Source organism: Saccopteryx leptura, chromosome 2 (genome assembly GCF_036850995.1).
Source record: "Saccopteryx leptura isolate mSacLep1 chromosome 2, mSacLep1_pri_phased_curated, whole genome shotgun sequence".
NCBI lineage: Eukaryota > Metazoa > Chordata > Mammalia > Chiroptera > Emballonuridae > Saccopteryx > Saccopteryx leptura.
Window position 1 is genome coordinate 305,021,086 of NC_089504.1, and position 60,948 is coordinate 305,082,033.

General features: G+C 47.5%; 4 protein-coding genes and 1 non-coding gene across 5 annotated transcripts; 3 read left to right on the forward strand and 2 right to left on the reverse strand.

Annotated features, from left to right (window-relative positions):
• Window positions 1-7,464: 7,464 nt before the first annotated feature.
• Window positions 7,465-11,411, reverse strand: GCC1 (GRIP and coiled-coil domain containing 1). Its single transcript, XM_066362593.1, has 2 exons — window positions 10,037-11,411; window positions 7,465-8,772 (listed from the first exon to the last, which is right to left on the reverse strand). Exons 1-2 carry the CDS (start codon window positions 11,066-11,068, stop codon window positions 7,477-7,479), a joined length of 2,328 nt encoding a protein of 775 aa, XP_066218690.1. The 5' UTR covers window positions 11,069-11,411; the 3' UTR covers window positions 7,465-7,476.
• Window positions 11,412-13,952: 2,541 nt separating this feature from the next.
• Window positions 13,953-17,351, forward strand: ARF5 (ADP ribosylation factor 5). Its single transcript, XM_066362594.1, has 6 exons — window positions 13,953-14,141; window positions 14,638-14,718; window positions 15,057-15,166; window positions 15,647-15,718; window positions 16,626-16,751; window positions 16,856-17,351. The coding sequence occupies exons 1-6, from the start codon at window positions 14,075-14,077 to the stop codon at window positions 16,940-16,942; spliced, it is 543 nt and encodes a 180-aa protein (XP_066218691.1). The 5' UTR covers window positions 13,953-14,074; the 3' UTR covers window positions 16,943-17,351.
• Window positions 17,352-19,510: 2,159 nt separating this feature from the next.
• On the forward strand, window positions 19,511-28,003 carry FSCN3 (fascin actin-bundling protein 3). Its single transcript, XM_066364216.1, has 7 exons — window positions 19,511-19,554; window positions 19,635-19,854; window positions 20,868-21,564; window positions 22,380-22,498; window positions 26,762-26,921; window positions 27,348-27,518; window positions 27,798-28,003. The coding sequence occupies exons 1-7, from the start codon at window positions 19,511-19,513 to the stop codon at window positions 28,001-28,003; spliced, it is 1,617 nt and encodes a 538-aa protein (XP_066220313.1).
• A 5,655-nt stretch (window positions 28,004-33,658) lies between these two features.
• PAX4 (paired box 4) lies at window positions 33,659-38,877 on the reverse strand. Its single transcript, XM_066364217.1, is given in 11 exon segments — window positions 33,659-33,838; window positions 33,840-33,847; window positions 34,170-34,311; window positions 34,633-34,688; window positions 35,901-35,970; window positions 36,325-36,407; window positions 36,626-36,751; window positions 37,275-37,350; window positions 37,642-37,857; window positions 38,145-38,275; window positions 38,865-38,877. Coding segments are annotated over 11 exon segments (1,101 nt in total).
• A 17,409-nt stretch (window positions 38,878-56,286) lies between these two features.
• Window positions 56,287-56,362, forward strand: TRNAT-AGU (transfer RNA threonine (anticodon AGU)). The gene has a single exon. It is a non-coding gene; the product is annotated as a tRNA-Thr (tRNA).
• Window positions 56,363-60,948: the final 4,586 nt, after the last annotated feature.

Here is a 60,948-nt window from a genome sequence, read left to right on the forward strand (position 1 = left end):
GATAAATTTACGTGGCCTTAAAGTCACTAAGGTTATACTAATTTGTTATGGCAGCAATAGAAAATCAATACAGGGTGTCCTCGGGTTACAACACAGTTCCATTCCTATGACAGTGACGTAACTCAAATTTTGGTGTAAGTCAAAACACTCCTTAGCCTGTGGTACTTTTCTATCCTAACACACTTGTAAAATCATAATCTACAACATAAAAACACAACTAAGACACAGAAAAAGGAAAAGAACATAAATATACAGTACTGTACACTGTACAGTAGTAACAGAAAAAATGAGTGTTTAAAAAAATTCCTTACCTTTATTCCTATGGTTGGTTGGCCCACTGGAAGGGGCATTGCAGGGAGGGAGAGAGTGACCTACTGGGAGGAGGAAGCTGGAGAGGCAGGAGAACCTGCAGAAGGTGCTGGAGATATGGGTCAGGTGAATCAGGATTGACTAAGAAACATGCAGGAGACGCTGGTGATGATTCTACCTGTACTACAGGTGTTTCATCTCAAGAAACAGCTAACAGAGAGCATACAGGATCTATTGCAGGCCTCTCTACCTTCTTACAGAATTGTTCCAGCCTAGTCTGGAACGTTGATGACTTCTTTTCTTCTAAAATCTGCCTATAGCATAGCAAGGCATCCATAACAGCTGAAACACTCACGTCTCAACCTTTTTAGGTTTTTATGGAAGTGAGCATCATAAACTTGAAATGTTGTGTGTTGAGACTGTCATAACCTGAGGACCTCTGTACATATACTAATAATACTTTCCCCACTTTGTCTTTTTGAAAGTATGAATCTGCTTCTTTAAGAAGACAGTGGGATGGGGAAGCCAGGGCAAAGGTTAGGTGACAACTCACCAACATACAATTTATCACTGGGCTGTATTATGTTAGCTAGTACACATGATGTCAGACATTAATAGTAATTACTTTTTATAGCACTTTACACTTTTCCAAGAACTTTCATACATTGTTTGATTTGACCATCACAATAACTTTGAGAAGCTAATTGTAAACGCATTGCTTCTTTTTCTGACAGATAAAAACAAATCACAAAGAAGGTCCCAGACACAGGTAATGACAGAAGCAGCATCTTGTTGTTCTCTCTTTAAGGACTTGTCCTCAGCTTTTTCCATCTTACTCTTTAAAAGAACTTGGGTCCCAGGGTGCTAGAAACAAAAGCCCACTTTTCTAAGTTTCCTGTATGTGTGTAGGCATTCTGCCATTGTATCCAGCACTTATGAGTTCAAAGCTATTAAGTTAACTGAGAGTTTCCACCATTGGGCTTGTAGACAATGGCCTGAAGTCTCATCCCTGGCTCTTCTCTCCAGTCCTGCCCTCACCCTCCTGTGAACCCTGCAGGCAGCCTTGTAGCAAGAGGCTCACCATTTGACTAACACTGAGAATCTCTGGCATGAAAGCATCCCTCTGGCCCATCCTACTCTGAACAGTGAAGAAATCAAACACCTTGTCCAAGTATCAAAATTAATATCACCAGTGAGGGGCAGACAGATATAATTTACCTCCAGATGTGATATCCCAAGAAGGTCACATCACTTATATAATATTCCAGCAGGCAATGCATAACCTGAATTCAATCATGAGGAAACATCAAACTCAAAATGAGGAACCTTCTATTTAAAAAAGGCGGTAGGGCTATACGTCTTTAAAATGTCACTGTCATAAAGGACGGTGAAAAGGTGAACTGTCCAAATTAAAAAAAAAGACTAAAGATGTGACAACTAAATGCAATGTGTGACCTTAGACAGGACCCTATAGTGCGGGGAGGGGTCCTATAAAGGAAACGATGTTAATTGACAAATTGGAATGCAGATGGTGGATCTTATTACAGAATTGCACAAAATCGGTATTTTCAATCCCTTGTCCATTCATTCCGCTGCTTATAGAGCACTTATTATGTGCCAGGTTATAAAAAGTCCTGATAGCAAAGATGAATGGAGCCACGAGCATGACCTTGTGGGATCTATAAGGTAGTCAAGGAGACAGAGAAGTACATTTAAAATGAAAGTACAAGAAGTCACTGTGCTCAAGGTCAGTTTGAAAAAAGTGCTGAAGGACCTCTGAATAGGAAATACCTGAGTATCCCTGGGTATCAGAAAAATCCGCACAGAGGAAGTGACATTTCAGCTGAGTCTGAAAAGACAGGACCACACTGTAGGAGGTTGAGCAGAGATGGAGGAAGGACTTGGAAGGCAGAAGGAACAGTGTACCTAAGGATCCCAGGTTTGGAAAATGTAAACTGACCAGGGGATGCAATGTGGGCTTTCAAAGTCCACACAAAAAAGTATGGCCTCCAGACTCCTCTCAGCTCGGCCGACGAAGGCATCAAGGTGGGCAGGTACCACAGCGGAGCATACAGTACAGGGTGTCCCCCATGGGTCTGTGAAAGTCCCCAGCCTGAGGCTTCATTTGCAGAGACTTGGGCTGTTGAACTAAGGGAAAGGCAATGGACACTCCAGCCTCAGTTTAAAAAAGATTATGTGCAATTGACATTGAGAAACTCATATTCACATCAAGTCATCTCAGGCTTCAGATTCATTCTTTCAGATATGAAAGAAAAGATTTAGTCCCTCCATGGCAAGTTGAATTCACACTAAGCTAGAGATGGTCTCGTTGCTAAAGTGGGGGTCATTGGCCTCCCAGTGGCCTTCGCTTGTCTGGGCTTCCCGGACTGTGGGCTTGTCAGAACCATTGATACTTACGTTATCCAGGCAATCTGGGCCCCAGGAAAAACAAACTCATAAAACTGACTTGGAACAGAATTCATTTCATAATTTTCAGTGTGAAAGGACTCCACAGCTAGGAGAGAATCAAGCTTTGGGAAATCAGAAGGCAGTCAGTTGCCACTGGAGAGGGGACCATGTGGACAAGGACCCTTTCTTCCCCCAGGCTAGGCCAGAAACACAGTCCCTAGCCACACATTCCCAGAGCCACGCTTTTCCATATTCCCGTTGCTCTCTTCTGAAAGACAGCACAGACAGCAGGAGGTTCCGATCAACGTGTCTGAATCCTGGTTCTGCTATTCCTGACTGGGCCCTGGGCACTTCACCATGTCATGCCTCCCATTTCTTCAACTACAAAGTAGCTGTGTTTCACAAAATTGTTGTGAGCATTAGCAAAATAACTTGGGAAAATGCAAGCCATCTGTCTTAAGGCGGGCACTGGGTAAAAGACAGTCGTTACTTTCCCTTTGTTTACAGCGACATTTGCGGGTAAGAAATGCAGAACTTAAATCTGAAGAGCTCAGTCTAACTTCTGATTCTTCCACTTCACATTCCTGGGAGAAAGAATCACAGTTCACCACCTGCTTTGCTTCAGGTACTGTGCTGACTCTTTATACTTAAATTTTCTTTAGTCTGAGGATGTAACTCAGAAATAAATATTATCTCCCATTATATAAAAGTTGAGTTCAGAAAGGTTAAGTAATTCATCAAGATCATACAGCTGATAGAAGATTTCAAGCCACAATGTCTGAATCTAGTTTCTTGCTCCAAAAATCAGTAACCAGGCTTCTTGGTAGAGGCAGGGGAAGAGTGAAAGGGAAGGAGTCAAGGTAGTTGAAGATTGAGAGAAGTAACCCATGCATTCGGGTTCTATTTCCAATTTCCAACGCTGTTTCCCCAGCTATATTCAAGGTTATAGTTGGAACACACCACAGCAATAACTGTTACCCACCCTCCTTCAGTTAGAATGATCCAGGGTCTAAAATTAGCAGTCATCTAGAACTTGGGGGACAGAGCAGCTCTAGGGCTCTTACGAAGAATCAGTGTTGCCTGCTCCGCTTTATAGTATAGCAGCTTTGACTGCAGTTTAGAGCTGGAGATTTACTTTCCATTTGAACTAGTCCAGCTCAGCCTAGACATCAGTCTCTCCATCCCCAGAAGTCATTTATAGAGACAGGCCCTGACCTTCAAGTCCTGAGAAGACAGGAGCACATTCAGATTAAGCAGCCTTTGGGGCTAATCAAACCTGGTTCAGACATCTATTAGTTAAATGATCTTGGGCAAATTTAATGTCCCCGTCCCTGCTTCCTCATCTGTAAAATGGGGGACAGTGACACCTGTGAGGAGTAAATGATACAATGGGTCAAATTACAGCATAACATGGTGCTGTCATGCTCCACGAGTTAGTACAACAACCCTGTAGTAGCAACTTCTGAGGGCAAGTAGGGTCGGGGAAATAGTAGGGACTTACAACATCAAGGGCCTGATATAGGGACATTTATTCCCCAGGAGCAGAGGTCTCCAACAGGACGGGGCAGGCAGAAAGCCCTTAGAGTTGTCACTTGCCTTCCTGCCATTTTCTCCCTCCATCTCTTCTCAGCAATTCTCCTGATTTAGGTGGCAACAGTTAAACAAGTAAGGATCAGTCTTGTTACCTTATTTACACAACTCTGATATTTGCACTGCTGATATTCGAGGACCAGAGCCCAAGGGAAGTTTATTTTTCTATGAAGGTGTCTGATCTCAATTCTTTCTTTCTCTCTCTTTCTTTTCTAAGAGTGTCTAGCACAGGCATGCCAGTCAAAAAACTGAAAAGCTTATTTGGGAGAAAGGGGTGGGGAGACAGGAACTTGTGTGTCCTTCAGAGTAGGAAGGGACCGAGTCTTTTCGCTTCACTTGGAAGCAGTCACAGTCCTATCTCTATGGATACTTAACATTATTAATGAGAAACTGACTTTCTTCTTTGCCTGTTTGGTATCTTCTTAAAAGTCAAAAGCACAGGAATTACTAGTCACAGAAAAGTAACTGTGATTATGGATCTTTCTATTCTGTTCAAAACTACCCAGAAATAACAATAATGAGATATCCTACATTTAAGGGGACTGGGTAAGAAAATTAAGAGATGGTGATGAGCCTGACCAGGCAGTGGTGGAGTCAGCCTGGAACACCAAGGATCCCAGTTAGAAACCCCGAGGTCACCAGCGTGAGTGGAGGCTCATAGACATGACCCCAGGGCCGCTGGCTTGAGCCCCAGGTTGCTGGCTTGAGCAAGGGCTCACTGGCTCAGCTGGAGGGCTCCCCCACCCCGGTCAAGGCACGAATGAGAAAGCATCAATGAACAACTAAGGTGCCGCAACTAGGAGTTAATGCTTCTCATCTCTCCCTTCCTGTCTGTCCCCGTCTGTTTCTCTCTCTGAAAAAAAAAAAGAGAGATGATAATGATGATGTAGTTTAGCATGATATCCTGAGAAACTCTTCCAGGACACACGAATCCTGATTTGAAGCATAACAAAGCATTCTTATAGAGATTACTTCTAAAGTTTAGAGTGGTAACTATGGAAGTTCCAAGAGCAATACTAAACACACGAGACATCTTTTCCCAGTGTAGCTGCATACACTCAAACACATACACATGTAATTCCAAGCTAAAAATATTAGTGTTGTAGTTGAGGCGGGTAAAGCATTGTGGTATTCATCCCTGGATTCAAGCACATGGATTAATATAATGAAATATTCTTTCATTTTCATTTACCATTAACACTCACACGCTATTTGAATCCAGATAAATATACACCATAAAGGAAGCAGACAGGTCAAGCTGTTCAGGTTTGATGGTTCAAGGTTTGTGTTATTAACACTTAAATACATCACTTCTGTCCCATGAAGTCCGTGTACTGTTTGTAGTATGTAGATAGTCCAGGTTACCCAGCTTCCCAATCAGAACATTTAATCAAAGTCTTCTGCACCTCAAACCCTCACAAAACTGCTCCCTGATGAAATAACAGGAAGATACGATTAGTCCAGTGCATGGCAAAGCATTGGTCTTTCCGGTCCGAAGATTTCCATAACCAGCAAGAGCAAGGGGGGCAAGGAATTGACACTATTTGAAACAGGCTTTTCTGAGTCCCTCCTTTCCAGAATGCCTAAAAATTAAGCCTCCTTTCCTTTAGCGCAGAATGAATCTACTTATGCAACACCAAATGTAAGAAACCCCACAGAAGGAAAAGTTATAGTAATACGTGTGGGAAGATAAGGATCATGGACTGAAATGCTGTCACCTCCCTAAGGAAGTGGGCAAAATGCCCTGGTGACAATAACCTGTGAACACCCTGCTTGTTTAAATGTAGGGATTTAGCCAGAATGCTACCCACATAGCAGCCAGTACCCGGCCCAGACTCAGTTGAACTACAACTCTCCTGTTAGGGTCTCAGCAAACTTTCCTCTTGCCTATAAAGCTCTGAGCTAATTTCTTGCATCCAGGCAGAATCAGAGCTTCCCAACAGGCCTCCTCTCTGTGAGAAGCTAGGATTTTTTTTCTTAATGGAAGTTCAACATTGAAGAAGAGATAGCAGTCATTCCCTCAAAATCTCAGGCCAATGCTGGGCAGGTTGGTTAAGGAAGGGACAAGTGTGAAAGGTCTATTATAACCGTATCCAGGCCAAAAACTGGTCACTCGGGAAATCCCTAAAATCAAACTGGTGCTCAACGACCTTCTCTCAGGGGGTCAAAAGTGGTGTGGCCGGTTGGCTCAGCGGTAGAGCGTCGGCCTAGCGTGCGGAGGACCCGGGTTCGATTCCCGGCCAGGGCACACAGGAGAAGCGCCCATTTGCTTCTCCACCCCTCCGCCGCGCTTTCCTCTCTGTCTCTCTCTTCCCCTCCCGCAGCCAAGGCTCCATTGGAGCAAAGATGGCCCGGGCGCTGGGGATGGCTCTGTGGCCTCTGCCTCAGGCGCTAGAGTGGCTCTGGTCGCAACATGGCGACGCCCAGGATGGGCAGAGCCGGGTGGATCCCGGCTCTGCCCATCCTGGATCCCGGTCGGGCGAATGCGGGAGTCTGTCTGACTGTCTCTCCCTGTTTCCAGCTTCAGAAAAATGAAAAAAAAAAAAGTGGTGTGTTTTGTCCAGATAGATTAGGTCATATCCAGCTCTAACCAGATCAAGCTTCCCAGTTCCAGGATGAACTCACTATTCCGTGGCCCTTTGGGCTAGCAGACAATCTGTCACTATTTCAAACTTCCTGGTCCCTCTACAGCCTGGTTGTATGTCCCCAGATAATTGGGGCAGCAGTGGACCAGACTCAGATTGCGATGATGGAGAAAAGAGGACCAGCTGGTCCTTGTGCCTGTTTAGAAATTAACTGCACTCCCTTTGGAGCCACATTTACTCCTACCTCTGCTCTAGGAGCAAGATATTAAAACAAAAAAAAAAGTCTTATTTTCAAATACTCTCACCACTTCCCCAACTTCTGCACTTCTCAATCCTAACCTCTCCCGTCTCTCCCCCTCGCACACACACCAACAGAAGATGCTGCCCCAACACTTCCAGTATCTCTCGGGGCCCAAGGATAAAGTGGCAACAATGGCATTTGGCAGAAAAGCCCACCCCACTTTGAAGACTTCTCCCAGTTCAACACATTGAGGAAAAAAATAAGAGAAGAGGCAGTAGAAACCAGGGCCTGCCCCTTCCCACCTTTGAGGCACAGGAATTTCAGGAGTTAATGAAAAGAACATCATCTCTTGCCAGAAGGCCACCAGCTACCACTGGGTGGGAGCCGCATTATCACTTGTTTCTCTTCTGGACTGAAATGCAAGATAGTCAGGATGGCTGTGAGCGTCTGCTGGCGGCCCAGGCTGTCGGGCAAGGTCAGGAAGCGGTAGATGATGTTTTTGAGGTACTCCAGGTTGGCTCCCTCCCTGCTCTGGTCCCTGATGTTCTTCTCAATGTGGTTCTGCAGGGCTCCGACCTCCTCCCGGTGCCGCTCCCCTTCCTCCAGCAGCCGCTCCTGCAGCTGATGCACCTCAGCCTCCAGTCTGTGCTTCTGCTTCCGCAGCAAGGTGATCTCCACCTCCTTGCGAGCTAACTGCTCAGCATACAAGAAGAAAGTGGGCTCGTTGGCTGCAGCAACCTGAAGTGCATGGGTCAGGTTATCTGGGGGAACAGCGTCAGCCAGGTCCCCAGGACCCCCGCCAACCACAGGGCTTCTGCGCCCCGGCAGCACAGAAGACAAGGCCATGGACCGCAGCTGCTCCAGCTCCAAGTCCTTCTCGGCCAGCACGGCCAGGGCCCGGTCCCGCTGCTTGTGCAGCTCCTCCTCCAGTTTCAGCATGCGGTCCCTGAAGTCCAGCTGGCTCCGCTCCAGCTCCTGCCGGTGGTGCTGCTGCAGCCGGGCCAGCTCCTGCTTCCAGTCCTCGGCCTCCTGCCGGTGCTGGCGCTCGAGCTCATCACAGGACAGCCGCAGGGAGATGTACTTCTCCTTCAGCTCAACAAGCTGCTCCTGAGCTTCCTCCAGCTCCTGGGCCAGGTTGCCGTCTTTGGTGTTCTTGCTCTTGAGCACGACCTGGGCCCTCATCTTGTACCTCTCGAACTCCTCCTTCAGCTGTTTCAGCTCCTGTTGGTAGTAGAGCGCAGTAGCCTTCTCCCCATCGGCGGCCTCGGAGCTGGGCATTATCTCCAGGTCGCAGAGTTTCTCTACATCCAAGGTCACCTGACTTTTCCTAGCTGCCACCTGCAGTAGCCTCTTCAGCTTCTCCATCTTGTCCTTCAGGACATTGACATCCAGACTAGACTCCTCTGCATGGCTGTCTAGAGGGGACCGGCTGGAGACAGCAAGGGCCAGCGTCTTGTTCTCCAGGTCCAGCTGCAGAATGCGCTCCTTCAGCTTCTGAATGGCCAGCTGGTCCTTCTGCTTGGCTTTCTCATAGGTGCCCAGCAGTTCCGACACCTCGGATATTTGGTTCTCCAGGGCGGCCACCCTCTGCTCTTCCAGCTGAGACTGCTGGCGTAACTGATCCTCAGCAAGGGCTGTCTGTAAAACAAGAGAACACATAGAAATGCATCCAGAGATGCCACAAAGCCCAGTGGCAAACTTCGAGAATGCAAGAGACGGGAGCAAAAGGATGGGGGCTGACCTGGCAGGAATGGGAACGGGGGATTTTTCTGTTGATTTGGGAGCTAACAAAAGTTCCTGTAATCTGCTTGGGTCCTGCTCCCAGTACCACGTGATATCAAACAATATTAAAAACCTTCGTGTATCTGCCACTTTCTCCTATCATGCACTGAACTCACACACCAAGTATGCTATCCTTGTTTATCATGTACTTCCCAAATCCATTAAGAAATCAGATGACATCCTTTTCCTCTACCAATATTCCTGGAAGTTCAAAACTGAGTTGAGGTCCTGGCCGGTTGGCTCAGTGGTAGAGTGTCGGCCTGGTGTGCAGGAGTCCCGGGTTTGATTCCCAGCCAGGGCACACAGGAGAAGCGCCCATCTGCTTCTCCACCCCTCCCCCTCTCCTTCCTCTCTGTCTCTCTCTCCCCCTCCTGCAGCCAAGGCTCCACTGGAGCAAAAAATTGGCCCGGGCGCTGAGGATGGCTCCATGACCTCTGCCTTTGGCGCTAGAATGGCTCTGGTCGCAACAGAGCAATGCCTTAGATGGGCAGAGCATCGCCCCCTGGTGGGCATGCCAGCTGGATCCCGGTTGGGTGCATGCAGGAGTCTGTCTGCCTCCCCGTTTCCAACTTCAGAAAAATACAAAAAAACAAAAAAAACAAAACAAAACTGAGTTGACTTTCTCTCCACACTGAACAGAGGCACTGCATAATAGCAGACCTTCAAAGAAAAAGGAAATCTCAACTGAAGGCCATTACAAGAGGTTATTTCTTCGGAGAACATTCCCGTTGCCCACTTCAGTCACTCTACCAATAGGCATATACTGCTACCCACACATAGGCATATACCTACAGGCAAACACGCTACCTTCCTTTGCACAGCTGCCACGTTACTGCTTCACTAAGCTGGTAAGATGCCAACACCCAGAAGCTCAGAGCTGTCTGGCTCCAACCCAGCCCACATCGAGAAACTCCACATTCTGTTGGAAGCATGCTCTATGGATACTATCAACCCACCAAACAAGAATTCGTAGGACTCACAAATAAAACCTTCTGAACAGCATCAAAAACTAAAAGAGCAGCCACTTAGATCTAACTATCAAAGGAGAAAAACAATAAAAATACCTCAATATTTCCCATTTCAGGCTAAATGATTGTTTGAAGGAGATGAAGATAATTACCTTCCTCATTTCCTGCTGCAACTGAGCCTGGAAATGGCTCTTAAGGCAGGCGGCCTCTTTCTGAATCTCCTGCAGCCGGGGGTCTGGCCGATTCTTCTCATCTCGAAGAGCTTGCAGCTCACTTTTGAGCTCCTCCACCTCACGGGTCAGCTGTTTAGTCTGCAGTTCAAACCCTTCCACCTGACCAGTGGCAAATGCCTGCCCAGCCAGGGCTTCTTGGGTCTCTTCTAACCGAAGCTCCAAGTCTTGGCGCTGGGTTCTCTCCTCCTGCAGCAGTTTCTGGAGCTCACGCAGCATCAAGGCATGATCACTCTGCTCTTGGGCCCGATCGTGCTGTTGTGTGATAAGTCGGGCTTTGGTTTCTGCTATCTGCTCCTGCAGCTCCTTCAATTCTCCCTCCAGACGGTCCCTCTCCTCCTCTGCCTTTTTATTGGCATCCTCTAAGTCCTGTTTCATCTTCTTCTTGTCAGCCAGGTAAGAAGCTTCCATGCGGGACTTCTCCTGGGTGACTGTGGCCAAAGAGCTGGTCAAAGTAGCCAACTGAGTCTTCAGCTGGTGCAACCGTTTGTCCACCTTGCCACCTGCAGGGGCTCCGTCCCCGCTGCTACTGCTAACACCACTCTCCGACCCACTGGCCTCTTCGGACCTTGGAGGGGGTGGTCCACGGGCCGGTCTGTCATCTTCTGCCCCAAACTCACCCTTGGTGCTAGTGAGACTGGCCGTGGTGTCCAAGCTGGTGGCGGTCCCAGAGCTATCCTCGCTGTGTGTGGAGCATCGGTCATCCACGGAGTCAGGACAGGTGAGGCCTGGAGGCTGGCCACCTGCGAGGCCCACATCCGCTTCGTGGGATACGGACAGCACCTTGATGCTGGCCTCTAGAGCCTCTTTCTCTTTCAGGAGGCTCTTATAGGCGCGGACCACATCCTTGAGACGCACCTGGTACTGGGTGAGCTCCTTCTTCTGGGTCTCAATGGTCTCCAGCAGGTCCTTCTTGCTCGGGCCGCCCCCAAAATTCATCCCAAACTTCTCCATGAGGATTCAGAACCGTCTGTCCCACGTCAGCGTTCGGGCAGCCTGGTAGAGGGTCGGCGAAGACGCTGGCGGACGTTCCTGTCCCGAAGCCGCACACCAGCTCCTCGCAGCTGCCCGAGACCGACGCGGGGCGGCAGGGCAGTCAGGCAGAGCGCCCCGCGGTCCCAGGCCCGGAAGGCGGGGGCGGGCCCTACACTGGAGGCGGGGCGACGCCAGCACCCGAAGAGCACACTTCCAGGCCTCGCCCGCAGTCCCGGCCGGCCTTCGGCCCACGCTCGGCCCGGGGTTCAGGCTGTGCACAGCCCCATCACGACTTCCTAACTACGGCCGCCCTCGCGGGGCGCTTCCGGGTCCGCTGGAAGTGACGGCAGCAGGGCGCCCAGGCTCCGCCCGCAGTGGGCACGGAGTGGGTGGGGCTGCCAGCCCCCGCGGGGCGGCCCCCAGTTGAGAATCTAGCTGGCTGCTAGTCGCCCCCTCTCCGGTAGGGCAGAGCAAGCACAAGTTGAGGATGCGCGAGTGATGTTGGTTTCGTAGCTTGCCCTCATGCTACGATCAGCGAGACAGGGCGACGTCGCACTGAGTCCTTACCAAACATTCGGGTGAGCGACGCATCCCCTCTCTTTAAGGGCTCAGGGCCGTTGTCCCAAAAGAGCAATAACTAAGACTAAGACTCTCGCTTCGACCACGAAAACGGCAGCCCTTTCTAGGACAGTATCTGGCACCTGGTAGGCATACAGTACAATAATTATTAGCACCCTTTCTGAGTCTGCTGAGTTGATTCAACAAGTGTTTGTAGGGGGCACCCTAAAGCCAATACCTCTGTCCCAAAGTGTCAGCTATATTCTAGGAGCTTCACAAGAGTTTTTCTTTGTCGTCTTTACAATAATTTTGCTTAGTGGGTATTATTAGCACTATTTTACAGATATGGAAACATGAAGCACAGAGAGGTTAAGTAACATGCCCCAAGGTCACCCAGTAACTTTAGAAATCCTATGCAGATCAGTACCACTCTCAACATACCAAATGCTGTACCAGATGATTACAATGAAGAGGCAAGGTCCTCCCCTCAATGACCTCACATCTAGTGAGGAACCAGGCATGCAAATACAAGACCTGCCATCATACCCGTATGTTTAAGTATATTTAAAGTGAAATGGAAGTTAGGAGACAGGCCTATCTAGGGGAGGCAAAGAAGACCCTCAGGGAAAATACTTTGAGATGTGAAGGAGGTGGCAACAGATGCGACTGGCATCGTAGGTGGGAACCCAAATTAAGGCATTTAGATTAGTCCTGGGTAATCAAAAGACACTAAATTTTAATTGCAAGAGTGGCATCGTCAAGACTTGTACGACTGGGTGGCAATACCATGGGGCAGGGGACCTGTAATTTGGTCATGGGAAGAGATGGTACTGAAATAGAGCAGTACAACAGGGATGAAAAGGAAGAGGTTAATATAAAGGATAAAGATGTAGAACTGACCAGACTCATTCACCACTAGTTGTGTTATTATACTGAGACTCTTTTACATGTACTCTTTGGCCTTGTAAAAGCCTTCTTAGGAATGCAGGTCTCTGACTGAAGAGTAAGGACATACCCTTGTACCTGATGCCCAAAGTCTGTTCTCTTTACAGGGTTTGCAGGTCAGGATGGGCAGGCCCTGGAAGTCTATTTAGATGCAGATTCTCAGAGGACCGGGTAACATCCAGCTGCATTATGCAAAACATTCAGATACATTATCTCATCATTTTAATCTTCACAATAACCTAATGAGATAGGACAAATATTAGTCTCTATTTGTAGATAATAAAATGACAGGTTGTGAGGACTGTTGAAGGCAAGCCCTGGAAAAAATAAAAAAAGGCAGAACTGAGGCCTGGAACTGTGGCCCATAGTGGGCATTCAATATTTCTCGAATAAATGAATGAAGGTTCTCTGGTTCTCTGATTCCCAGCTCACCTCACCACATCCGATCCATAAGTCTACTAGAAGCCTACTGGGATCCAGAACAGGCAAAATGCCTGCCCTTGCTCCACTGAACAACCTATCAATCTAGTTCAACCTAGCTAGCATTTGTTGAACATAAGACTGGCATTGACCCCCGTTTCTGCAACAAAAGGTATTTAAATTAATTCTTATCTTGCCACTTCCCTTCAGATGCTGAGATGAGTGGGGAAATCACTGGAGAAGCTCTTTGAGTCTAAGGAGGCAAGATCCTCACAACATCCTAGATAGGTGTGTATTAATAATCCAGGCCCTAGTTCTGTGGCAAAGGGAGGAAGGAGCTTCAGAAAGGGCTGCCTTGGTCCAGACTGAAGGCATTTACCTTCAAAGCCCATCAAGGCGAGCCGAGTTCTCCAGTATGCAGTAGGGTCTACAACAGCGCTGTCCAGAGCTGGGATCTATGAAGCAGGCGTTTTAGGGAACCATGCAAGACAGAGAACTCGAGCATCTTCTTCCCCGACTCCTCTCGCGATTCTACGGTCCCTGAACTACCTACTACGCTCGGAGCCCCTCACTTGGAGCTGAGGACTAAGACGGAGCTTCCGCACCCTTGAGAGGGTGGTGCACACAGTCGTTGTTGCCAGCTACCAAGAGCTAAACAGGAGCCCAGAGTGGGCTGACCGCCAACAAACCAAAGCCCAGCGGCCCGCCACTGATAATGCGGGTGCGGGCCGCTATGGAGCGTTGAAGACTCTCCTCGGCCCCGCTCAGGCTGCCGGTCCAGCAGCTACAGATGTGACAATCGCCCTAGCAATGCGGAAACCCCAACCCTTTTCCTCTTTGAAACCCACCGGTTCAGCTTGTTTCTCCCGGAGCCGGAGCCGCCGGGCGGGGCTGGGGGCGGGCCCGGGCGGGGCGGGGCCTACGTGACGTAGGGCGGGCCCGGGACGCGCGGAGGCGGTGGCGGCACCTCCTCCTGCTGCTGCTGAGCCCCATCCCCCGCGACCGGCAGGTTCCAGCCTGCACCCGGTGTCCGTGCCCGTGCCCCCTCCCCCGGGCCCCGCCATGGGCCTCACCGTGTCCGCGCTCTTTTCGCGGATCTTCGGGAAGAAGCAGATGCGGATCCTCATGGGTGAGGCATATCAAGCGCGCGGCCCGGACGGGAGCGCCCGCCCCCGCGTCCCTCCAGCCCAGCTCACCCGATCTCTGACCCTGAATCATCCAGCTCCTAAAACCTCGGGGTTACTGCTCTTGGGCGGGCCGCGGTCTGCACACCGCCCCGAGGGCCTGGGACCCGGGGCTGCGGGCCTGGGTGAGATGAAGCTCCCTCCGCCCAGCCAGGCTGGTAAGAAGGGAGGATTCCGCCCTTGGAGACGACTTTTAAAAAAAGGAGTGCGGCCCTCCTCCTGTGACCTTACACCCCCAGTCCTCTCCCGCTTTGGGGTTCAGGAGTTGGCGCTCACCGCCCGGACTGCCCTCAGGCCCGGAAGGTAGACAACAGCGCGCACCTGAAGGCGCTCGGGCTCTCCGCCCCCGTCCACCATCAGCTGTCCTGGTCTCTCCCCTTCCCTGGTCTCTAGAGGGCTCCCTCGCTCCCATCTCTATCCCTGTGCCCTTCTCCTTTGCAGTTGGTTTGGATGCGGCTGGCAAGACCACAATCCTGTACAAACTGAAGTTGGGGGAGATTGTCACCACCATTCCCACCATAGGTGAGTCTGGAGGCAAGCTTGGGAGGAGCGGGAGCGCGGCGGCTGACCTCCTCAGGGTCTGCTGCTCCTCATTCTGCATCCCCGTGCTGGGAGCTGACACCAGATACCGCTACCTGAGAAGTGGGTCACAGTATCTCTAAGTGCTGGCTGGTGCTGAGGAGGGCTAGATGTGACCTAGCCCCGCCCCGTCTGTGGACTGCCGGCTCTCGGGCTTCTGGTCCCTTGGGCCTTGATCGTTTGCCTTCTGGTTTTGTGTCCCTGTTGAATTCATGTAGTTTTAGTGAGTTCCTTCCTTTCAGTACTTTTTATTTTCATGTATATTTTTTAATTATCTGCAGGTTTCAATGTGGAAACAGTGGAATACAAGAACATCTGTTTCACAGTCTGGGACGTGGGAGGCCAGGACAAGATTCGGCCTCTGTGGAGGCACTACTTCCAGAACACACAGGTGTGGTGGTGGTGCCTCCCCAACCCCCCCCCCCCCCCAGGAGGCAGTGTTAGGGTTAGGAAGACTGAGATGTTGGCCTATCCTAGGCCCTCAAACCAGGGAAAAGCCTTACCCCCTTCAACTCCCTTTTTATAAGCTAGCCTGTCCTCATCCTTCAGAATTGACCTTAGTTTCCTGAGCCTCAGCCACCTTAGGTGTGTGCTGAGAAGCAGGGTTCTGGGTCCAGGGTCCAGGGTCCAGTCTGCCTGATTTAGCTCTTATCACATGTCCTTCCTTGTTCCCATTCATGTCTTTTAGCTAGACGGCTTGCCTAAGGGCAGAAGCTCTATCCTTTGCAGGGTGTCTCCAGTTGAATTTGTGCCAGGATGTCTGCAGAGCACTAGTGGAAGTTTTTAGACACAATTAAAGAGAAGGAGCCAGACTAGAGTATGTCTCAGGCAGAAGTGATTGCTCTGCCTTGCTTTCTGCCTTCCTGTCCAGGGCCTCATCTTCGTGGTGGACAGCAATGACCGAGAGCGGGTCCAGGAATCTGCTGATGAACTCCAGAAAATGGTGAGCTCCCAAGGCCCCGGGAACTGAGCCCTGGCTTTGGAGACAGAGATCTCTATCCTGGTGTGAAAGTCAGGAAATGCCTCACAGGCCTTGAATGTGTGTTTCTCTGTGAGCACAGACACAAGGGGACTGTTACCTTGTTTTGAATTTGGGCCAGGTAACAAGTTTAGAACATGAATTTTCATGTCTGCACATCTGAGTCTGAGAAGTGGGTAGGAAGAGGGGACTATGTGGTGGAGCGAAACATTATCTTATGTTCTTGTTTTTCCATTTGGAAGTTTTGTCATTTTTTTTTTTTAATTTCCTTTTTTTTTTTTTTCTTTGTATTTCTTTGAAGTTGGAAATGGGGAGGCAGTCAGACAGACTCCCGCATGTGCCCGACCGGGATCCACCCAGCATGCCCACCAGGGGGTGATGCTCCGCCCATGTGGGCTGTCGCATCCAGAGCCATTCTAGCGCCTGAGTCAGAGGCCACAGAGCCATCCTCAGCGCCCGGGCAAACTTTGCTCCAATGGAGCCTTGGCTGCAGGAGGGGAAGAGAGAGACAGAGAGGAAGGAGAGGGGGAGGGGTGGAGAAGCAGATGGGCGCTTCTCCTGTGTGCCCTGGCCAGGAATCGAACCCGGGACTCCTGCACGCCAGGTCAACGCTCTACCACTGAGCCAACCGGCCAGGGCCAGTTTTGTCATTTTGACTAGGGTGATCACACAAATTAAGAAAAGGCTTGCTCTGGACTTAAGGCCAAAATGACCTCCAGTGATTTATAACTCTGTCTTGTGTTCAGCAGTAGGTTACACAGTATTATATTTTGCTACAAATATGCTAGAGGGCAGAAAGGGGACCTCCCTTACACAGCAGGGAAGAGGGGCCCCAAAGGACCCCAGAATCCAGCCCCTTGGCCTCTCTCAGCTGCAGGAAGATGAGCTGCGGGATGCGGTGCTGCTGGTATTTGCCAACAAGCAGGACATGCCCAACGCCATGCCCGTGAGCGAGCTGACCGACAAGCTGGGCCTGCAGCACTTACGCAGTCGCACGGTGAGGGTCCTGCCTCTCCCAGGGGAGCCACAGGCTGGGCAGGAAGTAAAAGCATCCCCCTTTTGTTCCCTGCCACTAACCTCATTCTTTCCTTCTCCCCACAGTGGTACGTTCAGGCCACCTGTGCCACCCAAGGTACAGGCCTGTACGATGGGCTGGACTGGCTGTCCCACGAGCTGTCAAAGCGCTAACCAACCAGGGGCCGGCCCCTGCCGCCCGGAACCTCCCACGTGCATCCCGGGGATGGCCAGACTCCCGGACTCCTCAGGCAGTGCCCTGCCCTCCTGCTCCTTCTCCCACAGACACAGGCCTCTGCTCCTGCCCCTCCTGCCTGCATGTTCTCTCTGTTGTTGGAGCCTGGAGCCTTGCTCTCTGGGCACAGTGGGGTCCACTCTCCTGCCTACTGGGACCTGTGGAAGGGGCTTCCAGGGCCAAGGATACTTCTTCCAGAGGAGGAGCAGGGACCTGCTTTTACTTTGGTTTTTTCCATTTTGGGTATACCCTTGGGACCAGATGGGGAGGGAAGGTGAGAACTCCGGGCTCTGGGTGGTGCTATGATATGGCACTGGATATTGAGTAATAAATTTGCTGTGGTTTGTACATAGTGTTGTCTATAGCATAGAAGTGGGGGCTGGGTCATTGGATGCAGAGAGACAATATGGGGGACACTCAGAGCAGCTAAGGCTGCAGGGCCAACCCCCTCTCCCCAAGGACACACACACACACACACACACATTGTTGCCTTCATCTAGCTCAACTTTTTTTTTTTTTTTTTTGCATTTTTCTGAAGCTGGAAACAGGGAGAGACAGTCAGACAGACTCCCGCATGCGCCCGACCGGGATCCACCCGGCACGCCCACCATGGGGCGGCGCTCTGCCCATCCTGGGTGTCGCCATGTTGCGACCCTCCTGGGCGTCGCCATGTTGCGACCAGAGCCACTCTAGCGCCTGGGGCAGAGGCCACAGAGCCATCCCCAGCGCCCGGGCCATCTTTGCTCCAATGGAGCCTTGGCTGCGGGAGGGGAAGAGAGAGACAGAGAGGAAGGCGCGGCGGAGGGGTGGAGAAGCAAATGGGCGCTTCTCCTATGTGCCCTGGCCGGGAATCGAACCCGGGTCCTCCGCACGCTAGGCCGACGCTCTACCGCTGAGCCAACCGGCCAGGGCTATCTAGCTCAACTTCTTATTTTCCTCCCGTCCCCGCCATTGATTTGTGAGAGAGGAATGAATGTGCACCCATTGATCACTTTTCGTATGTACCCTGACCAGGGCTCAAACTAGCAACCCGAGGATCAAGCCGGTGACCTCGGGATGGAATCAACAATCTTTGTGCTCCCAGATGACACTCTATCCACTGCACCACCAGCCAGGGCATTCTCCCTCTTTATTCTTAAGGCCAGAAGTACTGTAGGGGTTCCTGTGGAGAAAATCCTATTCCCCAATTCCAAGGGGCCCTTGCTGTGGCTAACAAGATCTACCTCCCTACTTTTGTAAACCACATAACTCCCATATCCAAGCTCTCTGCTAGCTAGTTCTGGTTCCTAATGATTACTGTGCACATTAAAATTGAGAGGGAGGGAACATTCGTTAAAAATAAAGGTCATCGGGTACACATGAGAAAAAGGGATTTATCAGGACTGGTCTAAGGCCCAAGAATATGCATCTATGAAGTCACCCAGCTGACTGTGGTCTGTTAGCCTTATTTTCTAAAACTTGGTAGGGATTACAGCTCCTCACTGTGCACCACTGGGACACTTTCTACCTGGGAAGACACCCCCCACCAGTGGGGAATAGGAACCAGGGCTGTGTCCTCTTCTCCAAGTGAGGTTCACTCTGCCCGTTTTCCTTTGCATCCCAGCAAAGCTTAAATAAAACACACCATTACCACCATTCTTTTTTTTTTTTTAAGATTTTTTATTGATTTTAGAGAGAGGAAGAGAGAGGGAAGGAGCGGGAAGCATCGACTCATAGTAGTTGCTTCTCATATGTGCCTTGACTGGGCAATCCCAGGGTTTTGAACCAGCAACCTCAGCATTCCAGGTAAATGCTTTACCCACTGTGCTACCACAGGTCAGCCACCACCATTATTTCTTTTTTGCCATTCTTCCTTCCTTCATGTCAGTTCCTCCAGATTGTGACCTGGTTTTCACCGTGAGCTTACCATAGGAAGTGAGTCCCGGAGGCTAATGGCCAGCAGAGACTCTTGGGGGACCGGGCTAGTATTCTCGGAAGCAACACTGTCTGCGCTGCCGCAGTGCAACTGGAGCTTGTGTCAGGTGCTCTGGACTCTTCCCCTCCTAGGCCATCTTCCCCTGCTCCTATCCAGCCTTTCCTGATGAATAGCATTTGATCCTTGCTGGTTATCTACCTTGAGTGTCCTCCCCTAAAAAGGACTTTCTGAGACATTTTGGCCTCATCCTCCCAAGGGCCATAAAAGTTAATAGATTTTTCTTGGGTATTGTGAACTCCAAAATCACCTGAGCCCCAAGGGAGCCAGTTAGAACCCACTTCCTGGAAAGAAAGGGGTTGGTTTCTATCCTGTGATTGAAGGGAGACATAGACATAAAGAAGGGAGGGACTTGCCTGAAGTCACAAGTGGTCTCCCGCACAAGCTAAAATTCTGATTCTCAGTCTTAGCTCCGCCCACCTTGATGCTGCAGGTGGTGTGGCGAGGCTAATGCCAGAAGCCTGGACCCACTTCCTCAAGGTCATAAATTAATGCTGAGCCGCTGACCTTTCCCCACTATGGTGGGATGAGAGGCATGAGAGGCAGCTGTCACAGTCACAATGCTCCCGGGTCACAGAGGTACTGGGCCCTAGTCAGCCTCTGCCTGGAAAGTTCCCTCTAGCAACGTCTTCCGGTGGGTACTTTGGGCCTGATTCCAGGCCCTATGGCCTTTGGAACCTCACCACTGGGGGGAAGGTTGGGCTAAAGAGAGTCATCTCCTGTGGTGCCAGCCCCGTGGGTGAGATGGAGTGGACACAAAGACGACCCAAGCCAGAGGACTTAAGAGTTGGGCTCATCAGCTGGGCAGGATTCTACCTTACTTATGATCCATATAAGAGTACTGTCACTGCTACTGCACAGGGTTTGGGCCGGAGACAGGTAACAGTAAACCTGTACTGGGACCATTCTTCCCAGTGACTAAGCTCTCAGGTGGGGCAAGGAGGGTGGAAGCGGGGAGAGTACACTCAACCCAATCACTTTCCCAGCCTCTGCCCCAGGCTCTTGCCCACAGGTCTCCATTGCTTCATCTCCGCCTCTCTGAGCCTGTCCCAGGAGGGGAAGCCTCAGCCCTGGCCTTGCTACATTGTCTCGCTTTGGCTGTCCCCTACCCTCCATTCCAGCAGGGAGGGGTTGTGTCATCACAAAGACCAGAGGTGGAGAGCCCGGGCTGGAAGGCAGAGTTGTGGACATCCGAAAGCTAACCCAGTGGAGTTACTGCAAAGCCTATGTTTCTTTTCTGATTGTAGTTTAGTAATGTGGTACTCTAGAAGCCATAGGAGAGCTGGTAGTCATTCTAAAGAGGGATGTAGACCCTCTGGGATGGTACTACAGAGGGAGGCAGCAGTGAGGCCCTCTCACATAATAGGGTTGATCACAACTAAAGCCAACAGTTGCATCTCAACTGTCAGTGCTCCCAACCTTATTATCCCTGAGTCTGGCCCTGCCTATAAGAGGTCTTTTCTTCTGCCATGTTGGGGAGGTGGCTTTTGGGAATGAAAGTGTTGGCTGAGTGTGATTTCTAAGGGCAATAGTGAGGAAGAGAGAAATAAGACTTAAACCAAAACACTTCTTTAAAAAATCAGGTATTGAAGAAAGTGGTCAAAGAAAAGAGGGATGTTTACCTCACTTCAGCTGGAGGAGGGGGGGACATCAAGAACTTCTCTTGGGATCCTGAGAACCTTGTGGCTCCAGTACTGGAGGTGTCCTGGGATCTTTTGATTACTGTTGGATGAAAGAGTGGAGGAGCCAACAGCTAGGAGGCCAATGTGGAGGGAAAGTTGGTTGGTCTCAATGAAGATGCTGGTATGATGCCAGAGGTGATGGTTGTGGGACTCCTTGGTCTAGTCACTGGGCAGAACTGATTTTTCTCTTCTCCCTCCCAATGCCCCCAGACCTGGGAGATCTTGGTCAGCAATGAACATGACACACAGGCCGTGGTACGACTCAGGAGCTTGCAGGGCCTCTACCTTCTGTGCGAGGCAAATGGCAGTCTGTGCTACAACCGGCCACGGTCTAGCCACCATGGATGCTTTCTGCTCCGTTTCCACCGCAATGGCAAGTGGACCCTTCAGTGTATTATCAGTGGTCGTTATCTGGAGTCTGATGGCCAGAATGTCTTCTGCAGCTCCCGAGTCCTCTCAGCTTACCACATGTGGACCCCCCGGCCAGCCCTGCATGTCCACGTGATCCTCTACAGCCCCCTCCACCACTGCTATGCCAGGGCTGACCCCACTGTGGGTCGTGTCTGGGTGGACGCACCAGTTCCTTACCTGGGGGAATGTGGATTCCTGTTGCACTTCCAAGATGGATGCCACCACCTGGAGACCTCTACACACTGCTTCTTGTCCCACTCAGACCGGCTGGTCTCCCATGCTTCAACACAGACAGCTTTTCACATGCAAGTGCGACCTGGAGGGCTCGTGGCACTGAGTGATGGAGAAGGGGGCATGTTGTATGCACAGGGCTCACGCCTGCTCCTGGGTCTGGGCTCCAGTCCTCACAGGGGTGAGGAGTGGTTCATTCTGCAGCGTTGCCCTACCTGGGTCAGCCTCAGGACGAAGACGCGCAAGTTCCTCTCTGTTGTCTATGGCAAGTGCTGGATCCAACATGGCTATGGAAAGAGGGAAGGTCAGTTACTGGAAAGAGGAAAATGTGTTTGGGGTCAGTGAGGATTTTTGAACCTGCTCATAGGAAGATCTAGAGCAGTGGTTCTCAACCTTTCTAATGCCGTGAACCCGCAATACAGTTAGTTCCTCATGTTTCGGTGACCCCAAACCAAAAAATAATTTTGGTGGCTACTTCATAACTGTAATTTTGCTTCAGTTATGATTCAGAATGTAAATACCTGATATGCATTATGTATTTTCCGATGGCTTTAGGCGACCCCGCTGGGGTCGCGACCCACAGGTTGAGAACCGCTGATCTAGATAGAGGTCCAAGAGCATCTCTGTGTCATGAAGAAGGGCAATAAAGCAGGGGTATGGGCTTTAGGAGAAAGTAGTCTGGGTCACCCTGGCCAAGTTGCTCAGTGGATAGATGCCAAGATCACAGGTTCAATCCTCAGTCAGGGCACATATGAGCAGCAACCAGTGAGTTCACAGTTAAATAGAATAACTAAGTGGAACCACAAGTTGATACCTCTCTCTCTCTCTCTCTCTCTCTCTCCTTTCTCCCTCTCTCTTTCTCAAATCAATGGAAAAATTAAAAACATATACTTAAAGAATAATTTATTTAAAAAAAGAAAAGAAAGTAGATTGAGTCTTCTCTGGGCTACCATGATCCAACAGAAGATAAAGGCCAAGGAGAGAAAGCAGAGGGAACCCCAGCCGTAAAGCACAGAGGAGGGGCTGAGACTCCGTATGAAACCAGCCTCCAGCTTATTATGGCATGTTCTTTCTCCGCAGATGTCGAGGTGTTTGCTGCCTCTGAGCACCTAACCCCAATGTCGCTGTTCCAGTTTGAAAGTGACAATGTGAGTCACGGTTTGCAGCTTCGTTCAACCAATGGTTGTTACCTAGCCCAGGTAAGACCTTGGCTTTCTATGCAAGACAACCCTTAAACCATGAGTTCTGCCTCTCTAAACACAGTTTCTCCTTCTTTTAGACAGATGACCAGAAGGTGAGGTGAACCATAGAAGCCCTTTGTCAATATACATTCATTTTCACTCAGTGGGCCTATTTTCATCCAATGGGGTCCATTTTTATTTAAATCAACTTTACTGAGGTATAACTTACATATAATAAAATATTCCCATTTTAAGTATGCATTTTAATACTTTTTGACAAATGTATACACTTATGTAACCATGCCACACCATTTAACAAGTTAGAGACTATTTCCACCACCGCAGAAATTCCCTCTTGCCCCTTTCCTGTCCGTTCCCTCCACCCTTGCCCTTCCCATCACTGCTGACATGTATTCTGCCACTGTGGGTTACATTTAGATTTCCCTACTCCAGAACTGCATGTAAATGAAATTATACAGTATTACGGTATGGGCATTCTTACACTCAGCAAAATAGACTTGAATTCATCCACAATATTATGTGTATCAATAGTTGATTCCTTTTTATTGCTCAGCAGTATTTCATAATAATACTCAAACACAAACAATTTTTTATCTACTCACTTGTTAATTACTTGAGTTGCTTGCAGTTTGGGCTACTATGAATAAAGTTGCTATAAACATCCATTCATGAGTCTTTTTAAGGGCCTAGTTTTTCCATTATTTTGGTCTAATACCTAGAATTGCATTACTGATAAATGAGTATTTAACTCTTTAAGAAAATGTCAAATAGATTTCTAAAGTGACTGTGCCATTCTACATTCTCAGCAGTCACATATGAGAATTCTAACTGTTCCACATTCTCGTCAATACTTGGTATTTCCTTTTTCATGTTAGCTACACTAACGGGTATGTAACGACATTTTATTGTGGTTATAATTTGCATTTCCCTTGCCATTGGTAACGTATTGAGCATCTTTGCATGTGTTTATTGAGCATTTGTATATATACTTGGTGAGGTGTCTATTCAAATTCTTTGCCCATTTGTTATTGGGTTGTTTGACTTATTAAATTAAAAGAGTTTTCTATATAGTCTAAAGCAGTGTTTCCCAACGTGGGGCCCACGCCCCACAGGGGGGCAATTCGATAGTTAAGGGGGGCAATTTGAAAATGGAGTCCATACTACTTTAACTCTTTCACCCCGGGCCATTTAAATGCAATGCTAGATATCGGTGCCAAATTTAACAAAAAATGCAATTCTTAAATAATTGCGGTAAATAATTATTAAGTATAATTTCGTTTGACGAGACCAAAATATCAACTGGGTGATTGGCATCGTAGTAAACTTCATCCTGGGTTCACCGCGGAGCGTGCCGTCTGCCGCGGGGAACCCCGGACGCTTTAAAAACTCGCTAAACAACACAGCTATTCTCACCTAATTGGCCCATCGCAACTTCTGTAGTGTTTCACATCATTCAGTTGGTGTTAATTTGAAATAAGTGTCAGTCAAAACTGTTGTAAAAGCTCATTGATTTAATAAATATACATATATATATATTGTATAGATATAATTGGTAAGTATTTGATTTTATTTTTATCAATATTAAACTCTTTATTAAGTACTTCTTGCATCGGGGCTAGAAAGCAATAATATTTTATAAATATTATTGGGGCTATAATAGTGCATGCACAACAATTTTAATTTTAGAAGCATAACTTTCCAGAAAATTTTGTCAAGTGGAAAAATATAGATACCTTTTGATTTGCGGTGGTAGTGTAGTAAATGTATTATATACATTTAAATAAATATGAATTTTTAGTATACGTTTACTCTATGTCACATTGAATATATTTTAACACATATTTTAATATCAGCATTTCTTAAAACGGTTCTTGAAAAAGATGACAAAGATGTAAAAGCTATGCCACTCAGTAACAATACTGTTAGCAGAAGAATAGACAAAATGAGTGAGGATATTGAAAAACAACTTATTGAAAAGCTGAAAACAAGAAAATTCTCCTTGCAAATGGATGAATCAACTTTGAGAGACAGTGAGGCAGTATTGATAACTTACGCAAGATATATTGATAAAGGACATTTTGCTGAAGAAATGTTGTTTTGTAAAAGATTAGAAAGCACCACTACCTCCAAAGATATATATAATAAGCTAAAAAACTACTTAGATGTCAATGATATACCAATGAAAAATATAACATCTTGTGCTGCAGATGGTGCTCCCAATATGATGGGCAAGAAAAACGGCTGCTTAAAATTGATGAAAGATGCGAATCCAGAAATGATTCTTGTGCATTGTGTTATTCATAGGGAAAACTTGGTAGCTAAAAACATCTCGCCTGTTCTGAATGAAGTATTACATACAGTAATAAAGTGTGTTAATGCTATTAAAGCTAGTGCCAAATGTGAGCGTCTTTTCAAGCTATTTTGTGAAGAACAAAATGAAGACCATGTGAGACTTTTACTTCATACTGAAGTAAGATGGCTATCTAAAGGAAACTGTTTGAAAAGATTTATGGAACTGTTTGATACTCTTAGTGATTTTTTAAGCGACAAACCTGAAATGAAGTATCTGTTAACAATAGATGGTAAAGCATTTGTGAGTTATTTAGCCGATATCTTTGAAAAACTAAATATATTAAATAAGCAACTTTAAGGAACAAATAAAACTCTTGTCGATGCAAAAGCAAAGATATTTGGTTTTATTACCAATATTGAGTTATGTCAGAAACATATTAACAACAAAAACTTTAAACAGTTTCATTGACTCCAAAAATGTGAAGTAACTGATACCGCTTTACTTGTTGTTATCAATCATTTGAATATTCTATCGGCTGATTTAAAAGAAAGATTTTCTGATTTAAAACAAATTGATTTCCCAACATGGATGATGCAGCCAATGTTAGTGGATTTGTCTGATATATCAAATATGCAGTATCAAGAAGAACTCGCAGAATTGCAAAATGATGAGTCAGTTAAAGCTTTATTTAATATCAAAGGAGCAATGGCATGGCTTTGTGAGGAAACAGAAATCAAATACCCAAATTCAACCGTTTCCATCTTCATTTTTAGCTGAATGTGGATTTAGTGCTGTAAATGATTTACTGGTAAAAAAAAGAAATCGGCTGGATATAACACAACGTGGAGACTTGAGACTAAAGCTAACCAAATTGGAACCTAATATAAAATCTCTGTGCAGCAAGCATCAAGCGCAAGGATCACACTAAATTAAAATAATAAATTAATATAGAAAAATCTGTATTAAAATTATTTGGAATTTAAATTTCTGTTTTTCATTATATGTTTTGAAATTTTACTTACTGTGTTTTGTTAACAATTTCATAGTGATTTCTTCCTAGAACCTATCATTTATGTTTATTAAGTGAACAAATCAATTTTTTAATGTTAAAAATTATGTATGTTACATAGGGGGGGGACATAAAAATGTTAGAAAGGTTAAGGTGGGGTATGGCACAAAAAAGGTTGGGAAACACTGGTCTAAAGTCAAGTCCTTTACCAAATGTATCTATTGTAGATGGTTTCTCCCAGTCTGTGACTTGCATTTTCATTTGTTTAATAGTGTCTTTTGAGCAGCAAGTCTTAAATTTAATGAAGTTCAATTTTTCAATTTTATAAGTGATTAGTGCTTTTTTTTGTCCCAAGAAATTATTGCCTAGCCCTAGCCAGGTGGTTCAGTGGATAAAGCATCGTTCCAGCACATCAAGGTCACAGGTTCAATCCCCTGTCAGGGCACATACGAGAAGCAATCAATTGAGGGCACAACTAAATGGATTAACTAAGCAGAACAATGAGTTGATGCTCCTCTTTCTGTCTCCTGTTCCCCCCTTCCTCATTTAACGGGGAAAATGTTAATGTTTATTATTAATCAAGCTTAAGAAAGAAATTATTGCCTACCCCAAAGTTGCAAAGAATTTCTCCTTTGTTCTCTTTTAGATGTTTGATAGTTTAGGTCTATGATCCATTCTGAAATGGTTTTGGAGTCCGGACCAAGGTATATTTCTCTCCACACGGATAGCCAGGACCCTTTTAGACACTGGGCTCTGGGATACCACACAGACTGGGGAACGAGAGAGCCGAAGTCACAGCATGTTTTCTGAAATGGATCTGAAAGCACAAAGCATACCCAGGGAGAATGAAAAAGGCTAGTTGGCAGCATGTAAGAAAGAGGGTCTAGGAATAAAGATGATGATAAGAAAGCTGTTTTCATTCCTTGCTTCCCTTTTCTGTCCCCATTGTTATCTCCAGAGGTGCCATAGGATGGTGGTGGCTGATGGGCACCCGCTGGAGTCGAACACCCTCTTCCGTATGCACTGGAACTGTGGCAGGATCATCTTGCAGTCTCCCAATGGACGCTTCTTGGGCGTCACGCCCAACAGCCTGCTGCTGGCCAATGCCACCATTCCAGGTGAGCTAAGCAGCCCTCCTGCCAGCTTATTCCAAGTCAGAGATGCTTTCAAGGGAGCTGGGATATATTAGGACAGGCGCTGGAATTGGGCTCAGAAAGATGTGGGTCTGTATCCTTGCTGGTCACTGAATTTTTGTCATCATTTGGGCAAACTGCCTCTTTGAGCCTGTTTCCTTGTTTCCATTATCAATGGAGGTGATACCCAATCTGCCTGTCTCACAGAAGTATTATAAGGATTAAATAGATTCATACATCTCAAAGGAAGTGATTTCACAACCACCCACCCAGCAGAAGCCCTGGTACATAGTAGGTATTCACTGAGTGTTAAAATATTGACAAGACCCATCAGCGTCCTCCCTTCCTGCTTCCGTCTGAGAAAGCATCTAGAGGCAACCCACCCAGATAATGCCTTCCTATTTCCTTCAGGTCCAAATGAGGAATTTGGGATTCGGTTAGCCAACCGCCCCTTCCTTGCATTGCGAGGTCGGTATGGGTATGTGGGCACCTCACCAGAACACGACCTCATGCGCTGCAACATGGACCAGCCCAACTGCATTCACCTGCTGCCCTGTCGCCAGGGCATCTACCACTTCCAGGGTGAGTAGCTCCTCATCCTCATCTTCCCTTTGCCCCAACTCAGTCGTAAGGGCTTGCCATTCAGGGCCTGTTCATCATTAAAGGAAAAATGGAGTATCTGTTAGTTTTCACACTTCAAGTCTTCCAGAGTAGACTAACAGAACAGAAGCCCGTCCTCCCACATTTCCATAGAGAGAGATACTGATGCAGGCGCAGGTGGGGTAAGCAGCCAGGAAGGGTGGCATGTCTGGAGGACTCCCCTCCTGAGTGGCCCACTGACCTGAGCTCTTCCCTCCCCAGCACAGGGTGGATCCTTCTGGTCGATCACCTCCTTTGGCACCTTTCGTCCTTGGGGAAAGTTTGCTCTCAACTTCTGTATCGAGCTTCAGGGGAGCAACTTGCTCACGGTGCTGGCACCCAATGGCTTCTACATGCGGTCCGACCGAAGCGGCACTCTGCTGGCAGACAGCGAGGACATTACCAAAGAGTGTATCTGGGAATTTTAGCTGAAATATAGTGGGTAAGGACCTGGCTTGGGGAGCAGAAGCTGAGGGGCAAGAGGAGAAGGGAAGAGGCCGGTGGCAGTGGGAGAGGGGGCAGGGAGCGGCACGTGAGATTTAGACTAAAATGCGCATGGGCTGACTTCTGTCCCACAGGTTGATCACTCCAGACCTGTATTCCAAATACGTGCCTTTCCTCTAAGGGCTTCTAATCCCAGATGTGCTGAGAGAGGAGAAATCAGATCTAGGTTTCTTGCTATTACGCCCCACATAACAGTACTTGCAAGCAAGAATGCAGGGGACAGAATGAGGTGCTTGTGTATCTGACTTTATTATGATATAGAATTTTGCCCATTTTTTCCAAAACAGGGACAGAAGATATGTTTTCTACCCCATGCACTTTCTCTATCCTTCTCCCTGGATCTCTGGAGTGCTGATGGCTCCCAGATCTTTATCTCCATCTTGACTCTTCTCCTGAACTCTAACCTCATCCATTTCTAACTTCCTGATTGACAGTTGACTTCATCCAGCCATCCCCTCAAAATCAGCCGCCTCATCCTTCCCTCCGAGGGTAATTATTCCTGCCCCCTCCATGACCAGCGAGGGCTTTGCCATCATCCCAGGAGCTCAGGATCAAGAGAGCGCCATCTCTCCTCCCTCCCTTTGTTCTCTTCACCAAAGCCCCTGGAATTTCTTGGCTACTTCCTTAGCAACGCCCCTCTAGAGCTAGCTCTAGAACAGTGGTCCCCAAACTACGGGCCCGCGGGCCGCATGCGGCCCCCTGAGGCCATTTATCCAGCCCCCACCGCACTTCCAGAAGGGGCACCTCTTTCATTGGTGGTCAGTGAGAGGAGCATAGTTCCCATTGAAATGCTGGTCAGTTTGTTGATTTAATTTAATTTACTCGTTCTTTATTTTAAATATTGTATTTGTTCCTGTTTTGTTTTTTTACTTTAAAATAAGATATGTGCAATGTGCACAGGGATTTGTTCATATTTTTTTTATAGTCTGGCCCTCCAACAGTCTGAGGGACAGTGAACTGGCCCTCTGTGTAAAAAGTTTGGGGACCCCCTGCTCTAGAATTTCTTAATTGCTCCAGGCTTTTCTCCCAAAGGGCTCCCCAACAGCAACACTGACCCCGGGCCCCTCCCCACCTCCTGGCCCTCCATATCACGTTCCCTTTCCTACGGTGCTGCCCCTGCGCCATCAGGCCCTGTTCACAGCGCCTGAGGGCAGGCTCAGACCTGCCCCTTCACAACCCATCTCCCTTCCCTGGTTTGAAAAGTGATGAAGATGTTGTAGAAAGAGCTTTGGTTTTGATGTCTCGACGACCTGGAACCAAGAGCTAGTAAGGCTTGGTCTTTGGGGAAAATGCTGTAACACTTTCAGACCTTGGTTTCCTCATCTGTCGAAAAGGAATAATGCTCACTGCATAGGGTGGTGTGAAGTTTAGTTGACAATGTGAACCTCCGTATACACCTCCCCAATAACTGTTCACTCCTTTCCTACATTTTCTAACAGTTTTCTACACAAACCTTTTACTATGGCCACACTGGGAGAAATACAATGAAATCCCACTGGACCTGTTTTCTAATCTATTCCATGGAGGGTTTGGATTGAGCTAAATTTCTCAGGCTCCATCCAGGCCTGACATTCTAGTAGACCATGTATTGTAAATGTTAAGAACAGCTCACTTCTAGATTCAGAACTGTGTTGTAATTAGATGTTTGTCAGTTAAACCTGTTTGACCTTGGGCAAATGAACCTCTTAAAGTCTGTTTCTCAGGGTGAAATGAAAAGCTAGCATTTATCTCATAGGATTGCTATGTCACACGTGATAATAACTGTAAAATGCTTAGTAAACAGCCTGACACCTCATATACTCTCAGTACATTTTACCTGTTGACAGCACTCTCCCTAAGAACTCTAACGGTATTTCAGCATCATTCATTTGATTTTAAAAAATAGTTTCTCCCGCCTCTTTCTATAAATGAAACTTACATGTTCATGGGAGCCCTCATCAAGAACGGGGCAATTCACTTTATTCTTCTCTTCCCACAGGATCTTACAGGTTTTTTCCTAAAAGCTGAAAACCAGCAAGTAACTGACTGAAGGTTTCTATTTCCTCCTCCCTCCCCAGGTCAGTGGGATGCCACCTACCGAAATCCAGTCCCTCCAAGAAAAACTACTGTACTGAACAGAACAGGAACCCCAGAGTCAAGGTCCATGAGAAGAATATCAGTTACACAACTTTTCCTACCCAGTTACCAGAACATCTGTTTTGAACAATAATACATCATAAAAGGCCACCCCCCAAACCTTAGTGTGCATCTTACTCAGTACAGAGTAGGCGTCTGGAGGAAGGGGGAGATTGGGACTGAGGCTGCAGGCCACTCTAAGTTCTAGCCAGAAGAGGGGAGACCCAATGGCAATCAGAAGATCAATGGAAGGTTGATCTCATCCCCCTCAGAACCACCAGACCTTTCCCAGTGATGCCATGAGGAAGCAGCCTTGCCCTGAAGGACACAGAATCCACATCTGACTAAATGTCCTTTGGTTTAGAAAGAATGAAGAATTCTTAATCCTATGGGCATGGGGTAATGGGAATAATACCTTATGCCTATAAAGCCCATTCCCTCCCCCACCCCATTACCCCAAAGTTTTCCAATCAGTCATCCCACCTTATCATTAAATTTAGCCCAGTCAGTTGAGCACAACAGGTACTTCCTCCATCACTGTCCACTTCTTGCAGGGATTTGCCCAAGGTCCCATGGCTGGGGTCTCTGGCTCAATTTTTCACTTAGACTATTCTAATGTCCACTACTCTTTCCATCAAAACCAAGTTTCCAAAGTGACTGCTATTCTTGCGCTGTCTTCATAACTTTGATGTTTATCTACTTTCCATCTGCCCTATTAATGTTTTTATTGACATAGACCCTTAAGTACATTTATTTAGAAAGAAATATTTTAAACACGATCATAAAACAGAAGACCGGAATCGCTTGCCCTAAATAGAAAGTGACCATAGAAATACATACAAGAAAACAAGGTGGTGTTATCGGTCCTAGTTAGGTTCTTCCCTTCCCTGCCCAAGGCTCAGAGCCTGAGACTCCCTTTCCCTCTGTTCAAAAAGAGAAAGAAAGAAAAAAAAGATTAACAACTCTTACAGAGGTGCTAAAAACTAGGCCCGAAATGAACACTTTTGACGCAATTAGAATTGAAAGGGAGTTAGGAAGGGACTCATTTTCTCATTTCTGACTCAATATTATTTAAAGCAGCATCCACATGCCTCCTAAAATGTTCTCAAAGACCAACAGTGGTGCCCGACTCCCACTTTGAGAAAATTGCATTGTTCTGTAAGAAGTGCCTGAGTTTTCAGCCCATTTAGAAGAGCAGCTGAAACCAGATGGAAGAAAATGACCTCGGGGTTTTGTAAGAATGTCTCTCCTCAAGAGATATGAAAGAATTTTGTAAAAATTGTATCCAGTAAGTGAAGGCTGAGGACACTATAGGCCAGGGCACCTCCCTTCCTCGAGGACATTAAGAACAGGCCACAGATACAGAGTGGGACACATTCTCCAGAGAGATAGGAGATCAGTGGTCCCCAACCTTTTTTGGGCCAGTTTAATGTCAGAAAATATGTTCACGGACTGGCCTTTAGGGTGGGACGGATAAGTGTATCACGTGACCGAGACAAGAGTCAAGAGTGAGTCTTAGACAGATGTAACAGAAGGAATCTGGTCATTTTTAAAAAATAAAACATTGTTCAGACTTAAATATCTATAAACAAAATGAAAATAATGTAAGTTATTTATTCTTTCTCTGCAAACCGTTACCAAATGGCCCTCGGACCGGTACCAGTCCTCGGCCTGGGGGTTGGGGATTACTGCTCTAGATCATTGAATGCAATATCTCTCAGCATTCCATAAATATACAGCCACATTCAAATGAGCAGGCATGCATGTGCAAGGGACACATACACATACTTTCTCTCTTATGCCCTGTTTCCCACAAGGGGCCGTCTGTTCTCCACTTAAATATGCCCAGCCATGGGGTCTCAGCTGACAACTTCTTCCATTGCCGATGACAGTCCTGTCGCTGAAGCGAATAGTTTATTCTCAGATGGTGCTACGTAGATTGCCACCCCACAGAGCCTTGCCCATTTCCCTGCACAGTCTGTTCAGCAGGCCTCCAGTCTGAGAGTACTGAGCCAGGGCAGGGGCAGAGTGTGCTCTGTTATCCTTGAAATTTCATTCTAAAGCTCTGCTGCCCCATAGAACTTCCTGGACTGGTGGAAATGTTTACCGCCCAATACAGTAAGAAGCCTTGGGCCACGTGTGACTATTGGGCATTTGATATGTTGCTAGTGTGAGTGAGCAGCTGAATTATTCATCATATTTAATTTTAATTATATTTTAATAACCACATGTGGCTACTTATTAGACAGCATAGTTCTAGAGTGTTTGATTATAAAGAGACCTCTTGAAGGACAACTTCTGGGCCAGCACCTGGAGTAAACAAATTCACCCCCCTCTCCTCCCCTCTGCATGGCTTTCCATCCCTGCCCTTCAAAATGGGAAGAATTGGAAGGATGAGCCCATCCCCCATCCCAACTACCCCTTTCTTCAGCCCCTTTCTCCCATATTCTTCTTTTTCCCTATGCCCCAAGGCTTCCTAGGAGAAGCCTAGAGATTCCTCTGCAGGGAACAAAAGTGAACAGATTGCCAAAAAAGTAGCAAGCAAACATGCCCCAGGAGCATGTATCAAAAGATGAGCGGAATATGCAAATGGCATTTCTATTTTTCACTGCTAACCCAAAAAATACACATGCAATTAAAGAAGTAATGTCTAAGGCATAATTGAAAATTTTCTCAGTTGTGGTAATGGTATTGTGGTTATATAAGAAAATTGTGGGGTTTTTTTTTATATTTTGGATATGCATGTTGGAGGACTTGGGGGTAATGTGCTATGATGTACTATATGTTTGTGTGTGTGTGCATGTGTGCGGGTATATGAGCACTCAAATACCAAGAGAGATACATACATACATACATATAACATACATACATACATATATACATACATGATAGATAGATAGCTAGATATATACATTTATACACACATGTATACATAGTTATATAAACACATAAAGCATTAGCTAGCTAGATGATACATACTTACATTCATAGAGAGATCAGAGAGATGATAGACAGATGATAGATACATACTTTCACTCATAGATGGATTAGAGAGATGACAGACAGATGATAGATACATACTTACACTCATAGATGGATCAGAGAGATGACAGGTAGATGATAGATACATACTAACACTCATAGATGGATCAGAGAGATGACAGATAGATGATAGATAGGTAAGGCGAACTGTTATAATTGTTAAATAGAAGGGTGGCAGTGTGAGTGCTCATGGAGAAAACATGGAGGACAACAAGAACTACTGCTAATTTTAAAAATGTTTTTATTACTGCCAAGTGGAGGCTTTCTAAGGCTACTGTGAGAAGTGGGCGAGCATGGCTTCTCCAACCCCTCAAATCAGGTGCACGAAGGAGGGGTGGCAGGGCAGGCCCTGGCGGGGTGCACAGAGGAAGTAGAGATGCAGGTAGGGGGAAGGAGCAATGGTGGGCAGGAGCAGGCCCGCATTAGGCCCTCCGCACCATGGCCTTTCCGTTCTGGCTCCGCCCCCTCATCGCAGGCCTTGCAGAGGTGGGGAGCCAAACCAGACCCAGGACTGAGGGGCACCAAGACTGGTGGCGGGGGCAGAGGAAGAAAGGGCAAAGGTGGCAGAGCAGCACTGAATCCAGGAGGCTCAGCTGTGGGGGGCAGGTGGCCTGCAGGGACAGAGAGGGTGAGCTTGGGCTTGTTGCTGCCACCCAACCCCTCCAAGTAACTGCTGGGAGGAAGTGCAGACATTGGTTCTCTACCCTGGGTAGAAACAGTCAAATCCCGATCCCACCCCCTTTTCCTGCTAAGGCTGCCAGCAGTACAATAGACTTCGGGATACTAGTCCCCCCAGCTTTGTGGGCCAGGCAAGGAAGGAGAAAACCTGTATCAACTTTCTTATGATGACCTTGACCAGAGATCTGTGTGCTCCTCTGGAGTCAGCTAGCCCTCCTCACACCCTGCAGGAGTGAGACCTGGCCCGGTTCTTACCCCAGCAGGGCTTGAGACAGGTCTGGGGTAGGGTGTCACTCAGACGCCTGTCTGGTGCTGTCCCCCAGCACAGCTGATAGCAGGAGGGACCCAAAGATTCTGGGGCAGACAGTGCCACTGTGGTCAAGCTGCCAGGGGACAGCTAGAAAAAAGCAAGAGAACACCCTCAGTTGCTGTGATGCCTTCTCTTTAGTTGCACCAGGACCCCAGGGCACCGCCTCGCCCCCAGACTGTATACTACACAACTCCAGAGGGCACCGTTCACATGGGAGACTAAGAGGATAACACTTTCTGAAAGTGTGCACTGTGGGGACCCCGGAGAGTCATGAAATCTAGAGTCTCCCATTCCCTTTAGTGGGAATCATCTATCATCTCTCTGATCCATCCATGAATGTAAGTACATCTCTATCATTCCCTCCACTGGGAATGGGAGGAGCGATGAGCCTTTCTCTTTCCTGGATACCTGTGCAGAGATGGTCCCTGGGGAAGCACTCGGTACAGTCAGACCCTCAGAAGCACCTACAATGTAAGGGTGGAGCCACTCAGAGGGAGAAACCAGGGTCTGGGGAAGGGAGAGAGAGGAAGTTGCCAGGAAAGGCAGCAACTTCTGGCAAGAATGAGAGAAAATGAATGCTACGACCTAAAATTAGTAGAAACTTGGGAGACTAGGGAAGGATGAAATTTCAGGATGGTAAACTGAGGACAGTGCAACCCTGAAAAGCAGGGACTATATGTGCCCAGCACCTAACACAGGCCCTGGCACATAAGTGGATGGATGGATGGATGGATGGATGGATGGATGGATGGATGGATGGATGGAAAGATGGGGTAGATAGGTGACTGGATGAGTGGAAGGATGAATGGATGGATGGATAGATGGATGGATGGATGGATGGATGGATGGATGGATGGATGGATGGATGGATGGATGGAAAGATGGGATAGATAGGTGACTGGATGAGTGGAAGGATGAATGGATGGATGGATGGATGGATGGATGGATGGATGGATGGATGGATGGATGGAAAGATGGATAGATATACGACTGGGTAAATGGATGGATGGATGGATGGATGGATGGATGGATGGATGGATGGATGGAAAGATGGGGTAGATAGGTGACTGGATGAGTGGAAGGATGAATGGATGGATGGATAGATGGATGGATGGGTGGATGGATGGATGGATGGATGGATGGATGGATGGATGGATGGATGGATGGAAAGGTGGATAGATATGCGACTGGGTAAATGGATGGATGGATAGGTGGATGGATGGATGGATGGATGGATGGATGGATGGATGGATGGATGGAAAGATGGATAGATATGCGACTGGGTAAATGGATGGATGGATGGGTGGGTGGGTGGATGGATGGATGGATGGATGGATGGATGGATGGATGGAAAGATGGGGTAGATAGGTGACTGGATGAGTGGAAGGATGAATGGATGGATGGATGGATGGATGGATGGATGGATGGATGGATGGATGGATGGAAAGATGGGGTATTTAGGTGACTGGATGAGTGGAAGGATGAATGGATGGATGGATGGATGGATGGATGGATGGATGGATGGAAAGATAGGGTAGATAGGTGACTGGATGAGTGGAAGGATGAATGGATGGATGGATGGATGGATGGATGGATGGATGGATGGATGGAAAGATAGGGTAGATAGGTGACTGGATGAGTGGAAGGATGAATGGATGGAGGCACAGAGAAACTACCTGGAAGCTGCATTTCCCACTTGAGCTTCTCTTGTCGGCGCCACTTGGCTCTGCGGTTGGAAAACCAGACCTGAGGAGGGGCAGAAACAAAGTAGCTGGCTGTGCTCTCCACTGCCTGGCACCTACTGCGCTCACCATCTGTCCCTGGCCTGGACTCAGAACCCAGACCCTTCCTGAGAGCTGACATCTTCCCTTCCTACTCTGGCTTTTGCTCTCTGCTCCCTTTCTCGATGCAAAGGCTTGGAGTGGGGAGGACAGGAGGGCAATCAGCAAAAGGAAACAGGAGGATCTTCTCTCCAAATTCTGCTCCAAACCGATCTGTGTCCACCTTCCTGCCCCCTCTGCCTCTCACCAGAGCCCAGAGCCATGCTGGTGCAGACTCTGTCTGTGGGTTTGTGCACGCAGTGTGGCAGAGCTCACTCACCCTCACCGTGTCCTCGGGCAAGGAGGTAGAAGCAGCCAGCTTTCCACGGGCCGCTGAATCGGGGTACTGCCCACGCTGGAACTCTGCAGAGATCGAGGCTCACAGCAGGGCATGGGGAGAGGGGCAAGGCATGGGTCACCCCCTCAGGCCCCACGCCCCTCCTGCACAACCCTGATCTACCCTCGTCCCTAAGGACCACCACAAACTCCACCTCTCAACCTGTGCCCACAGGCCTCAAGGCCATTGCCTCCATATGTCACATTGAGCAGCCTCTGACCATTGACCGCCCCGGCCCCGGCACCTTTCTCTAGAGCCTCAGCTTGGTCTGGGGAGAAGATAGTCCGATTCCGGTGTCCAGTCCCTGGATGGGGACCCCGAGGAGACTCAGAGGCACTGTGAGGAGTGCAAGCAACTGGAGCCAAAGCAGCTGAAAGGGGGGACAATGGCTTGTGGTCGTTTGTGACGGTGATTCCTCTGGTCAGATGGGGTCCCCGAGGCCCTAGGGCTATTGAAGGGGGACAGGCATGCGTAGGAAAGCAGAGCTGCACTGGCCGGGCGTTCACAGTTAGCTGGAGGTCATTGCAGTACTGGGGCGGGAGGCATGCTTAGCACCACGGTAGGGTGCATGCTCCGTGTTTTGGGGCAAACAGCAGCCAGGTTGGCCCGGGTTTGCTGACCCCACAGGTCATGAAAGGTGCTCTGAGAAACTGTGCACAAGGCAGGAGGAGGGCTAGAAGGCCCAGTCCTGCCTGTTCCTCAGGACAGCCTGTGAATCTGCAGCTAGGGAATATGGGTTCTGTTCTGGGACCTGCCAACCACTAGATGGTGACGTTGGGAAAGTCATTTCCCTCCTCTGAGCCTCAATTTTCTTTTGCCAAGAGAGAATAACCTGTAAAGAACAGAGAGTGCTTTGGTTTGGCTCTGATCCTGGGGGCAACTCGAAGACCCACCTGGAGATCTGAGCTGTGCCCAGGGCAGCCGCTGGCCCTCCTGTAGCGCCCGCAAGACCCGGTTGATGGAAGAGACCTGGGGGTGTCAGGGTGTTGAGTGAGGAGGTGGCACACAGACCCAGGGGCGCATCCTACGGCCATTTCCCAGCACCCTTCCTCTCCTTCTGTCCCCCTCACACAGTCTTACAGCCAGCCCTGCGGCTGCCCCATGCTCTCTCCTTCTCACCCATCTCACCACCACCACTTTCCAAGAGAGAACCCAGGATCCCTGCCCCCCAGCCTGGGACAGCCTCACTGCTGAGTAAGAAGGGACCTTCTCCCGAAACAACCTGTCTTCCAGCACCCTGTGGGGAGAGGGGACACTTACACTGGGGGTCTTGTCCTGGGTGCAGAGCCCTTCAGCACAGAGCTGGCGCCGGATTTCCCAGGCAAAGAGGGCTGGGCACTCACCCTTCAGCTGGGCAATTCGAGCCACCACAGGGGGTGTGGCCAGCCGTGGCTTGCTTCCCCCGATCCCCTTGGGCTCCAAGACACCTGTGCGGTAGTAACGCCCTAGGATCTTGCTCACACAGCCATTAGATACCTGGGTCACATGAGAAGCAGGGACAGGTAAGGCATAACTGTCAGAGGGTGAGTGTACCAGGGACAGAAGAGGCTACAAGGCTGAGTGAGGCCTATGGACCAAGCCTCAGAGCTGAGAGTCCAGCGTGAGAGTCCAGCGTCATCTCTGGGGGCCTGGAGTTCCCCATCCCAGACCCCACAAGGATCTTCAAGGAAGTACTCAAGTCCCAAAAGCCCTCAGAGTCTGTAACAGCCCCGACTTGGCTTAAGAGGGGCCCCTTCTCCCTGCTTCTCGTCCCAGCATCCTACCTTAAGGCTCCGTGAGATGTCGCAGGGCCGTATGCCGCTGGTGGCCAGCCGCACTATCTGCTGTCGAGTGTCCAGGGGCAGCGGTCGGCCGTTCACGAAGAACCCCCCGAGCTGATTCACACTGCTGACCCCTGTGCACAACCAGGAAGCGTCCACACGCCGTGTCTCCCCTACCCCCGGCCCACCTGGGGCATGAAGGACCCTCCAGCCTCGCTTCCCACCATAGAGAAAGTTCTCCCTCCAGGGGACTGTTCCCCTCTGCTCCTAGGGCCCCCCAAACATGCCATTTTCTTCGGGAGCTGGCTCATGGGTGAGACTTTTCTGTATGAGCAAATCATTGACCCCTGTGATCTAAGGGAAATGGGGTCCAGGAGGGTGAACAAAGCTTCCCCAGGATGCTGGCCAAGGGCAGATGAAACCATGTGGATGGATCTGGCCTGTGCTGGTGCAGTGACTAAAGCATCAACCTGGAATGTCACTGGTTCGAAACCCTAGGCTTGCCTGGTCAAGGCACATACAATAGGCAAGCGACGAACAACTAAAGTGAAGCAACTAGAAGTTGATACTTCTTGCTCCACACCCACCCTCTCATCTCTCTGTAAAATCAATAAATAAAATCTTTAAAACAACAAAAACAACAACAAAAAAACCCTGTGGACGGAAGCAGGGCCCTGGGACATCCCCTCCCTCCCTACGCCACTCTGTCCCCAGGCACTTTACCTTCCTGCGGCATGCTCCAGACTGACTCTGTCACAGGGGGCAGGAACTGGGAGACTGGGAAAAGGGCTTCCTTCTGGGATCTCCTCCCTCGGTCTTGGGGCTGGACCTGCATTAGTCAGGTGAATAAGTGGGTGAAGTCTCGTGCTTAGAATGTCTTCAGGCCAGTAGGTTAACTAAGAAAATTCAAACTGTTTTTACTTAAACCCTTCTGTGATGAAGTAGAACATGGCAGATCTGGCAGAGGACTAACTCTCTGGATGCCCTGCTATGGGCCTGGGAGGGCGAGAGGGCTCTCATTCCTCACATATCCATGGCAAGAGGTCAGGGAAGTGAAAGGGATGATGCCTCCAAATGTCCAGGCTTTCTTTTTTCCAGATGGACACCTGTCATCTCTGACCCCTCAACAGCCTTCTCAGCCCTGGGTGATGCACTTGGACCAGGATCCCTGCCTCCTAAGCTCAGACTCAACCGGCTCAAACCAAATTTAGGATATCCTACCGAGCCAGGGGAGGACATCAGTGACCAAAGATCCCAGTTGCCAAAGAGCTGAGGCTGGAGACCAGGTTCAAGGCTCTGCCTACACTTTTGGGCAGCTCCTGAGGTTAGGTTCCCTGGAGCACCAGCCAGAAAACTTCCTTCAGAGCGCTTTAGGGAAGGGTCTTTTTCTCTTTTTTTTTTTTATACTCTCCAGGAAGTTCTGGAGAAACTTGGGGATCAACTCTACCCCCAGGCACTGAGGTTCTGGTCTCACACATTAGAAATGAAGATAAACTAGCCTGAAGTCCCGGCTTCTTTTGGAAGACTCAGGTCTTGGCAGGTTCTAAATTGCTGTGATTGTTGGTCCCTGTTACCTCGGGGGGAGTTGTCGATCTCATAGTGAAGCTCCACTCTCAGAGAACAACTCTCTGGGATCAGACACTCATTCACTCAGCCAACATTTATCAAATGCATGTAGAAGGGAAGGAGTGAGAAGCAGGAGAGAGCTGTTTGCTGGCCACCATGGGAGCCATTGTGAGCACAAACAAGGAGCCCAGGTCATGGGCCACCGTGTCTTTCTTGCTTTCATCAGCAGATTACTGGAGTTGACCACCACCTTTCACGCCCAGAATGCTGGCAGGGTTGGCGGTCACTGTGGAGAATTAGCTTAGGCTTAGAACTTTCCTGTAATAGCCACGTTCTCTTGGGTCAGTTAACTCGTCTGCAGTTATTTGCTGAATAAAGTATTGATTCTGAGCATATTGCCGGTTGTTCAGGAAGAAGGGAGTAGCAAGAAAGGGAGCAAGGTGTTTGCCCTCCATGAGATTACAAGTGCAACCGGGAGAGGAGACTAGCCCAGGTGGAACAATGAACTCACAGAGAGTATAAAAGTCAGAGCTATGTCTCAAATTCAGGAGCTAAAATGGCTTTTACTCACTCCTCCCTGGGCAGGGACACAATCCCCTTCAAACTCTCACTGTTTCAGAAAGTCAGGAAGGAAGGCAAAGTTTTTTCCAGAAGAAAACTGGGCTTCCCACAAATCAGGGGCCAGCCAGGGAGTTAAATTCAGGAGATTTAGAAGCCAGCTCCTCACCAGAAGCAGAAATTTCCAGATCCCTTCTCTGCCCCCATTCCTGCTTCATGTTTATGTGATCACTGCCCAAGCAATGGCGAGAGGCGAGCTAAGCTGACTGTGTGAATAGCTCTTCCAGGATGGGGGTGTAGAAGCTCAGGGTACCAGCCAAACCCTGAATCCTTGAGAGATCTGTGTCCCTGCTAAGTGACCAGAGCTCAGAGGAGCTGTGGGGACTCAGGTTCAACATCCAAACCTAAATCATCTCCAAAGCTGAAGTCATCATGCTCCCACTCCCAGAAACTCCATTCTCAGTAGCTACACCATACCTCCCACCATTCATTTTACCTCAGCTGATAAAAGAGCTGGTGCTCACAGATGAAAAAGCAGGGTAGGGGGCTACAGGGCAGGAGGGCGGGAGCTGTAGAGACAGAGGAGAAGGGAAATTGACTTGGCCACACAAAGACATGGAGACAGCATGGGAGGCAGAGCAGACAATGAGCCTGCAGGTGAGCTACCTGTGTGGAGGCAATGAGATGGGAGGGTCCCAGTCTTCTAAGCGGGCTCCCGAAACCCTGCAGGCTCTGGGGCTGGTGTGGACTGGTCCTGGTAACAGCCTCCACTCTGCTCCCACGTCAGTCCTGCCAGGGGTCCAGAGGTGCAGAAAGCCCGTGCTCAGGAGCAGAGGGCAGCCTTCTGGGAGCAGCCAGTGATGTCACAGGCCATGAGCAGAGCAGAGAGGAGGAGGGAGGTGTGCATGGGGCTGGCTGACACTGGCCCTGAGGCAGGGCATACCACAGCCAGTGGCCCATTGTGTCCTGCCATGGGAAGTCCTCAGAACCCCCTTTGTGCCCACCTGCCACCCTGAAGCAGGCACAGAGCCATTCTCATGCAGGTCCCCAGATGCTGGGTGCCCCCACTCAGTGGCCAGTGCTCCTGCAGTAAGTGGGGCATATGAAAGGTGGGGAATTTCAGACTTTGTTTCTAAGGCTTTGAATGCACAGAACCCCAAAGTTATTTCCAGAACCACATACACATCTTCCCAGTTAGAATGCACATACCTGGGTTTTGGGGTCAACTCCTGGGTCCTTGTGTATATTAATTAGTGTAACAGATAAATGGGTACAGAGGCCGATACCTAAACACTGGCCAAGTTGGTTCCTAAATCTTTGAGAGAATAAGGGTGCATGAAGGAGAGTGTGTCACATAGCTTTGTTTTCTCTACAGAAGGTCCTCACCAAGTCTCCAATCGGCTCCTTGACTGGGGTGACATCATGGGTGAGTTCTTGCCCGGAACTAGGGAGACCCTGGGCTTCAGAACACCAGCACAGTGGTCGTGTTGGGGATGCGCCTCCGAGGTGGTTAGGATGGATGCAGGGGAGAGGGGTTTCTGTGAGGTGGTAAGCAACTTGGTTTTCATTCTTCCATTTCTAGATGTAACCAGGCTCCATTCCACTAGAGATTTGGTGCTTTTAGACTCTAACTTACGAATGACCCTCTTGTTCCCAAAGAGAACACCATAGGTTATCTGGATCATTGCTGGGGTGGAGGCACCCAGTAGCTGGTGGTTCTTGTTGAGTGGGAGGCTGGTAGTGAAACACAGTCTCCAGTACCTGGAAGTTTTCTTGCCACCACAACAAACCTTGGGCAGATCACTTGTGAAAGGGCCAACATGGAAAGCCATTTGGGTCTATGCCATAGCCTGGATTCTGTGGAAACCTCCCAGAAGTCAGGTGAAAAGGAGGTAAGGTGTGAGGCAAAAAAGACTGGTTTTTTTGGGGGGGAGTAAGGGTAGGTGTACATTCAGCTTGATCCTAGCGGTGAGATCAAAGCAAGGCCAACCACCAACAAAACAAAGAGGCAGCCGACAGAATGGGAGAAGATACTTGCAAACAACAGCTCTGACAAGGGGTTAGTGTAATATCCAAAATATATAAAGAACTCATCCAAGGCCAAAGGTATCACACAAGTGGGTTTTCTGCCTTACCCTACATGTACTCCCCTTCCCTTCCAGCCTCCCCCAGCCTCCTCAGGCTGGGCCAGAGCCCTGGGGCGTGGGGGAGACCACAGCCGTGGTTTCAGCACCATGGGCAGGACAGCACGTGCCCCACTGCCTGTGAAGCCCGTTCAGTACCAGGGCAGCTGGGACGGCTGGTCCCTCCACTCAGCCATGCTGGATGAGAGGGAGTACCAGAGAAGCATGTGGCAGCCTGCTCTCAGTCTTCCCTTCCTCCCTCATCTATCTCCCTCCATCTGCCCCTGCATCTGGGGGTGCCAGGCTCCCTGTCCTAGCCTGCTCTCAGTCTTCCCTTCCTCCCTCATCTATCTCCCTCCATCTGCCCCTGCATCTGGGGGTGCCAGGCTCCCTGTCCTGACCGGCTATTCCCATAGACAGCTGCATGAGGGTGGAGAGAGGGGTGACAGGGGGAGAAAGGGCAAGCCCTGGCAGATGGTGATGGCAGCGATTTCCCCCATAAACTACCCTCTCCCCCCGCCTTTACAACGCACTCTTGGGTCTGAACAAACAGAGGCTTTCAACCCAGGGGTGATGTGGGGAGGGAAACGATAGGAAGGGCCCTGGCAGGGGGGCCCAGCTAGCCCCAAAGCTCAGCCACTCAGCCCTCTGCCCAGTGCGCCAGACTGTTTGAGGAGCAAATATCTGCCCTCACTGTCTGATTCTCTCAACTGCCCCCACCAGGTTTGGGGCTAATTGTCCCTCATTAGCGGGGCCCAGGCCCCAGGCTGCCGCCAGCCCCCGCCATCTGCTCGCAATTATACATTAACTCAGAGGTCTTGCCACCCGCCAGCCAGCCTGTGTGCCCCTCTCTGGGGCAGCCGTGGCCATCCCAGCCTGTCCTTCGCCTTGATGGAGAGCCCTGACAGCTGGCTTCTTCTGCCCTCAGGGGGCCTCTAGTATAAAACCCGGTGGCTTTAGGGAAAGACCTATCCTCAGGAGAGGCAGCTGGAGTTCCCTGGCCCTCCTCACAGGTCCAGAAGGCGAGACAAACCCATGCGTAAAGCTGGAGAGGGTAGGGCGCAGCCGGCACAGGGACCTTGCCGGCTTTGGTCTGAGAGCTCACCGTGGACTTTGGGGACTCACTGGGAGAGGTGACCCGAATCTCAGGCTCTCTCTACCCCTCCCTGTGGTGCCTCACAGCAGGCTGTGCGCTCTGGCTCCCATCCTCCCTCTCTGCAGAGAGCCCAGTCTCATGCCGGCCCTCTGCTTTCTAGAGCGCACAACGCTCCGCCGCGTCTCCAGAGCCACTCCAGCAGCCTATGCCTCCCCGTTTAATGTCGTAGTCGTTTCCTTGCTACAAAACCATGGGGAATCTCCAAGGTCCCTGGATATTTCTAAACTTGGCATTGACGTTGCAAATCCCCACCCCCAAAGCTTTATCCAAGTCAGTCGTCCCACTCTCCCAGCCCCGACGCTGCTCTAACACCTGCAACTCGCTGCGCTTTTCTGCTCAGCCTCCAGACCGCTGGCTACCCAGCTCCCTCCCTCTGAACGCACCAGGGAAGGAGTCAAGGGGACATCCTCCCACCTGCGGCTGTGAACTGGGAGCACAGAAAAAGCTCCGCCTTTCCCTTCTTTTTCCCTTTGAGCCCCTAACCGCTGAGCTCAGCCCTGCCTTAAACGTTTCTCTTTGCGGGTGGGCTAAGTCTGCACGCGAATGGACAACCCCAGCAGAGCTGCGAAGTGCAGCGGGTTAGAGCCGTGGGCCCAAGGAGGCCAGGAGAAGAGACCCGTGGGGATGGGAGGGGCGGGCTGAGCAGAGCCCAGCGCGGAGCCGCCAGGACCGGCACTGCGTGCCCTGGAGCCCAGCTGACCAGGGCTGTGAGAATGAATGCTCTGTCAGCCACCTGGGAGAGTGCCTTCTTGCATCTGTACCAGGCCTGCCACTGTGAGGATGGCCAGGCGATGGTCCTAGCTGGTGTTTTCAGACCCAACCAGTAACAGAAAACCTAAAGTTCAATTTGTTCCCTGGGGACTGCCAGCTCTGTGCTCCCCAAAGCTTCTCCCACCCAAACCCCACTTTGCATGGGGTGGAGGATCTGGGGAGCATATAGCAGTCCATTTTTAAAATACACTTGATTGTAATGACCTTTATTTTTTAGGACAGTCTTAGATTTACAGAGAAATTTCAACGATAGTACAGAGTTCCCACACACCCTGCGCCAGGGTTCCCTATTACTAACACATTTCATTAGTATCGTACATTTGTTACAGTTAATAAGCCAATATTCATATGTTCCTATTAACTAAAGTCCACACCTTTTCATATTTCCTCGGTTTCCCCCCTAATGTCTTCTTTGTCCTCTTTGTGTTTCAGGATCCTATTCAGGAACCCACACTACCTTTAGTTATTATGTCTTCTTAGGCTCCTCTTGGCTGTGACAATTCCTCAGACTTGTCTTGTTTTGTGATAACTTTGAAAATTTTGAGGATTCAGGTATTCTGTAGAATGTCCCTCAACCGGTGTTGTCTCATGATTAGACTGGGCTTTCAGGTTTGGGGGAAGAAGACCCAGAAAAGGATACAGGTATGGTGTAAGGTGCCATTTCATCACAGCATATGAAGAGTGCATAGTGTCAACCTGACCCATCAGCGTGGATGTTGACCTGATCACCACTGAAGTAGTTTCTGTTGGATTTCTCGGCTGAAGTTACTCTTTCCCCCTCCTTCCCTTACAAGACTTTTTTGAAAGAAGTCCTTACTCATAACTCACAAGGAGTGGGAGCTGTGCTTCACCTGCCCGAGGGCAGAGTATCTACAGAAATCGCCTGGATTTCTTCTGCCCAGGAAATTTCTCTCTTTTCCTCCATTTCTTTATCCAATAATTTAGTTAGGGTAGTATATATATATAGATTTGTGAATACTTAGCTTATTGTTTGGATTATAATCCCATATGTTACTTTGCTTCTTTTTATGTTTAAATTGTTCCAGCATTGGCCATTGGGAGCTCTTTCAGTTGACTCTTGTGTCCCTGTGGCATACCCCCATTATTGTGGGGTTTGGTTTTGGATTTGTGTGTGTGTGTGAGCACTTCCTTAGTTCCTGGCACTACAACATGTTCCAGGCCCACACTGTGTATTTCCTGCCCATCATAGAATTAGTCATCTCTCCAAGGAGCCCCGGTACCTTTTGTTGGAGAATGGTATGAGAAACAATAATTTGGGCACTGGGTGTGGTTGTTACTGGGGTGTTGATACTTCTAGGTTCTCTCAGCTGACAGAGCAAAGAAATACATGTATGTGTACTAATAGATGTATATATGTATGTATATAAGCATGTCTAGAAATAGTTCTATATGTAGCCATTTTTATCAATATTAAACTAAAATGAGTTTGTTCTGATGTCTCCAACTCTAATCCATTACTACATGGATCATTCTAGTTTTCCTCCTTGCTTGTTTATAAACTCTGCACAATACTTATGAGCAACTTATTTTACGTTTAGCCTTACAGACTCCACTCATTTCCAAAGTTCCTCAAATCAGCACCTTTCTTCCCGCTCTCTTCAATAACGTTGTTTCATCCATTTGCAATACAGTTAGTTGTTTTGTCACAACCTGCATTTTATCTTAGGGTACCCTGACCTCTTCATCATTTAAAAAATTTACATACAGCCCTGGCTGGTTGGCTCAGTGGTAGAGTGTCGGCCTGGCGTGCGGGAGTCCCGGGTTCGATTCCCAGCCAGGGCACACAGGAGAAGCGCCCATCTGCTTCTCCACCCCTCCCCCTCTCCTTCCTCTCTGTCTCTCTCTTCCCCTCCTGCAGCCAAGGCTCCATTGGAGCAAAGTTGGCCTGGGCACTGAGGATGGCTCCGTGGCCTCTGCCTCAGGTGCTAGAATGGCTCTGGTTGCAGCAGAGCAACACCCCAGATGGGCAGAGCATCGCCCCCTGGTGGGCATGCCAGGTGGATCCCGGTCGGGCGCATGCGGGAGTCTGAGTGCCTCCCCATTTCCAACTTCAGAAAAATACAAAAAAAAAAAAATTTACATACATAAAGATTCATTTCTTGTACTGTAAAGTTCGATAGGTTTTGAAAAATGCATAATGTTATGTATCTACAGATACGGTATCATACAGAAGAGTTTCAGCACCTAAGAAATCCTCTGTGCTTCACCTACCTATTCAACCTTTCTCTCTCCCCCATACACCTGGACCAGTGATCTTTACCACCACTATAGCGTTGCCTTTCCAGTATATATAGCTTCCTAACACTGGCTTTTTTTACTTAGTAATAAGCATCTAAGGTTCCTCCACATCTTCTCATGGCTTGATAACTCTTTTATTCTTTAGTGCTGAATACTATTCCATGGTCCAGATGTTCCAGAGTTTATCCATTTATCTACTGAAGGAAGTCTTAGTTGCTTCCAGTTTTGGTAATTATGACTAAAGCTGCTATAAATATCCATGTGCAGGATTTTTTTGTGGTCATAACGTTTTAACCTCTTTGGGTCAATAACAGGAAGCAAGATCTATGCTGGGTCACATAGCATATGTTTAATTGCATGAGAAACTGCCCAACTGCCTTTTTTTTTTTTTTTTTTTTAGGTGAGAGGAGGGGAGATAGTGAGACAGACTCCCACATGTGCCCCTGCCAGACAACACTGTCTAGGGCTCAAATCAACTGACATATATATATATATATATATATATATATATATATAAATTTTTTTTTTTGTATTTTTCTGAAGTTGGAAATGGGGAGGCAGTCAGACAGACTCCCGCATGCGCCCGACCGGGATCCACCTGGCACGCCCACCAGGGGGTGATGCTCTGCCCATCTGGGGCGTTGCTCTGTTGCAACCAGAGCCATTCTAGCGCCTGAGGCAGAGGCCACAGAGCCATCCTCAGCGCCCGGGCCAACTTTACTCCAATGGAGCCCTGGCTGCAGGAGGAAAAGAGAGAGACAGAGAGAAAGGAGAGGGGGAGGGTTGGAGAAGCAGATGGGAGCTTCTCCTGTGTGCCCTGGCCAGGAATTGAACCCAGGACTCTTGCACGCCAGGCCGACGCTCTACCACTGAGCCAACTGGCCAGGCCTTGTCCTATTTTTAGTACCTGAGGCTGATGCACTTGGACCAACTGAGCTATCCTCAGTGCCTTGGGCCACGCTCGAACCAATTGAGTCACTGATTGTGGGAGGAAAAAAGGGGAAGGAGGGGAAGAGGGAGGGGGAAGGAAGCAGATGGTCATTGCTCTGTGTGCCCTGACTGGGAATGGAACTCAGGAGGTCAATACAACAGGCTGACACTCTATCCACCAAACCACCGGCCAGGGCCCAAACTGTCTTTCAAAGTGACTGTACCATTTGGCCTTCCTGAGAGTGATGTATGAGAGTTCCTATTGCTCCACATTCTTGTCAGTGTTTGAGATTTTAGCCATTTTAATAAGTGTGTGGTGGTATCTCACTGTTATTTTAATTTACATCTCCCCCATGACATATAATGTGGAGCATCATGTCATAGGCTTATTTGCCATTTGTATATCTTCTTCTTTTTTTTTTTTTTTGTATTTTTCTGAAGCTGGAAACGGGAGAGACAGTCAGACAGACTCCCGCATGCGCCCGACCGGGATCCACCTGGCACGCCCACCAGGGGGCAACGCTCTGCCCACCAGGGGGCAATGCTCTGCCCCGACCAGAGCCACTCTAGCGCCTGGGGCAGAGGCCAAGGAGCCATCCCCAGCGCCTGGGCCATCTTTGCTCCAATGAAGCCTTGGCTACGGGAGGGGAAGAGAGAGACAGAGAGGAAGGAGAGGGGGAGGGGTGGAGAGGCAGATGGGCGCATCTCCTGTGTGCCCTGGCAGGGAATCGAACCCGGGACCTCTGCAAGCCAGGCCGACGCTCTACCACTGTATATCTTCTTTAGTGAGGTGTCTATTAAGGGCTCTGGTCCCATTTTAAAATCAGGTTGTTTATTTTCTTACTGTTGAGATTTAAGAGCCCTTTGTATGTTTTGGATAATAGTCCTTTATCAGATGAGTCTTTTGCTAATATTTTTTCCCAGTCTGTGACTTGTCTCCTCATTCTCTTGATATTATCTTCTGAAGAGCAGAAGTTTTTAACTGTAATGAAGTCCAGTTCATCAGTTATTTCTTTATGAATCATGTCTGAAGTGTTGTATCTAAAAAGATATCACCACACTCATAGACTTTATTCTTTTAGAGCAATTCTAGGTTCATGGCAATGTTACGGGGAAAGTATGGAGATTTCTCATAGGGCCCCTACCCCTACACTGTATGCATCTTTAAATGCATAGCCTCCCCCATTTTCAATATCCTTTATTTGAAGCAATTGATGAATGCAAGCTGTAGGTGTTTTTTTTTTTAAAGATTTTCTTCTTTTTTTTATTAATTTTTAGAGAGGAGAGAGAGTGAGAGAGAGAGAGAGAGAAGGAGGAGGGAGGAGCAGGAAGCATCAACTCCCATATGTGCCTTGACCAGGCAAGCCCAGGGTTTTGAACCGGCAACCTCAGCATTTCCAGGTCGACACTTTATCCACTGCACCACCACAGGTCAGGCACAAGCTGTAGGTTTTGTTTTGTTTTTTTAATTTTATTCATTCATTTTAGAGAGGAGAGAGAGAGGGAGAAAGAGAGAGGAGAGAGAGACAGGGGGGAGGAGCTGGAAGCATCAACTCCCATATGTGCCTTGACCAGGCAAGCCCAGGGTTTTGAACCGGCGACCTCAGCATTCCCAAGTCGACGCTTTATCCACTGCGCCACCACAGGTCAGGCCAACAAGCTGTAGGTTTTATAGATGCTCTTTATTAAACTGAGGAAGTTTACCTCTATTCCTAGTTCGCTGAGAGTTTTTATCATGACTGGGGATTGGATTTTGTGAAATGCTTTCTTCACATCAATTGATATGCTTTTTTCTTTCTTAGTGTTTTGATGTGCTGGGTCACAATGATTGGTTTTTACATATTGAGCCCACTTTGCATACCTGGAATAAATCCACTTGGTCATGGTATATAATTCTTTTTATATACTGTTGGATTCAATTTGCTCATATTTTATTGAGGATTTTTTTCATCTATGTTTATGAGACATATTGGTTCTGTTTTCCTCTTTTGTAAGTCTTTATCTCTTTTGGTATTAGGGCAGTGTTGCTCTCATAAAGTGAGTTAGGATGTGTTCCCTCAGATAGCCTGCTTTGAGGGGGAGGGCAGGTTTACCCAGCAGATGTAACTCAGCCTGAGAGACACAGGAAGCTCACCCTTTGTCACAGCATGGAACAGCATGACTCAATAATTAACAGCGGGACCTTTAGAGCCACCAAAGCCATCTGTACAATCTTAGGCCATTTAGCTATTTAGCTAACAAATCATTATTGAACACCTACTATGTGCCAGATACTGGGATAACAGCAGCAAATATAAAAGACAAACCCCAGCCTTCCTAGAGCTTACTTTTTAAAAAAAGGTTAACATTTTAAAACTTCTTGTGTTTCAACTTTCCCAATGAATAAAACGGGGCGACAATAGTATTTGCATGATAGGCTTGTTGTATTATATAAAGTTAGTACATGTAAAGAACATTCTATATAAGTATTATATTGTTGTTGCTGCTATTATTACTACTACTATTATATGCCAATTGGTTTCAATATTACTTATGGACTGAGTTCAGTAGGTCCAGTCTAGGAGACTCCCATGCCCTAACTCTGCATTCCTGTCTTTCCTGTCCTCTGCTCCTTCAGCTGACCCTCTTGGTCTCTGGGCTCACTAAGCCTATTACATAAAATTCCTTCTCTGACCTAGAGTTACCTTACCTGAGAGATAGCTGAGTGGCTATCTTTGTGCTGCCTTTGAAATATACCAAAACTTTGCAATTTTTAAAAGAAAGGGGATAAGGTGTATAAATCACTGATGAACAGAGCTCTCTGCTTGGTTGTGGAGTCTTGGTCTGGACAAAGTTAGAGTGAGAGGGGACTGTATTAATTTAATCTAGCCATCACTGAAAATAAGTCTGCAGCAGGTCATACACTGGATAGCTCAGTTCTCCAGCTTGGGTAACTTTCCACTGCTCCGCAAGACCCAGAGGCAAGGGAGAGTAAACCCTTCCTAAGGATAAGGATCTTACTTACCTCCGTTCCAGGACTCCAGAGCTATTTGTCTTTCTTGCACCCACATGGGCCCCCAAAGCAGCACCTGCTTAGCCCATAAAAACAAGAGTCTCATTACTGCCTCTGGCTTGGCACCATCGAACACAATAACCAGACCTTGAATGGTCCATTGTCCCACTTTCATTATAAGCCCAGCTGGCATCCCCTCCATCACCAATCCTCAGCTCGTTTAATCCCTTCTTACACATCCTCAGGTCCACTTCTCGGTTCTTCATCAAACAGCTCTTCCTCTCTTAAGTCTCCACTACTTGAAATCAATGCTTTTAGCCTTCCCTGGACCACTCGACATTTCTCATTTTGTGTCTGGAAGACAGCGCAACACTAATGTTTAGTGGGTACCGCTGTTTACTCCCCGATTCTCTCCTCCTACTTCTCAGCGTTGGGACCGTTCACGGCAGCCCTGTCTCCATTTGCTTTGCCCATTTCACTTCCTTCTCCTGGTCCTTTGAGTTCATTCTCTTAGTTTTCTTTATATGTCTCGTAATGTAATGTATAATTTAACTGTTTCAGCCAAATGATGTTTGGAAAGAAAGCTAGGTAGTTGTTTGACCTCCACAAAGTGGATTGAGTGAGTCACTTGGAAACTTGGCAGAGCAGGGTTGCCCTGCGGGATCTGCACGCGGGCTCCCCCTGCAGTCCGCTCACTGCTCTGCGTTGATATTTAAATGTTGGTATCCCAGGTTCCCCTTCATTATATCTCCCTTAGAGCCTGAGCTTTATAATTAGCAGGGGAGAGCCAGTGTCAGGGTAACAGGAGCATCAGAGATGAAGACTTGGAAAGACTTGGCAGCCACACATGCTCCAAGGCACCATTTCCCCCTCTAACTGGTAAGGTGATGAAGAAAAATGTCTCTTCTGAACTCTGGATTCTCAGATTTAGGGTCAAACACAAGGATGTTAGTGCGTTTAAGCTGTAACCTTGTCCTGGCTACAAAGGCCGATGGGTGTGGGAAAGTTATGCGTGTTTGGCTTTCACAAGGAGAAAGGAGAGGAGGCCTGAGTTGGGGAGGACCAGGGGAGTGGGTAACCTCGTCTGTAGAATTTGAGTCCCAAATGATTTACGTGGATTAGGCTGCTTACAGAGCAAAGATTTTTAATCTTCTAAGACTTACAATTTTTTTTATCACTTGTTTAACAATTAAGAACTTCTAAGCTTTGGGAGCAAGTGAATATTTCAGGATTAGATCCTCTCTCACTCTCCTAATACTTTTTCCCTTCCTAATCGTTTTGGATTAGGAGAACATGTGGGTATAATCCTGAAGTACGATTTGAGGGAAGATAAACAAACTGATGTCACAGTACTTCCCGGAATTGTTCCTATTAATGTGAAAGGCAAAATAATAAAGGTTGTAGGAGATAATATAGGAGAATATCTTTATGACCAAATGCCAGATACACGTATTTTTAAGTGCTCGACTTCATTAAAAATCAGGGGAATGTAAATTAAGACAATAACGAGATACTACTGCATATCTACCTAAATGGCTGGAATTGAAAAAGGCTGACAATATTAAATATTGGTGACTGTCTGGGACAACTAGAAATCTCAGGTAATGCTAGAGAGAGTCTAAATCGGGGCACCCACTTTGGAAAAATTTTGGCATTAGCTGCCACAGTTAAAAATATTCGTAAATTCTGACCCTTATCATTTTCCCAAAGATAAAGATATACATGAATATTTATTTATAACAGCTAAAAACTGGCTACAATCCAGTTCCAGACATTATTGCTATGTATTAAACCACCCCTGACTTAGAGGCATAAAACGATCACCATTTTGTTATGCTTATGGATTCCGTGGGTCAGGAGTTCAGAAAGGGCCCAAAGGAAATTGCTTGTCTCAGCTCCAAAATGTCTGGTGTCTTCTATGGAAGACTCAAAGACTGTGGCTCAATAATGAGGGACTGACTGGGATCATCAAAAGGCTTTCTCATGCATACATTTAGTTGTCCATGCTGGCTACTGGCCAGGAACTCAGTCAGGGTTGTTGGCCAAAACACCTGAAAGCAGGCCCTCTGTGGAGTAGCTCAGGCTTTCTCCCAGCATGGTGGCTGGGTTCCAAGTGCAAGCATCCCAGAAGGACAAGGTGGAAATATAAGGTGTATTAATGAAGTGACTTAAGAAATCACTTTGCTATACTCTGTTGGCCGAGGCAGAGCCAAGGCCCACCCAGATTCGAGGGGTGGGAACATAGGTTCCACCTCTTTTTCTTTTCTTTTTTTTAATTATAAAAGAAAAAACAAACTGAGGAGCCACTATGCCACTTCACCCACAGGTTGTAAAGTACCAAAAGCTACAGAATTAATATTAATATTTTGGGAGGCTTGAAGAACATTTTCTTAATTTGGGTTAAGGTGTGCAGAGAAATTGTGAGAGATAGTCTCTGTACTGTGTGATTGGCATGACCAGGATGACCCTTGGCATTGTATTGTAAATGCAAGGGGAGGAAAACATGGATCCCCAGACATTCCACCACGCCTGTGGGGAAAGGGGTGAATGGCTAGCTAGGTACAGGAAGAGAAAAGCCAAAATAAACCTTTTCTTATAGCAACGAACCATTTGTGGGCATTTGTCCCCACAGAAACTACCTCTCCTATGTAAATGCGTGTGGTTAACATGCGTGACTCTAGACAGAGAGATGGCAGATAAACACTAGAAAATATAGTAATGCCTTTTAATATGTAAAGAGACATCTTTCTACCATTGTGTTGATTTGTAAATTTTGTTTTCTCCAAAATGATGTATGGCTTGCAAATTGAACATGGTCCTATCATGTTAAAGGACATATGACTATAACCAATAGTGGTAAAGGGCTCCTAATTACAATTTTTGCTTCTATACTTCCCACTTACAAAACTATAAAAACTAGGTAAAACAAAGGGCCAGCGCGCTCTCCCTCAGATGGAGTTGCCGCCGCTTGGCCAAGCTAGACAATAAAGTTTTGATGTGTAATCGATGGACTTCGTTCATGTCTTCAATGTTTCGGGTCCCTCCGGATTAGGATTAACACAAACAAACAAAAAATAACAAGTTATAAGAGAGACTTTATTTAGTAAATTATAGAGGTAGTAGAAGTGAGCCAGCTGGTCTGCGTGGGCTCAGGGAACAAATTACAGCAGCAAAAGAAGGGCCCTTGGAGCCTAGGAAAGGCAAAGGCAAGGGTAGTATGCCTCTCTCTCACCCATTTTCTTCCTGGTGAGAGAGAGAGAGGGGGAGAGAGAGGGCACGTGAGCCTGCATATTCTACCCATAAATTCCACTTCTTAATGGAGGGGGAATACTGAGGTCACTTGTAAAAAGAACATGCGTATTGAGAGCTGTTTCTGTGGCCATCTTTGCTCCTTGTTGTCTATTTTGTTTCTTGTTGCAGGGACAGAGCTGCAGGCAGAGGAAAACAGCCCAAAGGCCCTAAATTGAGAAAGAGCTTTTCTTTAACAAAAGCATGTGAACCTCACACAACTCTACCGTGGTTTAGCCTGTTTCAGTTGCAGTGTAGAGCAGTGTTTTTCAACCAGTGTGCCACGGCACACTAGTGTGCCGTGAGACATGGTCAGGTGTGCCGTGGGGAAATTAAACATGGGTCCCCAAACTACAGTCCACTTACGTACAATGAGAAACGGGCAACTTTTTTGAGAAAAACCACAAAGGTAAACGAGAGAGCCCTCAAAGCTAGCTACCTTGTTGCTGAACTTGTAGCTAAATCAAAAAAATCCCACACTGTGGCAGAAACATTAATATTGCCAGCTTGTAAAGCCATTGTAAATGAGATGGTTGGCCCTACCACGGCCAAAGAGATAGCTAAAGTGCCTCTCTCAGATAACACAATTGCCAGACGTATTGATGACATGTCTGCGGACATTGAAACTGTTGTTTTGGAAAAGGTGCACATCAGTAAGAAATTTGCCTTGCAACTTGATGAGTCGACGGATATTAGTGGACATTGTCAGCTCTTGGCCAATGTGCGTTTTGTGGATGGAGAAGCCATTAGCCATTAGAGAAAACTTCCTATTTTGCAAGGCACTGCCAGAAAAATCAACAGGAGAGGAAATATTTCAGGTCACGTCGGAATATCTTGATAAAAGCAGGCTTACATGGGAAAACTGCACAGGTGTCTGTGCTGATGGAGCCGCAGCCAGGGTCGGGCGCATCAAAGGCTTCGTAAGTAGGGTCAAAGAAAGAAACCCAGATGTTATTGTTATGCACTGTTTTTTGCACCGTGAGACCCTCGTTGCAAAGACCTTACCAGCAGATCTAGCTCCTGTGTTGGATGATGTTGTGAGCATAGTGAACTTTGTGAAGACACGACCTTTGAGATGTCGCTTATTTGCGTCTTTGTGTAAAGAAATGGGAGCGGAACATAAAATCTTATTGCTCCACACAGAGGTCTGTTGTGGACCGTTAATGGCAAAAAGCCATTATAGATTCGAGGCTTAGCAGGGGGCTAAGTTCTACCCCCTCTATCTCCATATTTGGTTTTGATGCTGAGTATTTGCACCCACTCCACTTCCTTCCTTGGGTTGCAGGAAGCAGTATACATGCCCTTCCTCTGACTCTTTGTTTGTTTCAGATGTTTGTAAATTTCACTAATGTATCCTGTTTTTGCCTTGGGAGAGTTCCTGTCTTAGCCTTTGATGTGCAACTTTGTATCAGGGTCCTTGATTTGCATAAGTCTATATAATAAAGCGAACTGGGGCTATGAGGCACTCAGATGCTGCCGGGCAGTTTGAGGAGTCCTCCGGTCCCATCGGTTTTGTTCTGACAAGTGTGTTTCCTCAATTCCGCACCGTTATTTGGAGCCGCACTGGTCCGCGGCAGAGGTCCGGTGGCTGTTGCGCGGCAAAGTGCTGACCCGTGTGTATGAGTTGCGAGAGGAACTTAAAGTATTTCTGACAAACGAGAGGTCTGATTACTCAAAGCTGCTTGCAAGTGATGAGTGATGTACAAAGCTGGCATACCTGGCTGATATATTTCATTATCTGAATGAACTGAACACACGGATGCATCAAACTGCCTCTTTGTGATGTAGCTGAAATAAGGTGTTCTTCCACTTGAACTAACTCTTCTTTGGGTGAATTAAGCTGCAAGAGATCCAGGAAAGGGCTCCTGAAAAAAAAATGCATGATGATTCTGAAGTCTGAGAGAACAGTGTGCCCCTTCGAGCTGCCATCTGAACCCTGGCCTCTTGGCTCCACCCCCTGCCCTTTCCCTCCCAGCCAATGTCCTGTCTGCCTGGGTTTGATTTTTAATGCTGGCATTCCCATCCATACACAGGCCAGTCCTCCACTCCTCACCTTGCCTCTACATTTCCCAGCTTGCTGCTTACTTGGAACCTGACCTCTTGCTTTGTTTCCTCTCTATTGCTCTGATCCCTCAGCTCTGATAATAACCCTGGCTGTCCTGGCTGGAAACATGCCAACCCATTGTAGAGTCCTAGCCTTAGTTTGACCTTAGCTCCTGGCTATTCCAGGCCCCTGCCCACCTTAGAAAGTGCCTCATCTTTGATTGTGGGGTTACTGCTTCCTTAAGGCATGTAGAAGATTGAGAATGTCTAATGTGACCATCTCAATTTATTTCTTCTCTTTCTCAAGATGTTTCTGCATCATTACATGATCTCTCTTCCTTAGCTCTTGGTTTTGATAGAGGCCCGCTCCATTAGAATCTCTGTTAAGGGATGCAAGAGCTGCCACCAGCTTTACTTGTGGAGAGCCACATCCTAGCCTGTTATATAAGACAGGAATACGCCCTGGCCGGTTGGCTCAGCGGTAGAGCGTCGGCCTAGTGTGCGGAGGACCCGGGTTCGATTCCCGGCCAGGGCACACAGGAGAAGCACCCATTTGCTTCTCCACCTCTCCGCCGCGCTTTCCTCTCTGTCTCTCTCTTCCCCTCCCGCAGCCAAGGCTCCATTGGAGCAAAGATGGCCCGGGCGCTGGGGATGGCTCTGTGGCCTCTGCCTCAGGCGCTGGAGTGGCTCTGGTCGCAACATGGCGACACCCAGGTTGGGCAGAGCATCGCCCCCTGGTGGGCAGAGCGTCGCCCCTGGTGGGCGTGCCGGGTGGATCCCGGTCGGGCGCATGCGGGAGTCTGTCTGACTGTCTCTCCCTGTTTCCAGCTTCAGAAAAATGAAAAATGAAAAAAAATAATAATAATTAAAAAAAAAAAAAAAAAAAAAAGACAGGAATACTCCTCTGTATTTTAAGGCACTAAATAATTGTTTCTGAAGCTGACCTACCCTATCTAATACAAAGGGCAAACTAAAATTAAGGTATGTGTGGTTTCCAGGATTCAAGAAGAGGTGAAGGCACAGACAGTTGTTGGTAGGAGTTAAATATAATTCATTTTCCAGACAACTATCCTATGTCTGGATCTGTCCAATGGTAATAATCCCCACTAAAATCCCCAACTTCCGCCCTAGACACCACCAACATTCTCAGTTTCAGTTTCTAGGAAACTCAAAGATATGGGAATAAAGAGAACTTAAATAAGTCATTTCAGTCATTCAAACAGACTGAATACTTCAATTTAATTCCAAATATACTTCTTCAGCACTTGTTCTTTACAAGGCAGTATCAGGCCTGTAGGGAACACAAAAATTAACAAGACTCCTAGGAGCTTGTTCACAAAAAGTTCACAGGCCATTTCAATTGTTACAGAAATAACTATGATCCAGGGTGAATGTAGCGCATACCATTAGAAAGCTATAACCAGGGGTCCCCAAACTTTTTACACAGAGGGCCAGTTTACTGTCCCTCAGACCGTTGGAGGACTGGACTATAAAGAAAACTATGAACAAATCTCTATGCACACTGCACATATCTTATTTTAAAGTAAAAAAACAAAAACGGAAGTAGTTCTGTACGTGAGCAACGCCGCGCTTTGCTGCGCTGCCACCACATACAGTACTCTGCTCACTGACCACCAATGAAAGAGGAGGCCCCTTCCGGAAGTGCTGTGGGGGCCAGATAAATGGCCTCAGGGGGCCATATGCGGCCTGCGGGCTGTAGTTTGGGGACCCCTGGTATAAACCAAAGGGCTTGAGGATACAAGGGATCCTTTCTGATTGCAGGTATACCAGAAGATCATCTGGAAAAAGCTGTACCTGCACTGCATTCAAGGTCATTTCAGGTGGAGGGAATCGGAAGAGCAAAAACTCAGGGACAGGAAGCCCTAGGTATATTTAGGTAAATTTTCTAGTGTGGCTAGAGCTGCTGGAGCGACAGCGAGTAGCACAGGGCAATATAACTACGGGCTCAGTCCTCCAGTGGGCAGGAGTCCTTTTCACAGGTAGGAGAAGGTGGAGACATGAGACATGGAGGAAGCTTGTGCTACTTCCATTCTGTGGAGATTGTAATGGTGGCCCTAGGCCGGAGGCAGCAGAGATGAAACATAGGCTCACTGCTCTTGGCTTCTTTTCCCTGGAGAGGATGAGGGCACAGGATTCTTCTTTGGGAGAAAGAATGGGACTTAGAAATCGGCCAGAATCGCTTCTCGGCCTTTTGGCTAAGATCAAGTGTAGAAATCGGCCAGAGTTCTAGGAAGGGCAGAACCGGACCAGAAGCAAAGAAGAGGCCCAGTGCTCAGGAATTCTAGGAAGGCTTTTTTCTTTTATGATCAAAATGGGCAGAAATTTCTTATACTGGTCTTTTGCCTCTTCTTTCTCCTCCTCCTCCTTTTACTCTTTCTCCTCCTCCTTCTCTTCCTCCTCCTCCTGTTCTTCTTCCTCCTCTACCTTCTTCTTCTTTTTCTTCTTCTTCAGATGTCTAGAGCTAAAGCAACTATTGTACAGCCTCAAGGAAAAACCAAAAGAATTGAAGAGATGTCAGTCCTGGGATGGCTGAGCCTCTAAACAAGTATCTCCAAACTTTTGGTGTGTGAAAGAAAAATATATGTTTATCCCATGGTTAATCTAGGTTGCTAGTACTTGCTGAGACATTCCGAGTTTGCTGGCCACTGACTTAAGGATTCTGGGATAGAGGGAAAGGAAGCCTCAGGTTCCACCCTAGCTTGATCATCTCAGTTTGCAGAGAGGAGACAAAGAGTCAGAACAACATGCTACCTTGTAACAAAGGTGGGTACCACTGGCTTGAGATTTCCTTATGCCTTTTTTCTTAGAGATTTGAGTATGACAGGCAGGGTCCACGGTGACAAAACTTGATAGCAGTTAAAACCAATGGCTGTAGCAGGAGCAAATCAATATTTAATTATCTATTGCTACTGAGAGGCCAGAGGCATTGATTCATGGTGTTCAGGAAAATGAAATGAAGGTTGGTCTTGCTATTAAATGACAACAGCAAAGGGTACAAAGTTGATCTATTAACTAAAAGTTTTGTAACCATTACCCAAATCATGTGGTTGTATATAAATCCTTTAGATGGACTTACTATATAGACAGGGCAAATTGGAAAGAGCATATTATCTTTCCTAGGTTGATAGGAATTTTGTTCTGCTGTGAAGTTTGAGAAATAATGTCTAAGTTACAGATATATGGTGATGGAAAATGATTTGACTTTAGGTGATGGGCACACAACACAATCACAATCAACAGTTCAAGTGCTATAGAGATGTTTACCTGAAACCTATGTACTCTTATTGATCAATGTCACCCCATTAAATTTAATTTCTAAATTAAAAAAAGAAAAAATAATATTTAAGTTATAGGCACAAGATAAATTGTTTTTCTTTTATTTCTTTAGAACAGAATTCAAGTTCTACTTTTGATTTTATAGAAAGAGTAAAGTAACAGAGAGAGAAAGAGAGAAACATTGATTTGTTGTTCTACTTATTTATGCCTTCATTGGTTGATTCTTATATGTTTTCTGCCTGGGATTGAGCCCACAATCTTGGCGTATGAGGATGATGCTCTAACCAGCTGAGCTACCCCCTTCCAGGGCCTCCACTTTTAATATTATAATTTTTTTTGTTTGTTTCTTAAGATTGTTGAAAAATGATGCCTTATGCTATCATGCATTTTAATCAAGTTTGGACTACATGAAGCATATAGAAATAACAATTTTAAAATCTACATAGAGATTATAGGCCTGACCTGTGGTGGCGCAGTGGATAAAGCATTGATCTGGAAATGCTGAGGTCGCCAGTTTGAAACCCTGGGCTTGCCTGGTCAAGGCACATATGGGAGTTGATGCTTCCTGCTCCTCCCCCTGTCTCTCTCTCCTCTCTCTCTCTCCCTCCCTCTCTCTCTCCTCTCTAAAATGAATAAATAAAAAAAATTATAAATGAGATTATAGAATCAGATATGATAGCAAGATTCAAGTTTAATCACCTACACCAGTGCTGTGTAATACATTGGTCACTAGCCTCTTGTGGTTATTTAAACTAAATTTAAACTAATTAATACTTAACTATTAAACATTCAGTTCCTTCATTGCCCTAGGCGCATTTCAAGTGCTCATTAGCCACATGTGATTGGTGGCTCCTATGTTAAAGCATACTTAGAACACTTCCATCACTGCAGGCAGTTCTGATATAGACAATTGGGCTTTGTGAGCCTTTTCTTTTATAAATATATGGTGAAACTCTGTATCAGTCAGCTCAAACTCCCATAACAGGATACTGCAGACTGGGTGGTCTAAAAAACAGGAATTTATGGAGGCTAGAAGTCTAAGATCAAGGTGCCAGGGTTGGTGTTCAGTGAAGTTTCTCTTTCTGGCTTGTAGACACCACCCTTTTTCTGTGTCCTCACATGGCCTTTCCTCTGTGTACCTGCAAAGGTGGGGGCTAAAGTGCAGAGCAGTAGATCTGCAGATAGATATCTGGTCCCTCTTCCAATTCTTCTAAGGACACCATCCTATCAGATTAGGGCTCCACTTTAATGACCTCATTTAACCTTAAATACCTCCCTTATGGCCCTGTTTCCAAATATAGGGGTGTGGGCTTCAACACTGAATTTCAGGAAATACAGTTCAGTCCTTAACAAACTTCACAAAGGAGCAGGAAGAAAAAGAAACAAGGAGAGGAAGAAAAGTGCATATAAACCAGATTAGAACGTATCGTATTCTATGCTGTCCTGAAGCAGAAAGGGGGGCCAGTGCAATATTAAGGAGAGAGTCTATGCGACGGAGATTTGCATTTTATTTTTATTCATTGATTTTAGAAAGATGGTGCGGGGGCGGGGGGGGGGGGGGAGAAATATTCATTTGTTGTTCCACTTAGTTGTGCTTCCCATATGTGCCCTGACGGGGGATCGAACCCACAACCTGGGTGTTTTGGGATGATGTTATTGAACGAACCAGCCAGAGCCAGAGATTTGCACTTTAGAAAGAACACCAGGTTAATAGTATGGAGGATGGGTTGGAGTTAGGGGTAGGCCCATGAGAATAGAAATGAAGTCACTCTAGTGTTGAATTTTCTCCTTTTCCCCAAAGGAAACTTACTGAAGAGTTAAAAA

Coding starts and splice junctions, on each gene's coding strand:
- GCC1 (XM_066362593.1), bottom strand. CDS start 11,068: ATGGAGAAGTTTGGGATGAATTTTGGGGGCGGCCCGAGCAAGAAGGAC. Junction 8,773..10,036: donor TGCAGCAGGAAATGAGGAAG/GTAATTATCTTC, acceptor CTTGTTTTACAG/ACAGCCCTTGCTGAGGATCA.
- ARF5 (XM_066362594.1), top strand. CDS start 14,075: ATGGGCCTCACCGTGTCCGCGCTCTTTTCGCGGATCTTCGGGAAGAAG. Junction 14,719..15,056: donor CACCACCATTCCCACCATAG/GTGAGTCTGGAG, acceptor AATTATCTGCAG/GTTTCAATGTGGAAACAGTG. Junction 15,719..16,625: donor CTGATGAACTCCAGAAAATG/GTGAGCTCCCAA, acceptor GGCCTCTCTCAG/CTGCAGGAAGATGAGCTGCG.
- FSCN3 (XM_066364216.1), top strand. CDS start 19,511: ATGAGAGGCAGCTGTCACAGTCACAATGCTCCCGGGTCACAGAG. Junction 19,555..19,634: donor AATGCTCCCGGGTCACAGAG/GTACTGGGCCCT, acceptor GCCTGATTCCAG/GCCCTATGGCCTTTGGAACC. Junction 26,922..27,347: donor GGCCAATGCCACCATTCCAG/GTGAGCTAAGCA, acceptor TATTTCCTTCAG/GTCCAAATGAGGAATTTGGG.